Source organism: Dreissena polymorpha, chromosome 9 (genome assembly GCF_020536995.1).
Source record: "Dreissena polymorpha isolate Duluth1 chromosome 9, UMN_Dpol_1.0, whole genome shotgun sequence".
In the NCBI taxonomy this organism is placed as follows: domain Eukaryota; kingdom Metazoa; phylum Mollusca; class Bivalvia; order Myida; family Dreissenidae; genus Dreissena; species Dreissena polymorpha.
This window is the reverse complement of record NC_068363.1, coordinates 30,644,869-30,716,957: the sequence shown is the minus strand read 5'-3', so window position 1 is coordinate 30,716,957 and position 72,089 is coordinate 30,644,869. Positions and strand designations below refer to the sequence as shown.

Here is a 72,089-nt window from a genome sequence, read left to right as displayed (position 1 = left end):
AATTTTGTTTTTTATTAATTATTATATTATTAGTTATTAATTATGATCTTGTTTTACTTACCGGATTGCTACATTAAAGGTTGCTTGTTAAGCAAAAAAGTATATCATTATCAATATTATTTAAGTTCTGCTTTACATGTTGCATGTACAAAATATATAACGGCACAAATCTTCTTAGTATTTTTAAAAAAGGTTTCTGTTATTATCTTGTAATGCTTAAAATAAACATCATACAGGAAAATATGATTATTAACTTTTCGAGCATCTTTATCGATCTTTGTTTTTAGTATGTAACCCCCAATGCTGTGGGTTGACCTGTTTTCTTAGGCGGTAACCTCTTTTTTTCATTCGTCATCTTTTATTGCGAATTGTCTATTATTACATGGACAATTGATAGCCTATCTCAAATAACTTACTAGCACTAACTACTTTATCTCTTGATAATGTTACTAACATTTTATTATGTTTAATTTATTTCCTACTATGAAGTATACTGATGTTTAGTTATCTACTAGTTGAATTGCAAAACACTTAATATTTACTAATGCTGATGAACATAAACCCCGATGAATCAACAACACTGCACAGAATATTGGTCAAAAAACATTTTAAGTTATGGTTTTATTTGTATGCATCAGCAATTTTCAAACAAGCATTCTAAGTGATCACGGGGCAATATGCAAACAAGTAACGTGATTAGATCATTGTTTGAATCCGATTATATTACGACACTAGTATTGTGATGTCAAATCGGTTTTAACTTAAGTATACTATAGTAGAACTATGCAGTACCCTTCAGTATTGAACTCAATTTGTCCGATATATTACTAGCAGTTTATTATTTTTACAGATATGTTTAATGGCGTGTGCACCATCTTATCGTTTCATATGTTTTGTCGCATGTTACTTATAAAAGCATTTAAATCACAAGCAAAAATTTCGCGGATGTGATTGCGGGACAATTACCTTTCATTTTGGTTTAAGATTATAACACTCTAAGTCTCTAGTTAAATTGGACGTTATGTCATTACACAATAGCATACAATTCACGCAGCATATAGTGGAATGGTTATCCGATTTAAAGCGGATACTGTGGACAAACTAAAATTGAATGCACACGTAGCACTCGATGCATCTTTTAGCGATCTCAATAGGCGTTATAATCACATTTTAAAGAGGTAGATGCAGATACGAATATGATCTAATTTTTGATCATTGATCGTCATGGAATATATTTTAACGACGCATGATGTAAGCTAACAACATTAGTTGCATTCGAAGATTGCTAGTTTTATTTGATATTCCCGTTTAACACAATAATTAAGACCCGAATATACTTATTTAGATCCGTTTGAAGTTGGTACACATATATGTTATGCAAATTGTATGACAAGTATAATAATTATTGTATTGCAAACTTTATGCAAAGTGTTGGATCAGTATGAGTTGTATAGAAATTATTCTGATAACAACATAGTACATTTACAAACTGGAAACAAAATGATATGCTAGCAATGACCTCGTGCGTATCATTGTTCAAAGTTAAGTTAAAAACGTCTTTCTTTTCATATATCAATTATAGGATTGAATGTGAAAGATTCGAAGTTCGAAAACGTTTACGCACAATATATAGTATTGTTTCATCACTACGAAATTTTATTCAACGCTGAACGCTCGAAATAAGTATGCATCGAATTCTTCAAATAACTGATTGAACTAACATATTCTTGTTTTTTTTTTCAAGTCTTAAACATTCGTTATTTATGATGCGATATTTCAGAGAGAGAAAAAATCGCCGAATTTGAAGATATATATGGACGTTGATGAGCGTAACAGGAAGAGCTGAAACGAACTATATATCCGCGATGATTGACGTAATTATCTCGCTTATGGTTGCATTAGAGGATCGCTGTGCTCCAAAAATAAAAGAACATACGAGCGTGAAACAGGAAACACTGATTGATTCGAACTATTAGCATTGTAAGTGATGTGTTGATGCGCGGAGATCTGAGCATTGTAAATATACGCACCATTTCAAAAGGCTATATTATATGTATGTCATTGATTGAGGACAATTCGGAAGCTTTCAACTTGTTTTGCAATGTAATGATAATATCATTGTATCAACCCAAACTATCAATTTTTCTTTCAATACTTAACTCATGCAAGTGTAACATATTGCTTCATGTGCAGTTATAAATACGAACACACTCTGCGTTAAGAATAATGTCACCATAAGATAATTTGCAAACTTCAGACGCCTTGACAGACAGAAGCTTAATTACTATATAATAGTTTATCGTTGTTTATGTATTTGACTTTTGACGCACATCTGATCACATTTTTCAAGTCGCAATATTTGTTTAAATATTTCCATACACTAAAATGATGTGTGTTTCTTTCAACGTGTGTGATAAACGTTATAATCAGCAAGTTCAATTTTAAGCAAACTATGTGATAAATAAATCTTTGCATATGTAAATCGTGCATAGGCAGTACATAATTTAACGATGCACTGCTAAAACCTTGTGAACATTCCTTCTTACAAATGATGGATTCAGCTAAGATCAGTATGTATTGCATACTGATATTATCAGGCGGATGTCTAAGAGTATATCGATAAATATCAATTATAGCTGTTTGCATTTCCACTCATGCACTCATTTTTTTTATGGAATCTGGTTTTGAGAAACCGTATACCATATGGCGTTTTATATACATCACATGATCCCATTTTATTATTATTGTATTATACTCTGTACATCAATAGATCATGTAAAAGTTCGAGATTATCGAAAACCAAATAATCAAATTAGATCAATATTTATGTTCGATATGATAGATAAGTAAATATGTGTTTACATGATTATTTTAGCATGATACATAAATTTGATAAGATATGCATTTATTTAAAACACAGATGCTGTATTTATTTATGTAATACATTACAATTGATAGGACAAAACAGTCTTAAACGAAAACCAAACGTAATAAGCATTTCGAATGGAATAATTTCAGCAATCTGGGGAAAGGATATAAGACAAACAAATATATTCAAATTTAAGCATTCTGTCTGAGAATGAATAGGTCGAATACCATCACTGCAACGGTTAGCGTTGACGGCAAATGTACATCACTAATGGAAACAAATACTCTGTAATGAAGGATGGAATGGCATGCGTGAAATTCCTAAAATGTTTGGTAATTATGTAGACCGCTTTCCCGACCTGTTCACCTTAGCTGACCTTATAATTGATCGCAAGACTAATAGGGTTCCTATCAAAATAAATGGTAAAATGTTTTAGACGGATGCGTCACTACCTGTCCCATTCTTTGATCTCTGATAATGTTGTCTTTACGGATTATGTTTAGATGCTCTAACAAAATTAACTGCTCGAATCATGGATTGTTTTGCTTGAGTGATTGATGATCGATTTCATTATGTGATATATTTGGTGTCCTCAGTTTATTGTCATTGACTAATTAGAATTAAAAAAACACAATGAATATTTGTATGTCAATGACTTACTGTACTTATAGTTCAATCGATCAACTATATATTGAGTATAATTATATATTTGTTTTCGTTAATTTAATAAATCATTACAACAGTTAATTTAAAAAATAAAGTAAACGAACGCTTTCGAATAAAATGTCGACAAAGTCAACATTTTCTGACAGTGTTTGTTTTAATATCAAAATTCATTTTAACCTTTTAACTAACACAATGTATGATTAAATTGTATGCACGTGTCGATACTCTCTATCATATATTGAATGGGGTAAATTTCAGATTCAGAGCAGTATGATTATATATGTCATGGAAAAGACATGCTCAACCATCACTTTATGCTTGTATACTCGCTTTACCTGTTCGTATATAATAATAAAACTGCATTAAACGATAGCATATGCGTGCTCTTGATGTATTGGCGTAAGCATCACAATAACTGTCACACAGCTAATGCGTCTGAAAAATATTGACGCTTTCACTAAACGTCTGTAAGTAGCACGTTTGTCAATGGTGATCATTAGTAATACATTAGAAGAGCAAAAACGGCTTGATAATCTTTACAAATGAGTTGTGTTCTGAGAAAACTGTGCAGACTTCATGTGTGTTAAGTGTCGTCCCAGATTAGCCTGTGCAATCCGCAAAGGCTAATCAGGGGCGACACTTTCCGCTTTATGACATATTTCGTTTAAACGAAGTCTCTTCATAGCAAAAATCAAATTTAGGCGGAAAGTGTCGTCCCTGATTAGCTTGTGCGCAATGTCATTTGACTGTTAAATATTCATTGTGAATTAGTTAAAACCTTTTCATTTTAGAACGATTGCATCGAAAGCCGAATTTTTACTTGAAACGCTCTCAAATTCGTTTGCTGGGCAAGAACCAGTACTTGGTTCTTTGAGGAAGATTTAAAGAACGCTCTCACAGTGGTGATCAAACCCCTGAAATCCCTGTTGCTACGCGGACATAATTTCCACTACGTCATGGCGACCTAACAAGTACATAAGTTACAATATAACTCTAGACATATAATTGCAGTCAGTGTTAAATTTGAGGTACACGAACTTATAGTTTTCTTCATAATAAGTTATTGGTATCGGAGGAAAGGGAATCAATTAGTCCAATTGTTTGGTTGGAATCAAATTTGTTTTGATAAAATGTAGCTCTTTGGAAATATTGCACTCAGTATGTTTATTAACTGGACTTTGTGCATGTGTCACACATCTTTAGACGAAATTACTAGTACAATATTACGATGCGCGTTGTTTTAAACATTCATATATTCAGTCGCAACAAGTGCTTGGCACTATTTCAAGTATTATGCATGATACATATATGTTTCGCGTGTGTGCGTCTATAACTAATTACTCGTACAGCGTTTAGAACGACATCCCAAATGCACTTGACGAGTTTCTTTCACTTGCGATTTTGACAGTCTCGTTTACTTTGTAGAAGAAACAATGTAGTGCATTAAGATGTTGCACACGTACGAGTTATTTGACCAATGTTACTCCAGCTACAAAATAAGGGCTGACCAGACATGTAACATTATAAACACCCAGATATTCGTTTTAAAAAGAACACAGTTTAGAAATGTTTAGCCATATAAATATTTAGCATATACAATTCTATAAAACAAACATATTGAGTGTTCTTAGCGATTTGTATTTTATTTTATGAAAAAAATGAATTACTTAATGTATGTATAACTATGTATTAAAGATCTGTTTCTTTTTTACTCTTAACCAATATGCCGTTTTCCATCCCGCTTTATTGTGTGGGTTCATCCTTCTTAAAAGATCTTATTTTAGCAGCATTCTGAGAATAAGTGCTTAATTGCACTTGCAAAAAGTGTCGTCCCAGATAAGAATATGCAGTCTACACAAGATATTCAGGGACGACACTTTCCGCCTAAATTTGATTTTTGTTAATAAGAGACTTCCATGAAACACAAACTCCATAAAAACAGAAAGTATAGTCCCTAAATAGTCTGTGATTAATGCACAGGCTAATCTATGAAGTCATTTACACAACTGAATTACGCTTCCTTTTCTAAGAGCGCGGTTGATATATTTATTTAAAGTTAGCATTAATATTCTATATAAATACTACACACCGACACTTTTTCAAAAGACACTTGAAGAATCGTAGCCTAACGAAAAAAGCAGACTAGACAATTAAGATTTTGGTCTCTTAACATCGCAAATGTTCCCTTACGTGAAAATTAGTTAAATGTATTGTCTTCATTATTTTATCAGTATACATTATATGGTATTTATCTATGTAAATAATCAGACTATTTCTAAGCGACTGCAACTCTTTAAGTTGTTGAGTAGACAGTTAATTTCTTGTCTCATAAGTAAAGCCATGTGTTGAATCAACTGTGCAATCTAAGTTACCTAGTCATATCATTTTACCTGCCGCTATACCATTAACAAAGCACTATAAATTACCGTTGTAAGTCACTTTAAATCCGGTATTGCATTTTATTTAAACACGCATCAGAGTGTTTGGTAGGTGTAGTGTACGTGAAATGTATGAATTGTAAGCTGTTTTAAACGTCAAATCAAAAGCTGTTTCGTATCATTAAAATATGAAAGAATGTTACGCTCATACACAATCGTATTTAATTGATACTGCTCTAGAATCTGCAGGCTGACGAGGTGTGGATGAAACATGCGTACACAAAAGGTTCAGATTGGCAATCTAAAGTTTGTATCGCTATATGTTCATCTTCAAGACACACATTTAGCTAAGTAAAAGTTTACGTACATTGTTCTATATCAACTGCCAAAACATTAAACAGAATCAAATACTGTGTGGAGTTATGAATGTGAACATGTTTGGGAAGCGCCATGAACGAAGCCGAGGTATTCTCGTGTTGAATCAAATTCGAATGTAAAAATGAGATATGAATTTCAACAATTGAGGCACGTCAAAAATGTGTTAGGATATGGTAGTTCAAACAGTATATACGCACACAAAACAGATATGATACATTATGAGTGTCTGTGTAACCTTTGACATTACGATAAAACTGATCGAATATGGTTTGATAATGCGTAAAATACGGATAACAATGTGATAAAATGAATGCACCAACCCAAACAGGAATTGCGCGCTGCAATATAGCATTGAACCGCGATTGATGTTATGTACACGTATTATTCCGTTAATAGTTGACTGACTTTAAATGGCTTCGATAGTTGTTTCCTGTCAATGTGATGCGTTTTTCAACCCCGATTACATTTCACCAAGCATAATCGTTCACTTGAAATGATGTAAACAGAACACATGAATTGTTCTTTAACAAAGTGTTGTTGTTTAACTGTTATTTTGAGAGTGGAAAGAGCTTAACCGTACAGAAGAATGTTATTTTACTAGTTCTATTTCAAGATCCCGAACTCAAAAAAGGTTACCATATTGGCAACCTCTTAAACTGTAGATACGTGCAACTTAGCACGAACAGCAATGTAAAAGGCATCAATAATCTGATAACAAAACCAAACATAGTTGGTGGTATAAACGACCAGTTTTTGTGTATGCGATGATTTTAATGTAAACGTGTTTTTTCAATCGTGTGTTTAAAAACGCGATTGCTACGAAAACAGGAAATGTTGAAATAATGCGTTTTACTTAAATAACATCAATATATTGATATTTCATTAAATGTTTAGATCTTAACATACTATTTGAACAACATCTTAATGTATGCGAAGCATTTGTTTTCTAACGGGGTTCTGAGCACATTATTCATATTGTTCCTTAAAAATATTTTACGAGACACATACATATTCAATTGACAAAGGTTAGGGAGGTTAGGGGGGACTTGCAACCGCTCAGAAGAACGTCAATGAACATTTCGACACTGTAAGTAAATCATGGTAACATCTTCATCGCACAATGTAACATCAACTGTAACAGATTCATCAATCCGGCAGTGTAATCGTCTTGGGTCGAATGTTTCAACAAAAATGCAGTGTCGATCTGTAACAAAAAGGTCTGACAGATTACTCGATTATTAATCGATTCGAGTATTTTAACACATGTTTTCGCATTCGTGAAATTGATCATTGCTTCAATCTGTCTTCTTTCCATGAATCACACTTTTCATATAACGCTGTTATGCAATGATGTGCTATTATCTTTTCTGGTATCATTTTGCTCGTTAAATATATAATTTTAATGTATACTATTGGTTAATATGTAATTATACGATAATGGCCGCCATACAACTATGCAAATAAATAAACGAGCAATAGTTGGAATAAACCGTGTACTGTTAAGTTTATATAAGTTTGTATCTTTTGTAAACATTTCCTAAACAATTTTCAGGTAACCAGAGATATGCAGGTTATTAATGAAAACAGTTGCTCACTTCCTCGAAGTTTCCGCGTAATATATTTTAGTTCGTAGAATATAAAATGTTGTTTGTTTTATGTACGGTTATAAAAACGGAAGTTGTAATAGCTTATGGCATCAAGTTTCTTTTATCAAGGTTAAGTAGTCTAAGAGTTCGACAAGAAAGCATCCACTGACAGTTTTAGACGTGATTGTATATGTGAACATTCTTCATGTTTAAATATAAACCAAATTTATAGTGCACAATTTGATTGGATACATATCACTGGCCATGTTTAATCACACGACAATATGGTTTAAATGCGGTCAACAAAATTTTAGCTTACACAATTATTTTCTTTGCAACTAGTATTGTTATAAGATTTCGCGACAAGTTCATTGTATAAGCATCATATTACATTAATACATGCGTTACAATGTCAAATACGAGCAACACTATTCAAATAACGTCATTTGTAACTAACATTTTAGCTCCTCATAACCAACTTATTGTTTAGTTTCTACCTCTTTATTTTAGCTTGATTGCATAATAACCTAAGGCTTATTTGAAACGCTCTCGAGTCCGTCTCCTGGACCTAGAACCAGTACTTGGTTTCTATGTCAAAGATCGAAAGAACGCTCCCAAATTGGTGAACGAACCCGTGACCTACCGATCGCAAGGCGGACACCATACCCTTTACGACACAGGTTATCCAAAGTAGCCCTAATTTTCTCAACATTTTACGCTCATTGTTTCAGATATATTAGCCCCGCTATGGGCTTAATGCATTTGCGTCGTGTGTCCTGTAAGATTAGACTGTGATATCCGCACAAATCAATCAGGGAGAACATATCCCGTGTTTACGGATTTTTTAATTTAAGGAGGTCTTTTCTAAACGAAAATATAGTGTTGCTTGAGATAGGCCAATGCGGAATGCACTTGCTAATCAGGAACGATACTTAACGGAGTTCCATATGGCCAGTTTTCCTAGAACGTTGTTTATATAAGGACCCGGCGCTGCCAATGTTACATCATTTACAGAAACATTGACATGCATGTCTGTGATTTCTAATATGTATGGAAATGGCGAATGTACACAAGCATCGTAATACCACCAATGAAAATGAATGTCGTTATTTCCAAAGCAACGTTTTTGTTTCATTTTTATATTTTGCTAGTATAAGTTAAATGCGTGTAGCCCAGCGTCCTCCTTGTTAACATCACGAGGTTCGAAATCTATATGATATGTAACGTTTTGAACACCACGTCCCGCACGATAAATTATCGTGATCTTTTTCCGGTTGAGAATAATTTGTTTTCACCGACATAAATAATCACTTTATCACGAATCTTGAAAATACGATTCCAAAACTAATACTTGTAATCCCGGAAAAAATCCTGAATAATTTTAACATAGAAGTCATTTCTTTGAAACTAGTATTAGATATTAAGATGTTTAGGTCCAAATTATTAATTGCGGTAAACTAAGTGCCGAGATGCGTAAGAACTTGTTTATATTTATTGTATTACAAGTTAATTGATGTATTTGTTTAAATGATTTCAGAAAAAAAATCTGTGAGCCGAATAATTTTAAGAAATTTTACAAACCTGCAGCCTATAAAACCTTTACATGATGATATCATAAAGTTATAGCGTTTACTTTGGATGGCATAATTCAATATAGGAATGTATAACAAGCGTCAAGTAATCTTTTTACGATGTGTAATCGTTGCATATGTACACGCGCATTATTACAGAGGAGGTAAACACGTAATAGTCAAGATGGCAGTTTTCATTCTGAGGCAGGGTTTTTTCGCCGTGTTAAACCCTTAAGTATTTTATATGATTTTTAAATTACTCTCTATTTCCAGCCATATCAATAAGAACGTGATTGGAGTGTATAATGTATTAAAATTCGCTTTAAATCTGGACTTAGCTCGTTTTTTTATAGTGTAATTAGGTCAACCCGATGAGAAATTTCGCGAAGTCGAGATATAGAGCGAATATTAATAAGAAATAAAAGCTAGTAAATTTCTTGCTGATATAGCTGGAAAGTGAGCAGCATTAAAACAAAACACAATAAATAAAGGGTTTACCACGACGAAAAAACTTGTCTCGGCATGGACGTCGTCATCTTGACTATCACGGGATAAGCCCCACTCAAATAAAAATGGTTAAAAACCAACTTTACATCGGCACTATACAAAACTATTCCGGACTTGATGTTGATTGCTAAATGCTCCAAAACAGATGGTGTGCAAATTATAAAACAATTAAGCTACGAGTTGCTAGACACAATCGAAGCAGAGCAGTGCTAATGCCATTTAATGACTAATAAAGAAAACACTTTAATAGCACGCAATGACACCTAACTGAATCCTGTTTTATCTACAAACCTGCGGTTTTGATCCGAACAAAATATAGCTGAATGAAATATTTCAATAAAATAATGTACATAATTAATCGATGCTGACATATTAATGTGAATTACAGCAAACACAAGCTATCCGCAAGAGTCGTGTATATTGTGTCCGCTTAGCGACCACGAAGTCGAAGGTTCTATCCCCGAATGTTTTCCTACAAATACAATGATAACTTGTTATTCCCAGGAAACACATTCAATAAGTTAAAGGCTTAATAGGTTTAAACTTCTTTCAATAGTATTCGTATATGATGTTCTCTTGACGGTTTTGACACTTAATGTTGAATTTTATTATCACCGTCTTACACGAGACGCGAAAAGGTATGTTATGTTGCGTAATTGACAACTATTTACCGTATTCACTGCATAACTAGTGCATTCTAAAAGTCTACCAATATATGTTGGAATGAACACGAACCTACTGCAAATCCGAATGCGGATGCGGTAACATCTGTTACTGTCACTGGGTTTACATTTTGGCATCAGGGTTCCACTTTTTGTTAAATGTGTGGATATGAAATACTGTACAGTTTCACTTACTGTGATGATAATTCTGAAGGTCGTTGCGCACAATACAACAAGCCGCATTCTACTCATGATTTAAGCTAACTCGTGCGAATTCTTAGCATCGAATAATTACTGCACATCGTAATGTAATGCAAACACTGAAGACAACATTAACATAACACAAATATATTCACCATCTGTAGTTTTCGTGTATATACTCGTTGGTACGTAGCGAATAACTGTGGCCAACTCTTTTTGAAGACACTCTTCTTAACGTAAGCTTGTGTTGCGATATGTTGTTTTGTTAGCATAAACAATACAGTAAAATAAGTATTGCAACATTATACGTATACCATTATACCATATAACTAACTTTGCAATTGTAAAGTAAAGCTGTTCTTTTCTTTTAGAATGAAACACGGACACAATAACAGTTATACAATAAAACTTTACATGCTATGGTGTAAGCTTTATATTACGGTAAATTAAATTTGCAGGACACACACCTGGTCACATTTCGTTAAAGTCGTACAATTATTTAAATGGAGCACTTCAGTCATTGAGTTGTGTATCATTTAACATGTATAATATAAGTAATATTCAGCAAGTCTTAAATCAAGTAAAATATGTCGTGTACTTTCGTGTATGATTACGGCCGTCTACAAAGCGTGCAAAGGCAGTATATAGTTTAGACATGAACTTCTGCAATGTTTAACATAATGTTTGCTTGATGGCTACCGCAAGAGTAATGCTGTATTGCATATTATGAAAAGACGTTTGTCTAAAAGTGAATATCGATAATAACTGTTTGAATTTCCCCCACGCAAACTATTATGTTTATATGGAATCTCTATAATTATCTTAAATATATCATATGATCATAAAAATCCCGTTTTGTATATATATATATATTTGAATATGTTTAAGATTAATAACCTAATAGGCAACTACAAAGCTCGAGACATGCGAAAGCCGAATTAATAATTTAGACCAATATTAACATACTTTATGACCGAATTATTAATTTAGACCAATATTTACATACTTTATGACCGATTAGTAGACCTGTAATGAGAATTCAAAACGTCACGTGAAGTCTTACAAGCTTGGCAGTCGCAAAGCGTCAAATTAGCAACATAGCCTATGACTTTAGTGTAAATCGTATATATTTTATTTAATATACTGCATCTTTATAGTGATCCGCATTTAATTTATAAATAAAAAGTCACAATAACTGAATATTGATTATCAACATCATTTGATAGGTTGCTGTCAAACGTTGCGATGCTTTTATGTACACCCGTTTTTAATCTTAAATAAACATAATATGAGAAGTACAGTAGTTGAACACTTATCTATTATTTTAACGAAAACAACAAATATAGTTCGATGATTTATTTTAACAAATATCAACAAGGGTAATATTTATGTAACAATCTTATACGTTAAATCAGCACTATTTTTAGATGATGGTTACTTGCATATTCTTACTTATTTCACCAACGATGACCATACCATATCTATCAAAACATAGTATGATTACAGTTCCAGTATATACATCTGTAAAAAGCACGCGTGCTTTTGTGATCGACGGTTATAACTGTTATACAAACCAATGTTGGCATAATGCTCTCGTCACACGAAAACACGTATTGCAATATTTATCATAACGTGCGTAGTGCGTCGTCAATAACAGCATAATACAATAGTAAGAAATGCGATTGTAACACAGTTGAATATGTATCATAGTGTTACTACTATACGTTCACTCGGTTGCTACACAAAAAGAATACAAAACTATGAAAGTGAATTCGTTATTGTGTCAGCTTATTAACCATCTAGGTTAACATGTTGATACATGTTTGGCGCGCAACACAATATACATAGAGTAACATTTTACAAATTGCAGTATCAAACATGGTTATTTGTTTAGCCTTTACTTTTCATACTCTGCTAAGTCAACAAAGAATACAATGGCTTCTATGCTAACTTTTGAAACAAGTATTGACACAATTTGGTTATACATAAATGGTAATCCATATTCTTAATTATCTCGATACTCATACTATCAAATGCAAGCCAATATTTACTCAACATAGATTATGAGAAGCTTATTATATGCAAATAATGTGTACACATTCCACATCTTTTTTTGCTACTGGAAGCACTGAGTTAATGTAAAGCGACGTGTTCACAACTCGACATTATTAATCACTACGCACGGCTGTGATTCGACATCTATGATCAGTAGGTATTTTTGTTCACCACATTCAGTAGTGTCTTGAAGTGTCATGTTACACTTTCCGTATTTGTATGGTAGCACTATAACTCCCATGTTATATTAAGTTTCGAAAAATGTTAATTGCACTTTTGGTTTGTCGCATAATTGGTGTATTTCATGTATATTCCTTGTTCGGTGTAACTGAAACATAATATCTGTCTTCATGAAGAAATGCATAAATGGGCATCATATGTCATCGTCAAATTAGACGAGAAAAAATGCACCAAGTTATGGCCCATGGCTGGGTTCACTAATTTGTTATGTCTATTGTAAGCACATGCAGCACTGTTAATTTGTGTATATTTTCATGTTAAATGACAGGTGACAGTTAAACAAACGTGGTCTCGCTTAATTATTGGCATATATATGCACAAGATATGTAAGTCACACATAAAGCCATCCCGTATCAGGTAATTCAACTCATGTTAAAGTCAATCATCCAGACAGCCGTCACCCAATTTATTTGTCCATTATTGTATAAATTGGCATCTGCGTTGTATGAAAGAGAGTCTTACTTAAACGGCCGAACATACAAGTCGCATTATTGCTGGCTTTCGTGGGATGGGCCCATTGCGGGCTTCGCATGTATCTTGTATTTGACAAACATTTTGGAAACGTTGTGTTGTGTTAATAAGCAGAAATAAAACGCAAAGAAATCAGAAATGAACTTTGTTGGTTACTGTGTCTTTTCCACGAACGATACATAATTACGTGACACAGTACATTTTATGGAGCCGTGTACCATGGATACGACCGAAGTACGATCACAAGTGCGATCACGTGCCGAAAAAATGAAAACATCACAACCACAACGCGACAAAAATTCAGGTCAGTTGTTTAAAAAAATTATGGCAAATTTGGAGAGGGAATTTCAAAATTTATAAAGTAGAAAATTAAAGTAAAAGGCGTCATGACAACGAAATTTTTAAGAATTGTTTTAAAGAATTTAATGTAGTTAGATGTTAAAAATAAAAGTGTTGATAATAAATTATGTACGAACAAATTTTACAAATATCAAAATCATGCCAATTTTGCATTTATCGGTACATTTTTATAAATAACGGTGAATTGAGAATAAAAAGAGATATTTGAGTTTTACATTATTTTTATGAGTTATAGAAATAATGAAATTAGAGGCGAACAAATCATTGAGAATATTTAAAGAATTTTATATAAATTGTGTATGATTATAATAAAGATTGTATACGAACGTGCGTTTTTTGCGCACAAATCCATTTTAAATTGTTCGTATTTTTTTAAAGTTCCGTTTAATTAAAACGTACAAGGAAATAATAATATCTTATATAGTTTTGTTTATTATTTTAATAAAGAAACTTTGGCGGTGGTTTTATTTATTAATATAGTAGAAAAAACTCGGAGATGATACAAATATTCAAAGAATTTACCTAGTATTTTACATTGGCAGAATTAAGAATTTAGGAATTAAGATTATTTAAGACAGTTTTGTTTATTATTTTAATAAAGAAAATAAGGCGGGTTTTGCTTATAAGAATGATAAAGAAAATTAAAGAGGACGAATAGATAGAATTATTGGAAAATTTAAAAATAGTTTTTCGAATTGTAAAAGAAAGAAAATAGGAAATAAGAAAAATAATGTTGATTGCGAATATGAATAGGGCAGACACACAAAAAAAATATTATGTAAATATGTATATACGTCATTGTGTTGATGCAAATATATGTAGGATATCGATAATATTGAAGGTCTTGAGTAATTTTAAGTAAGAATTTAATGCGATCTGACGCGTATAGCGCAGTGAAAATATAACGATATGTACGCATTAAATTTCTAATATAATTGTTTAAGGGTTACAATTATATTTTATGAGCACGGCTGACTGATCAGCGTTCGGACATACCGAGCCCGAGGTTCTGATAACCTTAGCGTCCTCATGAGTAAGAGATTTTATCCCTGTGCCATCGAAGCAAATTACGCTATGGACAGAAGATGCGATGTCGCATAAGAATTATTTGAGTAGTTCGATTAGGAGCAAAGACCTGAATTTTGAAGTATACCGATACGTGTTCTTATATTATGAATGCATATGTATAAAAGTCTGCCTTGTCATATTTGCGCATTTTTACAAGTGCACAGGTCAAACATGTCAATAAATCTATGCCCAACGGCAAAACTATAGTGATAAAGACGAGGTTTATGAAACCATGATATGAACAGGTACGTCTATCATTACCCATGACTCTAGGTCAATAAAGTGGCGCACGCCTGTAAAAAATTTACTGGCTGCACGAGCGTAAAATGATTATGCCTAAGGCGGTACACAAGTCATATTAAGTAAATGGCTTGTCAGATGTCCAACTGTCATGTACTTATCGGAAGTATGTTTTGAGGAATTGACTAATATTTTTTCGTTGTAAAGAATTTATTTTTTTGAATAAGATATCACAGTAAGTTGTCATGACGATATTTAACAATAACTAAGGGGATATTTATAAATGTTTGCCATGATTTTGAACAACTGATACTTGTATCACCACGACGCAGATAAAAATATCGAGATTTGAAGACAACGCCGAAGAAGAGCGACTTCGCGAGACAACGCCTTCCACAACGAATAGAAGAAACAAACAACATAATTAGAATGGAACATCACGGCGTTTACTCTCAAAGTGAATACCTGGTTCTATCGCTAAAAGAAGACCAACGCCAGAAGATTTCGAAGGACAACAAGTGACGCAACACTGGACACAATACTTGTGACGTTAAACACTATAGAGTAGATGCAGCCGTTCAACTGTTTGACGTGCGTAGATAACGCATTTGGAATGATACTTCCGAGGCCTAAGACATCAAGGAGAACACTGCTATAGTTAATACCTCGTGAGCATTATGGCCAATAGAAGATCTTAATGTCCCGAGAGAAATGAAGACGCTGGAACCAAGAACAAAAGTACAATCAACAACAACAGAAACAACAATGCGATCACAAAGGTTTTAACATACGTCACAATTGATAAGCAACGCGGTACGCATCAACACCATATCCAGAGACAATATCACGATGGATTCAACAACAGAAACAACGACGTGATGACGGCTGGTTCAGCGACAAAAACAACAGAAACCACGATGACATATCCAGCCTCGATGTGAACCTCGATACGCAGATGAGTGCAACCGACCACGTGCGATTTGCCTACACAGCTTGGCGATAGATAGAGCTTCTTCACGACAGCAATGGTAGATAACATCACCCATGAATCAACATAGACAGAAAACAACAAACCAAGACATCTACATGACCGCAACAGGTACATATTCAACCCGGGCAATACTTACTTCGAATGGACAGCACAGGAGGTCACTAGTCAAACAACGCCTGTAGTGTTACGTAGACAATCGATCAACGTCATTTAACATTGATACATGATATTGTAAGACACTTGTCACTCAGGATTTAGTCTTTCTAAAGATTTTAAATCATAAAATATAAAATCTTTCTTTAATGAAAATGAGGTGTGTCGCATAATTGGTGTATTTCATGTATATTCCTTGTTCGGTGTAACTGAAACATAATATCTGTCTTCATGAAGAAATGCATAAATGGGCATCATATGTCATCGTCAAATTAGACGAGAAAAAATGCACCAAGTTATGGCCCATGGCTGGGTTCACTAATTTGTTATGTCTATTGTAAGCACATGCAGCACTGTTAATTTGTGTATATTTTCATGTTAAATGACAGGTGACAGTTAAACAAACGTGGTCTCGCTTAATTATTGGCATATATATGCACAAGATATGTAAGTCACACATAAAGCCATCCCGTATCAGGTAATTCAACTCATGTTAAAGTCAATCATCCAGACAGCCGTCACCCAATTTATTTGTCCATTATTGTATAAATTGGCATCTGCGTTGTATGAAAGAGAGTCTTACTTAAACGGCCGAACATACAAGTCGCATTATTGCTGGCTTTCGTGGGATGGGCCCATTGCGGGCTTCGCATGTATCTTGTATTTGACAAACATTTTGGAAACGTTGTGTTGTGTTAGAATATATTCAACAGAAATAAATCACGATAAAAACAGAAAGGAACATTAGTTGTTACTGTGTGTTCTCCACGAACAATACGTAATTGTTATTACGTGACAGGTTCACATAATACTGTAACGACGCCTGGCTTTGCCGGGTGGAGGACCACCAATTGGTCCATTGAGTCCTGGTAAATTAGGATTAAACTTGTGAGTAATCGATCCACCAGTTGGCCCATTAAGTCCCGGTAAATTGGGATTAAACTTGTGCGTAATCGATTTACTGTTTGTGTCTCTGATGTGCAGTCCAGAAATACCGTTGGCCAAGGCTGCCAATGTTGCTCCTCCAAACATACCATTCGTCACAGGGAGTGACGATTCCGTCTCGATCGAATTGCGCCTGCGCAAATTCATCAGGGGTCGAAGACTTACGAACGGTTCCGTCGAGTTTCTTCGAGATATTGTGACCGGCTTGGACCGGAAATAAGTTGTGCTCTCGCGGTTCTTTGCGAAGGTCAGAAATGCCTCTTCCATGATCTCCTCCGAAACACCTCGGTCCGCCCAAACTGTTGTTATTCCTGTTCAATGACAATATAATTGTAATAATAGCATTCCAGGACAAAATGTAGGGCATACATTGTTGATATACCCGTCTGCTACTTGCTGTCAGCTGGTATCAATTTAGTGTGATAGTACATTATTGAACACAATACTTACAAATGTATTTTAACATGAGAATGCAAGAAACATTGCCTTTGAACGGTCAATACGCATTAAACTGATTTACAGGCATAACTAACCTTACGCGTAGCTCATATTCACAAAACTTGCAAATATTATCGTGGATTCTATAAGACTGGCTCAAACCAGTTTAAACCCAAAAGATTTGTCTTAACTGTTCCAAGAGTGTGATCCAAGTTTTGATTATTTTATGTATATAGTTTGTGTTGTGTTATAACATTAGTAGATAATAAGAAGAACCTCTCTCATTAAAAGAACTCTAGAGTTTGATTGTTTGCAATATTAAACTTCCGTAAAGCATATATATGTTGAATATGTCAAACTGTATAAATCATACATTTACATCTGGTATTTAAATGAATGCAAATGCAATTAATTATCGTGTTCGCTATACCCAACATGTCAAAGCATTAAATATAATATGGTTCAATATTACAATTAAAGCAGTATACGTTCCGTGAACATTCGATAGGGATATTCACCTTAAGTTTAATGAACAAACATATTGCTTTTATACACGATCGATAACAATGATTTTTGCGTTGCAAAACGTTTTATCGTTCAAGTGCAAATTATTATTCAATAAAATGACATACCAGAACGGCTGTTGTATTCGATAAAATAATAGTGGTGGTTCGTCTTTGCGATGGCTATTTTAATGACACTGTTTAATGGCAGATATGCAATGTTAAGTTAGCAATATGTTTGACTGGACAACTTATATGCAATACAATTGCATTTGCATATGCATATTATGCATTTGAATCGTGTTTTTATTTTCAAACTTATATACTTAGGTCGTACAAGCTTTGCATAGGCTGTTCCAAGCCGTGATATCAATTATTCTCTGTGCATATGCATTTTATGTTCATCACGAACACTTGCCAAACTTAGGACATTACATTAAATCTCTTTGTTGCTAATACAGATTACATGTAAACTTGGTTTATATTGGGTGATGTACCTTATTTCAACTCGTGAATCTAAACCTGATTTGTATCGATGCTTACAATTTATATGTTCAAAGCCATGAAAGGCGCGATCTTTCTCTGCGTACACTTGTATGGCTTACCTGTGCAAGTCCCAGCTACCTCAGCCAAATGCTCTTTCTCGTCATCGAAGTACAACATGTCACAGAAATCGACACCGCTTGCTCTTTTAATCCTAAAATATAGCACGATATACGGTCATTTATAGAGTGCCACGCATATTAGGGCCTCTTGGTTTGTTAATCCTAAATGCCAAATTTATCCATACAGATATAACATGATACAGAAGTAAACACCGATTGCTTTTATATATACCATTTTACTTAACATGTCAATACATGAAAACAAACATTCATTTATTTAAAATAAAATATCAACAACAAATGCATAACTCCTAAAGTATGCATCTTGATAAAGTGTGTCATTCGAGTCCACGTCCTGTCTTATGTTATACATCATTTACTTATGCAACGTCATACATGTGAAATCCATCAGCGAAATAAAAATATACTTCTTGATAAAGTGTGTCATTTGAGCCCACGTCCTTTCGTATTTTATACATCATATACTTATTCAACGTCATACATGTGAAATCCATCAGCAAAATTAAAATATACCTATTGTATTTTGAGCAATATTAAGCGGCAACAAAACAAGCATATGGCATGGCACGCCAAACATAATTCATGTATATGAAAGTACACGTTAGGCAGAATTACATATAGATGCATACATTTAATTGTCAACCCCGTTATCAAGACATATTTAGCAACAGGACGCGGCAAAGAACAATATACGCTGTACTTACTTTACGAAATGAAATATTTTTGATCCTGGGTAGATCTCCTGATAGTCGATATATTCTTCCCATCCAAATAACTTCACCAATTTTGCACATTCCTCTTTGTAGAATGCCCTGCACATGTGATCAGATATACGCATACGTGTTGAAATGTACCACAATATATGTGCTGGTGTAGTTAATGTAGTATATATTTAAATACGATAAGAAAGAGTAAACAGTCCATGAATATTGACATGCATAAATCTAGTAACGATACTCAAACACAATATGTGTACAGACATAACAAGTATTTTTATAGCAATTTTATCAAAGTATCTTTTCTCGATATGACGTTTTCCCCCGAAGTGTTGAATAATCAAAATAGACGATAATAAATTATCGTTCAGTAATTCTTGGAGGCCAGCTTCTACATGTGTCTATAACAGCAAAAATAGTTTTACATATTTTAAGCTATGACAACTGTCGCACAATACTGTAATTAAACATGCTATTTTATTATTATTATTATTATTAATTGTCACCAATCGCCTTAATCGCGTTTAACAAGAACTTACTCAGAAGCGATGCCGAGTTTGTATCCTTCGCTGTGCAACCTCTGTAGTAAATGTGTGATGTCGGGAAAGCTTTTGACCTCCCTGCCGGAGGCGTCACATACCTTGTGTAAACCCCTATAAACAAGATATTTCTATTATTGAGCAATTTACAAAAAATACATGAAACACAATGTGTTTGATTTTTCGGAATTGCAAACAATTAAACGAATTTTAATTTCAATGTAATTTGAGCAAGTTTAACTGTTTGATAATTACAAAGACATACGGTCTGTACTGAAATATTCATATGTGTGTTTTACCAGGTTTTAAACACAGCAAATGCGACTTTGAATAGTTTAAATGTACCAGGAATATTACGTCAATTTAAATATATATATTTATAGATGTTATTACTAGTATCCCTACTTACGTTTATATCGATACTTGATATCGATTAGTAATGTATATGATTTATAATTGTAAATTGAACTCACCTTAGATGAACCTGCATCAACGCACCTTGCGTGAACAGTGTGCTTTGTATGCTATAGGTGCATTGTACAATACACAAGCTCAATGCCTGCATGCATGCTATTAATATTTTATGCAAAAGCAAATGAAGTCTGTTAAAGACCATTTGTGCAGTTTTCTGAATGTATAATATACACATTTTTGGTGATTGTTAGTGAGAACAAATAATACGGTAAAGGTTTTTATACGCGTACAGTATGCATATTATGTAATACAAATAAAGCTTTGATTTGCTTACCTTCCGTTCTTTCCTCTAATAAGAAATACTTATAATTAATGATGTTATCAATTAATCAAGCAAAAGTAGTATGAAAAATAAGGTTCATAAGTAAAACATGTTATTTGAACAGCAAAATTCATAAAATATAACATAAATTAGTTTCACTGCAAACAATGGATGGGAAAAACAATATACAGCACACTTTTAGGTACTTGACAGTGACCCCGTAAACTTCTGAGGATTTATAAATAATTAATACAATTGTGATAATAACAAATGTTAAGTTCTCTGCTGCAAAACAGCTAACGCTAGTAAGGGTACAATTGTTCTGCGTTCGTTTAATTAACCCTTTGCATGCTGGAAAAATTTGTCGTCTGCTAAAATGTCGTCTGCTGAATTTCTAAAATTAGCATTTTCTTCGATTTTTTTCAAAGAATACTATCAGAATAGCAAACAGTTTGGATCCAGATGAGACGCCACGTTCTGTGGCGTCTCATCTGGATCCAAACTGTTTGCAAAGGCCTTCACAACTCTGTTCCCGCACTATTAGGGTTAAGAACCAAATATGTTATGAGGCAATATTATCATATTACGAGGTCAGAGTAAGTTGCAATTTTACAGAACAGCTGATACTTACACTTGTTTGAAAGGCAGCTCGATGTTCATTTGTCTGTCAACCCAAAACGGCCAAAGGGTGTAGTCTGAAAATACAAAAAACAGTTAGATAGTCAGAAATTTAAAACAAATGAAGATCGTTATTAGGCGTAATTGTGCGTAGAAAAGATGGTACACATATAAGAGTAAAAATACATTATGCAAGTTCCTAAGGAAATAGGCATGCAAAATACAACTGCAATACCGGAGACACTCACTATGGAACTGCAGGGCGTAGACATTGGCTTGATTCCACCAATATGACCTATCATAGGGGTTTGCATTCTGAACAGGATTGGTGTGTTTAATTATTTTGCTAATTACACTTAACAATATAAGGCGTGCGATCATTTTTGCTGCATTCGATTATATTCGCATTTAATCACAAGCTCATGCTCTAGCAAATGAACTCACATATAATGATACTAGAACCACACAGACGGATATATCAAACTTAGTAGGGTACTTAAATATTATGAAAATATCCATATCATTAATACGTATGTTATGCTAATAGCAAACTCTTTTTTACAAGTTATATGATGCTATCCAGGGACCCGTCATTATTAAAATCATAGAGCAAATGTTAGTCAAGATGCAATTTAGGAACATCACCGTGTTTAACTAAACTTTATATGACAAATTGATTGTCTTACTTTTATTCATGTCCTTTCAATTATTAAATATTGTTTTAACAAAAATATCCTAAAACATATAAACATAAAATTTATGGACACATCATGTCGAGTGCATTCTGCAGCCACATACGACGTAAATATTGATCGTTTGTTATATCATCAGGTATGTTTATCATTAGGGTGTAAATCAGTTGTAATAAAAAATATAATCTAAATTTAACCGATGCATACAATTAAAAACATATATCACATTTTGATTTGTCAGTTACACTTGAATGCATTGAAATCGAACAAGACAATGTACATAGCTCATCATATTTTGAACGGGAAGGATTGTGATATAAATTATCTGCGATTACGTGACAAAATAACGTCATAATGTGCGTTGAAGCATAAACATTATATTAACAATAAACCCCTCTGGAGTTTACTTTCTTGGATTTCTTACAAGAGTTTTAAAATTGGTTTATTAAGCGTATTGTATAATATTTACCTAGGAACACATTAGAGTTTTCACTATACCTTCAGGCGAAGCATGCATATTACCGAATACAAGAGCTTTACAATTACTTGTATTCTAGTATAAAAATGATTGGTACACAACTGCACTCATTGATACTTCTTGATGTTCATCTCGTGTGCGACACTTCTTTTGTGTATAACTCAATAAAACAAAATTCATAATCCATACATGGGACTATAACATGATTTCATCTTAAATACAAGAAGCCATGAAACTCCTGAAGCTTTATCAGGAGGGACAATCGTGTTTGTATCCACAAATTGCATTGAAAAAGCAAACAAACTTTAAACATCAAATGATCAGACCTGGAATCATCGACAATACCCGGTCAATGCAAAGCTGTATGGGTTTATACCAGTTTGAAGGCTAGCTGAACATCATCATTACCTTATAACCATTTACAAACCAAACTCGTGTCTAAAAGGATCTCAATTAAATGTGTCTATGTAGACATGACGGATTTCTTACGACGCAGACCTCTTGTATGTCAACTAGATCGCTGATAAAAACAACAGCAGTTTGTGTCTTTAAGTCGAACGCATTTGAAATAGGCAATAGAGACTTCAAAGACAAAATGCCCCAAAAATATATGCACAACTGTATTGGAAATAACGCTCGTCTACTTGTTAGAACTGCTTCTATCGGATTATGTTGGTAATTCAGACTATTCCAGACATATTCAGGTTATCTACTACATCTACTACTGAATTCTTTCTCTAAGGTCAGAGCGTGAGTGTACTGTTTGCGTGTTAATAATGCATGGAATGGTGGTGTGAAGAAAACATATGCAAACTTTGTTGGCGTATAACTTATTCGCAAATTAAATGTTCATGCGATCATACCTTTTGCGATGTAATTATGTTATTGTTTATTTATTTTATATAATTGGTTTTAGGAAATGCATAACAAGCATGCTTCAGTAAACTCAGTATTTGATTAAATATTTACATTAAATAAGTGTTCAACATCTTGGTAAGTACACTATTAAGTGGAAACGGAGAATGCTTTGTGTCCTTAGTTTGTATTCCCAACGGCTCAGTTATTATTAAAACATCCTTCAAGAACCATATTATCTTACACATCCATGACTTTTGATGCAAAGATTACTCATAATGGCATACATGTACCTCCATCATAAATGCATTACGAAACATGAAGTCAGTGTTATATCATCAGAATACCTCAATTACTTGATACCAGACGCTTGACGTGTGTCACACTTGACACAAATAATGCGTACACCTTTGCAATTAACTGTCGAAGTCGACACAAAATTAGCGACATAATATTTTGGCAAACAAAAAACAAGTATGTCACTTAATTAGCAAAAACTATTCAGATGAAAGTAAATCGTGTTTAGCTAGAAGCATCAAATTGTCGTTAAGAATTTGGGTTGTTTTCAACGTTATCGTGTGTGAACCTCATTGTCAACTATATTTAAATTATAACACATGATTTGTTATTGAAGCAACATGATGTGTTCAATCCATTTGAGTATTTAACTATGATTGATGGTTTCAGGCGCAAATGTTTTGTCTCGGTTAAGCAGTGTTTTGTCGTTAGATAATGTGCCTTGGCATTGTATAATTGGATGTAACTTGAATGATAAACAACTAACTGAAACAAACGTCACTGCTGCATTGAGCGCACACATTCAATCTAAACGGTTCTAACACTGCAAAAATCGACGTCGGTATGTAATAGTGACCTTAATGTGTTATTAAATAATGCATACATACAAAGAAATGTGTGTGTCATGTGCCGACTACCTTAGTTTGTTAACGCATGACGCTTTGTCAGAGTGCAAAGCAGATGTAAACATTTGATTTTGGAGCAGTCATAACAACCGACATATGTTTAAACATCAAAGTCAAACGCACCTGAATTAACAAGTTGGGTTCTAAAATCAACCTTCTTACCGGCGTAATCAAAACATCAATGTGCAATGATTGTATATAATTATATGTACCTAAACATTCCATTGTAAATAAAATAGCTCTGAACACATGATGGGAATCGTTTGATGTGTATCAAAGTTATTTCAGCTGCGCATCTGTGTTACTAAATATTCAGTTATCATCCATATTTAATATGTGTTTTTTCCATGAAGAAAGTTCTCATATATTTATCACAATCGTACTCCATATATCTGGTTAACGTTAAAATACTCTTTTTCTATTAAATTAACTTTAACAATATATTTAATTCGTTTATATTGTAGGATTCCGTATTAGTTTAAACGCTGTTTTTGAATGTGTTACGAAAAAGCCGTTATAGTATTTCATTGTTAGATATCAATGAATATCGGTGAAAATTGTAGCGATCCAATACATCCTTTGAGTGTTTAAAATGCGTAAATCTTGTACTATAGGCATTCAAAGTGGTGATCACAGATCCCCATTTTCAGTTATAGTTGTTGTCTCTGTTAGAAGTAGATAAGAAACGTAAGATATTTCTTGATACAAATTATTGTTTCAAATTGCATGTTTTAATCACTGCATAAGTGAATACATGATACACGATAATGAAAGGTTACGTAAAATCATGCATCTAGAAATACTATGTTCTTTCTCAAAACAACAATGTATATACTAATATGGCTTCTGAAGTTTAATGTTTGTTATATTTATTATTACATGCATTATTGTATATTATATTGGCAACAGAGTAAAGCAACGCTACCTAGAACAGTTAATCTGGATACAGTATGTACGCCCTATTTCTCTTTCATTTTTAAAGTGGTCATTCTGACTCAACATTGCACCAGTGAATAAAATGATTTCCAAGAGTAATGCTTTGAGCATCAATCAATACTTTAAATGTACTTTATTATGTAGTGGTTCCTATAAAAACAAATTAAATGCGTGATTTAAATTTCATCATACCGGTATTTTGAAAACGATAATTACATCGAGCTATTTAACAAATTTCTACTATATTAAAAATAAGATACATCAGTTTATATGATGACAATGTTGCAAACCAAATCCTCGGCAGAGGAAAAGGTTCAGATGATTGAGTTGATAGAAAAAATATGTTTGGCGTCATATGTGCTCGCATTAAAAGTTAACAATTATACACTGAGTTATTATTCGACCTTTTGGATGTCTGTATCATTGAAACGTTCGGAGGAAAAACGTATATTATCATTTGTATATTGCTGGTACAAATGTTGACAAACATGTTCATGTTTGTGTTGCATTTTTGTACAATGTTTAACGTTTCAGACAAGATGCGGTTCACGTCTTCTTGATATGTATTGTTACAGCTCAACTTCAAGCAATTAGTTATTTAAACCTCTGTTACATATTCGTTCATACATCGTTTAATCATAACATATACTTCCCCAGCTTCAATCTTGAGTATAAGTATGTTGTAGAATAAACGTTACACATTTACTTTTAGTAAATATTAAACATTCAGGTCCACTATATGCAATTATTTTGATGCATTCAATGCCTAACCGATTGGCCATTGTAAGTTGATCTATGAATGTCACCATTTGAATTCACAGATTTACCATACAGTAATATGCGTGTTATTTTGATATATCTAGTCAACCAGTTTATACATCGTGAATTTCATTTTCACTTGTCTTTTTTCCGATTTATCGTAAACTTCTTTTTAAAAACAAAATCTAGCAAAACGATATTGTGTCATTTGTTTTGCTCCTCCTATACGATCGTCTTATTATTAATGTCTACAGATTCGAAAAAGAATCAAACAATGCACTTGTATGTGGGATGATAATAAATAGTATATGAACATGCAAAGCACAGGGAGCACAATTGTGCTAATCTTTAGTATAAGTAGTTTACATTGAAATTAATCTAGTGGACGGTCTTATCATTGATTACATGACAGATAAACCCAAGAAGGTAGGAACAAACATTGAAAACAAAATGTCGCTGTTAGATAAATTTGTATTTACCAACATTAATTTTACATGAAAAGCACACCACATACGTGAAAATATAAACATAAGTGCATAACTCCAACATTTTTGTACTATTTGTTCATATATATCATAGTATTATTTCTACCCATATTACATTCAAAGCGTAGCATGCGAATCTCAAACCGAGAACCAACATATCAGAAGTGTAGTAAAATAACATAACCTGAAATAATATGTATCTCCAGGTATAAACTAGATCACTGGGCTTTAACAATGCTATAGGGTTTCACATATCTTTGGATTGTTTGTGTTTGTAATGGATATTGTTTAAGGTTAAAAAACATACATGTACTTAAATAATTCGAGAACGTTCAAGCGTTTTAAATTAAGGTCAAACGTGAATATGTTTGCGCTCAATAAACATGAAAGCAAAAGTTTGTTTCACCCCATTGGCTTGTACTTTTTAGTAACACTCTTCTCGCCTCTCGTGTGATAAGGCTTAGAGCACGCCACTCGACTGATTAATATTCGTGAACTATAGACTAGTGTAATATTCCGAAAGAATTGTGTACAGTGTGTGCATTAATGTCACAGAAATTGGCTGCGTTAAATAATGCCTCGTCAGGTTACACAACGCATCCAACTGCATAACTTACTAATTATTATGAATGCGGATTAGTTTATTGCTTCAAACGTATGGTGCCCTTGTCACAAGTGGAAGCGTTATGGTGTGGTTACCACGTCGTTTTAACAGTCAATTCTCAAGGACGTATGCCTCCACTTATAATACCTAGGCAAATAAACGTTGACTCAGACAGAGACCTTCAGAATTAAGCATCGGTGCTGTCATTAGCAAAACGAAAAAACAACTGGAATTTTCGAAGATTCGGTTGTTGTATAGAACTGACACTTATAAAATTATTGTAAAGAAACTTACAACAAAAAGACACGAGAACACATAGACTTTCATGTTGAATGATGCATCGTTTGTGTGTTCATGTATTGTTTAAGCATATTATTATATAGTGTGTTTACAAGAATGTCTAGCCTGACACTGTTTTCAGAGTTTTACCAGTACTATATTTTTTTAGAAATAATATTTTATAAATAAGTATTTTTTGTTTTTACAGTCAATCTTAATTGAATACCAATAGATTACCTAATGTTTAATAAACTTATTTTTAGAAATAACGTTTGAGATGATAACATGACATGCTATAAATTATCATTCGTAACAGCACGCGACTTACATCTAAGGATTGATTACACCATGTTAAATCATACTTATTGTAACTAACAAGATATTACTTTAATTTTTACCTGAGAACATATTTTGAATTTAGCGTGTACATTTTCTTACTAAGATGTTTGTAATATTCATCTCGTGGATGTGTTTTTATCTTTATAAAATAGTGACATATAATGTAACAACGATGACCCGCTTGATGTTTAAATGTTGTATTTGTCTATTTTATCCTTAATATAGTTATTTGGTTAACTGCATATAAGTCTCAATGTTAATATATAATTACCCATATACCAATGTGCATAAACGATTTCTTGTTAGGTGGGACGTTTCGTCATAACCTGAGAGCGGCATAGTTATTAACCTGGGCTGCAGTCACCTCATATAACTCGGGAACACTCGTTTAGAGAAGAGCATATCTTAGCAATGTGTATGCAGATAAGTCGCTCAATCGATCAACGCTTTAGCCTGGAACATTCATGACACGAATCGCTGTGTTAAAGGGGCCTTTTCACAGATTTTGGCATTTTTTAACTTATTCATTAAATGCTTTATATCGATAAATGTAAACATTGGATCGTAAAAGCTCCAGTAAAAAATCAAGAATAAAATTAAAAAAAGGAAAAGAACATTGCCCGGACCAGGTTTCGAACCAGTGACCCCTGGAGTCCTGCCAGAGTCCTGAAGTAAAAACGCTTTAGCCTACTGAGCTATTCCGCCAAATACACATACTTAATGTATTTTATACCTTATATAAGCAATCTTCGTAGTTTCACAAAATTTAACGACAAAAACAGAACTCTCCAAATTATTCAATCGTTTCGCGTTGCAACGCTTTATAATTTTTAGGTTTTAAAATCGTCAAAAGATGCATATAATGGCTATATTAGACCATGGTAAATGTTCAGTATTACTGTTTCCTCACAAATATCATAACTAAAACGAAAATTTGCGAATCTGAAACAATTTTTTTCAATTTTGTCAATTTACCAAAGCGTGAAAAGATCCCTTTAACCTCATCTAATATGTTACTCAGATACAATTGTTTTGATTATGCGTTTAGATAAAATTTTGACGAGTAATGTTTAACATGACTTAATTAATTATTATTAAAAAAACCGATTGCTTATCAGTCTGATATAAACTTTGGATGTAAAGTAAGGAAAGGTCAATTAATGCGGACCTGAATTCGCAAACAACTTAAGTAAGGTATTTCCTCATTCTTTTGCCAATATATAATTAGTATTTTTATGCCAATAAACACACCAAAACAGTTATTTATCGTATATTGTTAATGTAAACAAATTATATTCCGACTCTTTGATTACTTCATCAGTTAGTAAAACCATATTGATAAATTATTTTTAAAAAGAAAATAAATATGGTCGTCAGTTATTCGAGATTGTTGGACATTCCTTTTTTTAGCTGCCTTAAACTATTAACCAAATCTAAAGAAATATTTTACTTTATGACCACCTGAAAATAGGTATAAGAAGTGGCTATATTATGTAATATGTTATACCGTACAGTTCATACAATTTGCAATATCCGTTATATTCAGCAAAAGCAATTACTAGAAAACTAAGCCATTAATACAAGTGCATGAACCGGACGTCCTAAGTGCGGGAATAGGCCAACAATACTTCTCTGTTAATATGTTATTCATGATTTATTACCAATGATGGAACGTGCACGGATAATTATTAATTGCATACTACTAATGATCGGTTGTATTTCCACATATTTTCATTTCATGACGCGATTTAGTTGTGTAATGTGTTTAGCATGTAGACATAGGAAACACACAACATAACACGTCTTACACGATTTACTTGGATGCATTCTTTTTCAATAATTTGTTTAAATATGCTATTATGTCCGAGAACGAATATGTTAAATACCATTTGCAAACTGTTAGAGCCAATGGTGAATTGCACATTGCAGAAAGAAACAAATACCCTAGAAGAAGGGAGATGTTATTCGTCGTTAATCAAAACTTGATAGCGCATAGGAGAAATTCCTTGCATTCGTCCATAATTATATATACCGTATCGATGACCCATTTACCTTGGTTGACCTTATAGTTGATTGCCAGACAATGGCTCTTTTCTACATTTTTTTGAACAAGTGTTCTACGATAATGCTGTCTTTACGGATTATGTTCAATTCGCCCAGCAAATGTTCTATACATACAATATTATGCTTTTACAAAAGGGCGGTGAGTTGCCTTACTATGGAATGTGCACGGTAATGATGGAATGGCGACGGAAAATATCTGGAGAAAAATCGATCCATTGCAATGTTTACCATGTTAATAACTGGGCTATCGTAGCGCCCCTGTTTAAAACAAATACTTAAAACAATTATTAATGCTACATCTCGACCAGTTGCAAAACAGTGTTACACACAATGCAAAACACACTTGCAATAAATCACAGAAAACACAAATGCCAGCCAAACACACAAATAGTGATTGATGTTTTACAAATTGACCAGTTCCGTAACAGTCATGCACAGTGTACACCAACTTCACAAAACTGAAACATATATGACTTTAAGCAATCCAACAAAGATTGCAAATGGTAGTTACCAGCAAGGAATGACTAATGAAATAAAATAGGTGTTAATTTCGTACTTATTCAGCAACTTATATTATATTTTCCCATATTTATTCACGAAACATTGTATCATAAGCGGAAACATGTTCGACGCCTGGTACATTACCGACAAGATAGTACTATGGTATCTTAATCGCTTTTTATACAATCGACAAACTCGCTGAAATGGTTAATGATCATTTGCTAATTTAGAAATGTAGTACATCTGTAATTGCATTTGCAACATAAAGAAGTGAAACTCCAGCTGCTGGAGCAGTATTGTATTCTCATTATACACAATTAGTTGGTCCTTTATTTAGGCAAGGCAAGTGACCAATTGCCAAAACAGTACAAAACAGCACAATACAAAACAACATACATAACACATAAATGAATACAACTGGGGTCACCGCCTTGGAACGGTCAATGCAAAGCATTTGGGGTTTAAACCGGTTTTAGAGCGCTCAAAATAAATCACACTTGGCCCAGCAATATTCATGATACATTTAAGTGTAAATAAAATTTAACCTCATAGCATTGTAACTCAAATTAAGCAATAATAAAAGGGAATTAAAACGCATTCAATTTAATTACCTTTTAATTACTCAATGGTAGGAAAGAGACCAGAGCAACAGAGCTAACATTTTTTAAGGAACGATGAAATGAAACTACGAACAAGTGTAAATATATATAGAAAAAGGTTAAGTAATATAGCATCATAAAGTTAATATTTCAGATCATCATCGCGCAAATACAGGAAGAAGCAAGTTCCATATTACATTGCTTGGTTGTTTATGTGACTGCAAAAAAAATCAAACAAGAAACGTCTGTCAGAGAGAAAATAAAATGAAAATTGAACGCTATAAACCCAATGACCTATGCATGTAGATTACAACAGTAAAAGATGGTCGTATGACTTCTTCAGGGGTTTATACATATATGAGTCTGACAATAGGTTTGAGAGCACTTCAACCTTGTTAGAGATAAAGAAAGATATATAGGGATAAAAACAAAATAGAGAATCAGTTTATCAAAATATAAACATATATGTGATTGGTGAATGTTTCATTGCACGTGGTCGAAAATTCAATTTTATAACGTATTTATAGAAGTAAATAAGTTAACAAAGCATCAATTTATGTGGGCAGTATATGTTATATTTATAAATATAATTATAATGGGCACATTTTATTATTCCATATATATGTAAGATGATTAAGCTAAAATATTTCAGTATTTCTTTGAAGGGATATATAACAAGTTTATATTTCGATTTGAAGTCACGTTACAATTAAAGTATATTTATATTTACACATGAGATAAAAAACAAGTGAATAGTCATACGCAAAAAACATATATAATAATACGCAAGTGCTAACGGCGTCTTACATAATATCTTCATAATATCGCTAATTAGGGTAAAGAACTTTCGGAATCATTTTTTAAACATTAACGGATTTCATAGTATTAGTCAGTTGGAATCGACGTTTGCCATATGCACCTGCTTATAAATGTTAATGCTGTTCCTTAAGGTGCTGGATGTTACGAAATATGTGTTTGAGTAAAAGAACATGAGAATGAAGGGAACTGCCGTTTTTTTTGTAACTCTGTTTACCGTTTGCATTGTTGTGGCGTGTGCACGAAGGAAATAAGGATGGTTTTATAAATCTGTTTTGTTGCATTGTCAGATATTATACTATTTGTTTCGCTAAATAAGTTATACGCACGAAATGAAAACTGACGGTTTTACAACTCTGTGTTGTGTTCTTATGTTCATATATACCGTTGGCATACTTTTTAAATCAGCGTGTAGCTTAAATTCGTGTACACAATATTTAATAAAAAAGCTTTCACATTGAACGGATTATATGTTATGTTATCATGTTATGAGTATATTAAACCGACAAATTGATAATATAATGTGTATATTAAAATTACTAAGTAATACATATACAATTTGAATAAAACAATTCATTACCCAATAATATAGTGATTGCTAATGGCATTATATTTGGTTTGCTGTCAGGAAAATAAAGATTAAAACCACATCAACATCTCATCAAACATAACCTTAGACGTGAAACGATGCAAAACTAATAACACATTTAAGTGTAAGTGGCTATTAACAAGGTGGTGTCATAACATTACAGTGGAATGTTCTTAATTGATCCCAGACCATGGGTGTAATACCAGTTGAGAGTAATTACCCAGTGGACTCAAAGGTTATAATATTCAAGTGGTAAACAAGCATTACATGGAATTTAGAATAAGCATCACAAATCTAATGTGAAAAAACTTATGTTCCTATGGGGAAAATCTTAGCTCTGAGTTCAAAACCGGACATGTAAATGATAATGCAATGATTATTTCGTTACTTTCTCCTATTGAAATTGATTTGCATGCTCACACAATTAAATATAGTATAACGCCAAAGAAACAATTATTGTAATTTAAACTAGAGCAAACCCCAAGTTAAGCTATCACATACCATATGATGTATTTCTCAGGACCTTAATAGTGTTGCAGCCTGAATTAACATAATTAATATGCTTAATTTGATATTTTGAAATCGGAGCTATTATTCTAAAAATCTTATACAATGAATCAGTTGCTCATACATACAATACATGTATACGTATATGTATTAATTATGAATGAAACAAATCGGCTACTGTTATAATAGCCGAAACAACTGACAGCATTTCATCGAGTAACAAAAAACATCGCGGAATGATGACAAATGATGGTGGCGAGTGCGTGAGTGTGTGAAGATGGAGAAGAGGATGGTGGGTAATGATGCCCGATTCTCGTTTCGATTGTGTCCGTTTATAGTATTGCACTAACAAAGCCGTGCAAAGAGGCACGGTGCATATTTGACAACAAGACATACTCACACACGCACACATAATCCAAAAACAAAACTACATTACATACAAACGTATGTTGCCTACATATCAATCAAACATCAAGTCATATGAGCCTTTAAATCTAATAACGTGTCATGTTTTAAACACATTAGTGTTGATAAGAAGGAAATACTATATATGTGAAATACAAGTGACAAATGGGACCGCTAATAACTATTATCTGAAAACAGTTCCACATACTATTATAGGAAAATATAGTGTGTTTTAGTATTGCCCCACATTTTTCGATGGTTTGTCATATAACTGTCAACGTATGTAAAACTTAACAGTTGAATCACCTTGAATACAACATTTCTGGCAAAGCCGCGATTTGTGCTGTTTGATATGATGGATACATCATATGCGCTGCTGTCAATTCTTGTAACACTGCAACGCCCATTGACAAAAAAACAACAAATGTTGGTATATAAATATAGATATGCGGCAACACACGTTATAGAATACAGAGAAATCTACATCATTAAGTGCAGACATTCGATGTGGGTCGTTATGTTTGTAATAGATACAAATCTGCTGTATTATTTCAGTCCTTGTTAATATAACCTTTGAATTTTCATTATGCTGTTATCAATATTACACAGTAAGTTCAATGTAACTAAACTTATAAATGTGTGTTTTCGTATAAGCATACATGTAAAACAGGTCTCAGTAGCGAATCTGCTTTATTTATAAAATCCCAAAAGGTGCTGCAATTTAAGATCTGGCAAGATCTGCGGTACACATTTAGGAAAGTATATTATGATTTGTACGAAAACAAAAGATAAATAATGATTCACATTTAGGCAATTATGACACATACAATTATATGACAATACTAAATACAAGTTAAAATTACGCAAGGGTATTTTTTCAATTATTAACATGTACATATTAAATTTAAAAAACAAGACACAATTCACTGGTTTGACAAAAAGAGGAAAGTTTTCCTCTGACCTCAATACTGACTTACTTATTTTGCATGACTTTGACCTGGTTTCGTTCTAGACAATGTAGTTGACTTCAATAGATAATGTCCGATGTATGACATGTTGCGTCAAAGGCACCAATTATTCAGACAACCTTGCGGTAGACAACTGACGAGCTGACAAGAACTTATCTGCTATATGAATTTGCAAAACATTCCGCTGTTTGACTAAACGTCTGCAAAAACACTTTTGGCTGTATAGGTCATACGCAATAACGTAGACGAGAAATCTTGGTATTCATTGCGGATTATAAAGCCGCCAACTTTGCGATATATATTGTTATACGTGATTATATCATTGTTTAATAACGATTACAGCAAGGCACTAGTATTGTTATGTCATATCTGTTTTAACTTGAGTGTACTTTGCAGTACCCTTCAGTTTTGAACTCACTTTTTCCTATGTCTTTCTACAGGTTCATTATTGTTCACACATATTTTTCATGGCCTGTGCACATTCTTATCGTTTTATATGTTTTATCGCATGACATTACTTATGAATGCATTTATATTACAAGCAAATACTGCTCGGATGTGATTGCAGAACAATAACCATTCATTTTGTTTTAAGATTATAACACATTTAGTCTCTAGTTGAATTGGACGTTATGTCACAACACAAAAGCATACATCTCACGCAGCAAATAGTGTAATAGTTATCCGATTAAGAGCGGATACTGTGGAAAAACTACAATTCAATGCACACGTAGCTTTCGATGCATCTTTTAGAGATCTCAATAAGCGTTATAATCACATTTTAAAGAGGTAGAAGCAACTACGAACATGATCTAATTTCTGATCATTGATCGTCATGGAATATATTTCAACGACGCATGATTTAAGCTAGCAACATTAGTTGCATTCAATGATTGCCAATTTTACTTGATATAATTCCCAAATAACACAGTTATTAAGACCTTCATATACATAACATATATAGATAAGTTTTAAGTTGGTGCACATGAATGTTATGCAATGACAAGTATAATAATTTTATTGCAAACTTAATGCAAAGTGTTGGGTTAGTATGAATTGTTTTGAAATTATCCTGAATACAACATAGAACATTTACAAATAAATGCATTCTGATATTATCAGGCGGCTGTTTTATATTATATCGATAAATATCAATTATAACTGTTGGCATTTCCCTTCATTCAAACATTTTTAATGGAATCTGGTTTTGAGAAACAATATACCATATGGCGTTTTATATACATCACATGATCCCATCAAATCCCTTTTTGTTGTTGTTTTATTATAATTGTATCATACTTTGTATATGAATAGACCATGTACCAGTTCGAGATTGTCGAAAACTAAATAATCAAATGAGATTAATATTTATGTTCGATATGAAAGATAAGTTAACCTGTGTTAACAGGATAATTTAAGCATGATACATGAATTTAATATGTGCATTAATTAAAAAACTTGTGTTGTATTTCATTATATAATACATTGAAATGTATAGGACAGCGTAATCTTAAACGAAAACCCAGCTTAATAAACATTTTGATTCGCATAATTTCTTCTAAGAAAAGTATTTTTAACAAACGAATTTTATCTAATTCAAGCATTCTGTCTGAGAATGAATAGGTCGAATACCATCACTGCAACGGTAAGCGTTGAATGCAAATGTATATAACTAAAACTAATGAAAACAAATACTCTGTAATAAAGGATGGAATGGCATGTGTGAAATTCCTAAAATGTTTGGTAATTATGTAGACCGCTTTCTCGACCTGTTCACCTTAGCTGACCTTATAATTCATCGCAAGACTTATGACGTTCCTATCAAAATAAATGGTCGAATGTTTGAGACGGATGCGTCTCTACCTTTCCAATTCTATGTTCGCTGATAATGTTGTCTTTACGGATTATGTTATGATGCTCTCAAAGAATAACTGCTCGCATAATGGATTTTTGGCTGGAGCGATTGATGATCGTTTTCATTTTGCGATATATGGTGTCCTCAGTGTATTGTCATTGATTAATAACTATTAAAGAAAACTAAATGAATACCTGTATGCCATGAATTACTGTAATTGTAGCTAAATCGATCAACTAGATATTGTGTATGATTATATTTTTGTTTTTGCAAATTTAACGTGAGATTATACGATTTTTATATGTGTTAAATTGTAATATATTGATAAAAATATGTTACAATAACACAAAAAAGGCAAGAAAAAGTATACAATGAAGACGAATTTCATAAAAGGCAGCAAATACAAATTAGCGCCCCGAGCCGATTGTGACGAAGATATTTCGTTCATATTTTCCTACAATAACCGACGCATTCGTCTTTTTATTAAGAAATTGCAATGATCCATAAAACTAAATTTAGATTCACATCGTACATGCATGCTATACATGCTGTCGAATTTGACTGTACAGACATGTTCGATTTCAGAATTAAATATCTGGCTTATTTCGCATTTTTCGACACATGTTCTTGTCAACTTTTATTTTAATTTTGATTGAAATATATGTATTATAAGTTTGTTTACACATTTTATATAAATTCATAAATATTTTACAAAATCGTGCATACTCACTTTAATAAATTATTACAACAGTGAATTGCAAACATAAAGTAAACGCGCGCTTTGGAATAGAAAGTCGATGAAGTTTACATTTTCTGACGGTGCAGAACAGTATATATAGATATATATATATTAAATTATATATATATATATATATATATATATATATATATATATATATATATATATATAGTTATATATATATATATATATATATATATATATATATATATATATATATATATATATATATATATAGTTATATATATATATAGTTATATAGTTATATATATATATAGTTATATAGTTATATAGTTATATATATATATATATATATATATATATATAGTTATATAGTTATATATAGTTATATAAGTAAAATGTAATAATCCAGATTGTGAATATTATATAATAAAAGTAAAAACACGTGTCTGGGATTTTAAATATATATTGATTTAGCCAACGCGTTTCGCATAGCTCATCAGGGCATAATACAATATATTACAATATATATTATTATAATATATTGTATTATGCCCTGATGAGCTATGCGAAACGCGTTGGCTAAATCAATATATATTTAAAATCCCAGACACGTGTTTTTACTTTTATTATATATATATATATATATATATATATATATATATATATATATATATATATATATAAACGTACCCACAGCCATCATTTAATGCTTGTATAATCGCTTTACCTGTACGTATATGATTATAAAAACTGCATTAAATGATAGCATATGCGTGCCCTTTATGTTTTTGCGTAAGCAACACAATAACCGTCACACAGCTAATGCATCTGCAAAACATTGACGCTTTCACTAAACTTCTATAATTAAGACGTTTGTCAATGGTGATCATTAGTAATACATTAGAAGAGAAACGTTTTGTTTATCTATACGAATAATCTTGATGTTCAATTGATTTTTGTCAGAGAAGTTCGTTGATGTAATTTTGTCCAATCCGGAAACAAATACTTGTAAATATTTACTTCATAAAAAATGTAGAGTGATTATGATGTACACATAATTTGTATGTAGACATAAAGTTGGTTTTAAAGTTTCCAAGCATTCTTGATGTTCTGTACAATAAGTATATGGTGCATGTAAAATGGGTAAAACATACATCATTAGATCCACTGCAATTTAATGTATCTATATTTCAAAATAAAATGCATTTTCCGTAGTCCGATGTCATTGACGTATACTATAAAAACGTGGAAAATGCATATGTACAAACTATCGGGGCTGCATTTACACAATCATGATGGAAATCTTTTTCGGTCGCACTGTAAATTATCAAAGATATACATAAAAAGGCACTATTTAATGCACGAAGTATGCAGTTGTAAAGTTCAATAACATGTTTATGTGCCGCCATTGTATGTCTGGCAATGCACGCAATTTCCCAGTAGAGTGTTGAACAAAGGTAAACACTTGATTTAATTGCAGAAATATTTTCCTGAATAAACGCTGATGTTTTTGTATAGTTACTTATAGGATGAACAATGTGCTTTCATAACGTTAAAAATATTCCATACAATTGCTTCGCCGTTAAAATATACTGATTAATGTGTAAACGTAACGTGGCCAAAATGGTATTTGCATAAATGTTTACAGAAAATAGATCTAAACAAGATTAATAGTCGCTTTATTTCTAACCATATTTATTTCCTGTACAAAGTATAATAAGTAAAATAATCAACACCCATAGTGATCAGCTGATTACCTTACACTAAAGGTTCAATTGTGTGCCTCTTTTACTATGCAGCAGTTATAATATTTGAATCAAAGCTGACATACTAATTTTAATGATATTAAAACAGACTAATAATGCTCCTGAAAAACGCCAACTTGGGTGAAGATATGAGCCATGATCTTTGAAAAAGGGGTTTTAATTCATTTTCGTAAATGGGCGTCAAAGATTAGAATATGCAGTCCACACAGGCTATTCTCGGACGACACTGTCAGCTTTTCTGATATGTTCGTTTCAAATAAAGTATCTTCTTTGCAAACGTCAAGATTAGGCGGAAAGTGTCGTCCCTGAATAGCTTGTGCGAACTGCACAGGCTAATCTGGGACGACACTACGCCAATGCATTAAATCCCATTTCCACAGACCACGACACACATATACAAGTCAGTTGCGATCACTGTGTTTAAACCATACACGAGAAAGCAATCATATCAAAAAATCTAAGAAGAAGAGACGAAGGTCTTTTGTAAACGATGTGTTAAGATATTGTTGAAATGAGTGCACCTGTAACTACAGAATCAATCTAAATATATATTTTATTAGACATTCGCTTGTTTACTTTACACACACAATCGACACATTAAATAGCAGACAGTAAACATGTTCATTAATATTGCAAATGTGTGTTTTGTGTATCTCCGACAACACACGTTTAGAACAGTTTATGAATATTTAATATATTTGGAAAATATGTGTACTTTTCTTAATATATGCTATCAGTGGCGACGTAACCATCGTTACATCATTTAGTGCAATGTATTCGTGTTTCCCAGGAAACGTTCAATTGTTCATCAAGTTATATTTTTGCTAATTCATTTCATCGTTCATTGGCAGCCAAACAAAAACACAAACATAATAAATAATAATATATAAGGGCGACATTGCACGTACTTATAACCACGTTGTATTAATAAAACTAATTGTATAATACACTGGGGAGATATCGGATTGTCTTTGATGATGCAAATAAGCAGCCATGATATTGGCTAAAGCAGCTGCGTTGTTGCGGATTGTAAGACTGAAACAAACGTCAAAGGGACGCATATGATGTTGTTTCTCCAAATATACACAGTACATTTTTGTCATTTGACTGTCAAATATTCATGGTGAATTTGTTACAACCTTTTAATTCTAGATAGATTGCATCGAAAGCCTGATTCTTATTTTAAATGAGCTCAAATCCGTTTCCTGGACAAGAACCTGTACTTTATTATATGAGGAAGATTTAAAGAGCACTCTCGCAGTGGTCATCGAACCCGCGAAATCCCTGTTGCTAGGCGGACGTAATATCCACTACGTCACGGCGACCTAACAAGTTCATAAGGTACAATATAACTCTAGACATATGATTGCAGTCATAGTTAAATTTGAGATACACGAACTTTTAGTTTTCTTTATAATACGTAACTGTTATCGGAGAAAAAATAATCAATTAGTCCAATCGTTTGGTTTGAATCAAACTTGTTTTGATACAATGTGGCCCTGTTGAAATATTGCACTCATAATTTGTAGTATACGGACTTTTTGCACGTGTCGCACATCTGTATACAAAACTACTAGTACATATACGATGCCCGTTGTTTTAAACGGTCATATAATCAGCCACAACAAGTACATGGCACTAAATCAAGTATTATGTATTTTACATATATATGTTTGGCGTGCATGCGTTTATAACTAATTACTCGTTCAGCGTTTAGTACGAAATCTCAAAATGTACTTGACGAGCTTCTTTCGAATGCGATTTTGACTGGCTCGTTCACTTTGTAGACGAAACAATGTAGTTCATTTAGATGCAGAACACTTAAGAGCAATTTTACCCATGTTACTCCAGCCATAGAAAAAGGATTGACCATACATGAAACAAAATACACACGCCATTTTTTTTAAAGGAAAACAATTTAGATATGTTTAGCAATAAAAAACATTAAGAATGTACAATTTATAAAACAAACACATTAAGCGTTCTAAGCGAGTGTGATTTTATTTTATGCAAAAAATACTAACTTAGTGTATGTGTTACTATGTTCTCAATTTGTAAGCAATGTATTATATAGAGGATATTTGTTCATGTCAGTGTAAGATCGTTTGTTATTTCACGAGTGATCATAGAAAACATATTTTGCGCACGAGTGAAAATATTATTTTTCTATGACCACGAGTGAAATAATAAACGATCTTACACTGACATGAACCAATTTTATGTTCCTTTTATGCCCCTGTTTCAAGAAAATCATTAACAGCGTTTTCCATTTCGCTGAAAAGTTACCCTTTCTCCCGTGGCGTGTCATAATACATTTAAATACACAAAACGACGTCATTATACCAGCGAAATTCTCCGGTTAAAATCTTTTACAATGTAAATAAACGGTGAAAATAGCATGAAATAAAAAGAAAATTTGTTGGATTTGATCGACTATCGTTGTTTATTCACTCGTGATCATAATATATATAAAAATTGGTTCTGAAAATTTATAAAAAATAAATAAAATAAGTTCCGAAAATGTGTTATTTTTACCGGTGAAAAAAAAAATTGTTTATTTTCACTGCTGTTAATTCACTGCGGAAATGTCATATTTTATCATAAGGTATAAAAGAAACATATGTTGTTTTACTCTAAACAAATATGTTGTATTCCATCTCGCTTCATTGTTAGGATGCATCCTACGCCAAAGAGCTTATTAGAGCAGCATTCTGAAAAAATAATTGCTTAATTGCATGTTCGAAAAGTGTCGTCCCAGATAAGCATGTGCAGTCTGCACGGGATAATCAGGGACGACACTTTCCGCCTAAACTGGATTTTCTGTTAAGAAGAGACTTCCAATGAAACAAATATACCACAAAGCGGAAAGTATTGTCCGTAAATAGGCAGTACGGACTGCACAGGCTAATCTGGAAATACATTTTACGCAAATGTATTACGCCCACCCCCTTTCTAAGAGCGCGGTTGATTGATTTTGTTTAAGGCAAAATTAATAGTATATATGAATACTATCTTGAAGAATCGTAGCAAGCATATCAGAAAATTAAGATTTGAGTCTCTGAAAATCGCCAATGATACTGTTTCCTTTGGTGAAAGTTAATGACAGTTATTGGCTTTATTATTTTATCAGTATACAGACTATGGTATTTATCTATGTAAATAATCGCACTATTTCTAAGGGACTACACTTTCTTTAAGCTGCTATTCAGAATAATTGTGTTGAGTAGCCAGTTAAATTCTTATCTCACAACGAGAGCCATGTGTTGAATCAACTTTGCAATCTTAGTTACCACGTCATTTGCTTTGACGTGGCTCTATACCATTAACAAAGCACCGGAAATAATGATTGTAAGTCATTTTAAATCCATAATACATTGCTTGTTCATTTAAAAACACATCAGAGTGTGTGTCAGGTGTAGTGTATGTGAAATGTATGAATTTTAAGCTGTTTTAAACGTCAAATCAAAATCTGTTTTCGTATCATTTGATTATGAATGAATTTAACGCGCTCATACACAATCTTATTTAATGACACCGTTCTAGAATCTATAGGCTTACGAGGTGTAAACGAAACATGTGTAAACAATAGGTTTATTTGGGATATCTAAGATTTTATCGCTGTATGTCCATCTTCGAGGCACCAATTTAGCTAATTAAACGTTTACGTAACCTTTTTATATCACCTTCCAAAAAAATAAAAACTGAACCAAAGACTATAGGGAACATGTTCGGGTACCGCAATAAAGTACCGGAAGTATTTGCGTGTTGAATCAAAGTCGAAAAAGAAAGTGAGATTTGATTTTTTACAATTATTTCGAATGCATAGTTCCAAAAGTATATAAGCAAACAAAATAGATATGATACATACTGAGTGTTTGTTTTAACTTTGATATAACTTCGTTGCGATAAAACTGGTCGATGATGTAATGATAGTGCGGTACATACGGGTAACAATGTGACTATATTAACCAATTTATGCCCAGTGGACTCTCCCATCCTTCTAAATTGGATCAATTTATTTCCAAAATTAGGGGTGTCAAGTATATTTATTTCTTTATTTAGAATATTTCATAAAGAAATTCATTTAAGCAAACAGCGCAGACCCAGATGAGACGCCGCATTATGCGGCGTCTCATCTGGGTCTACGCTGTTTGCAATGTCCTTTTTTCAGGACGCTAGGCATGAATGGGTTAATGCGCCAACCAGAACAAAAATTACGTGCAGCGATATTACGTAAAACAAAGAATGATTTTATGTATGCGTATTATTTCGTAAATAATGGACTTCCTATGAATGGCTTCGATAGTTGATTCTTGTCAGTGTGAACCGTTTCTAACCCCATTTACATTCCACCAAGCATAATCTTTCACTTGAAGCGATGTAAACAGAAACAAACGTTTAACAATCATTACCAATGGGTTTGGTGTTCAACAGTAAGTATCAGAGTGGAAAGAGCCTAACCCAGCTTCCAGAAGAATGTTAATTTACTAATTCTAGTTCAAGAACGAGTTCCAAAAAGAGGTAACCTTATCGATAACCTGTAAAACGGTAAATGAGTACAACTTAGCACGTATGAACAGGAATGTAAAAAGGCATCAATAATCTGATAACGAAACCGAACATATATTTGGTGGTATACTCGACCAATTTTCGTGTATGCGATGTTTGAATGTATGCGATTTTTTTGTTCGATCCTGTGTTTAAAACCGCGAATGCTACGAAAACAAGATTGTTGACATAATGCGTTTAGTTCAATAACAACAATAAATTGGTATTTTATTAAATGTTTAGGTTTTACCATACCATTTGAACAACATCTTAATATGTGTATGCGAAGCATTTGTTTTTCAAAGGGTTTCTGAACACAATATTCATATTCTTCATTAATAATATATCACTGGACACAGCAAATACTTAAGTGTCATATGATGAGGGAAACTGGTAAAGCGCTCATAAGAACGTCGAACGATATGCGCGAAGGTACTGTAACAAATCATGGTAACATCTTCATTGCACGAAGTAGCATCAAATGTAATAGATTCATCACGCCGGCTGTGTAATCGCCTTGGGTTGAATGTTTCAACAGAGCTGGAGTGTCGATCTCTAACAAATAGGTCTGACAGATTTCTTGATAGTGGATTTGAGTAATTGAACACATGTTGTCGAATTTTGTAAATCTTGTTATGAAACTGTATGCATAACACACTTTTCATATACAATTGTTATGCAATATTGTGTAGTTATCTTCTCTGGTATCATTATGGTTGTGTAATATACTTTTTAATAAATTGTATAGTTTAATATTTAATTTCATAATTATGACCGTCATTCGCGTATGTAAATAAATAAACGAGCAATAGTTAGAATAAGCCTTGTACTGTTACGATTATAACGCTGTATCGTATGAAAACAGTTGTCTGCTTATATCGAGTGATGAAGTATGTAATTGATTTGACTTAAGGTAGGGCAAAATTAAAGATAAGAACGTCAACCATAAAATCATCCATTCGAATGTGACGCTTTATTTGGGACCAATGGAACATATCGGTATGCAGTGATGCAATGATGCCTCTGTATTTATTGAAACGTTTTTTGTAATTGCTATCTGCTTCGAATAAAGGAAACAAAGTGAAGAACACTTTTAATCATGAAGATGTAGCTTAATTACAATCCATATAAAATCAAATCAACTCGGTACGTTGTCATAAAACATGCCTATGGCAAAGCTATGTATTAAAACTATTAATCATTGCGGTAATACTTACTTTTGTTACATAATTTTGAGTATTGGGTTATTAAAAACATCCTTTAAACCTTTTTGGTATTTTGTCTTAAACGATGTTAACAATTACTCTAAAAACCGTTTAATATAAATGTCAGTATAAGGTGCTGTTTCGAATAAAATTTGAAAAAAAACTCAGCGTCCGCTTTCACGCTGTTAGAATAAATTTGACGTTTTATAGATTGAAGACAGATCTGCCCTTTAGTCATTGAAAATTTAAAACTAGAAACAGAAATAATTGAACATTATAAAGTTGATCTTTGAAGTTTCTGCGTTAGACTTTTATTATGTAGAATATACAAGATTGTAGGTTTGGTATGTTAGTAAGTAAGAATATAAAACCATTAGCTGTTATAGCTTTGAGCATTAAGTTTCTTATATTTAGGCAAAGTAGTTCAATAGTTCAACACGAACTCTATTTAATGCTTAACATTGTGGATGTGAACTTTCTGTTGAAAGTATAGTATTTTTTTCTATCAAAATTCGGTCTTTCACAGCTGCCAGAAATAAATCGAAATGCCTTGTTGTGCAAATGCCGGCAAGATTTTTTTTGTATTGTTATTTTGTTTGCAATGTTTTTTTGAAGTAGGAATCCGGGAAATGTTCGACGCATAAGCATGATGTTACTTTGATTTGGCGTTATAAAGTCAAGTACGAACCTAACTGTTCACGGTACGAGCTTTTTATTATATGTGTGCGTTTTGTATGAATGGCAATCTATTTGATGTTTGGGTATTTATTATCACACACAACAACATAATATCGGTATCAGATGACTTAAAGGTAGGCAAACAAATGTACATGTAATACCTGGATATGTTATCCAATGTTGTCATTCGGAACTCAACCGTTTACTGCACAGTGTTTCAAAGATATTATCCGCGCTCTCGAAAAACTCTGCTCATGCATACACGAATAGTGTCGATAAGCTTGTGAAGCCCGTTGTATTGATGTTTTCGTTGAACGACGGGCCCTTCTAAACAAAAATCCGGTGTTGCCCCAGACTAGACTGAGCGGATTGCACATGCTCATGTGGATCTACACTTTACACACATGCATTAAGCCCAATTTCCCAGAAGGCAGTACATATTCGAGGCCGAAAATTCAGAAGCCAGAATAGGAATATTCCGTAACATGTAACAATTTGTACTTTGTATCATTCCACGGCGAAAGAAGTGGATCATGAAACCATCGATGATACCATCAAAGAATATGCATACCGTTGTTTCCGTTACATCGTAATTGTTTTATTTGTATTTTGTGTTGTGGTAAAGCTGCGTGAAGCTTAACGTCTACATATCAAACAACATTTGTTACATAATCGATATGATATTTAGCGGGCAAAACGCCATGACAGGCATGATAACATATGTTAATCTTTATGGCGAAAATAACTTTTATCTATTGAGATATGTAATCACTTGATCACGAATCTGGGAAATAGCGTGCCATAACTAATCCTAGTAATCTCGGAAATTATCTGTAAAAGGTGAATGATAATAGTTCCACTGATAAATTTCTTTGAACCTAGTATCAGATATTCGGTGATGTACATCTTAATGATTTCATTAAGGTAGTGCACCTCTAATGATTTCCCGCGATTTCTTCGAAGGTTGAAGAGCCTACTATTAGGTGCGTAGCCTAGTGGTTAAGGCGATAGACTAGAAATCTTTTGGGATATTCCCGCGTAGGTTCGAATCCTGCCGAGACGCGTAGGTTCGAATCCTGCCGACGACGTATACTTTTTTTGCGACGCGTTTTATTTATTTTCTAACGTAATTTGATTTAATATGGTATATAAGCTATATTTATTGTTAAATATGTTGCAATTTTTATGCACATTTTTCAATTATTAAAATTAAAACAACGTTATGGCGAAATTGGGTGATTTACTGTTGAAAATACGAACCATGCATGTTGCATTTTTATTTTTATTTCAAAAAGTAAACGGTAAATCTGTCTAGTTCTTGGTTTTTTTGCTGTATATAGTGTTTCTATAAAAACTAAGTTTAAAATATGACTTAAATGATACTATTTTGAATTTTATGACACTTTGTTTTTAACCGACCCAATTTTTACTTGGCTGAAATCACTTACATTTCATGGTGCTCTTCCATAGATAAAAATTTGTAAAAAATAAATGTCTGTAAAAGAATACTTATTTCATCTTGTTTAAACTTTAAACACCTTTACAGCATCTGTACACACCAACTGCATGCCCATATTTGGAAATTTGAATGAATTATGGAACTTTTATATACCCCAGGGGTGAAAATAAACTGGACAAAAGCCGAGCGTGGGGGTGGTTTTGAAAAAATCGGTATATTTTTTTAAAAAGCATGGAAAGCCTACCTACACATTTGCATGTAGTTCAGTGAAATGATGCTGATTAAGAAAATAATTAATTAGATTATATTTGGATATGTGCCCATTAGAGGTGCACTACCTTAAGTAAATTGAAGTAAGATTGACTTACAAACGCGTTAATACTTATTGTATTCAGTGAAATTAGATTTGTGTTGAAATAATTTTAATGGCCATTACCTGAGCGGAAAAAGCGTTGATTTAACATTAAAGATGGATTTCGATTACCTATTTAAAGAACCTGAATACAAATAAGGCTTTATAAAATGATACCATTTAATAATAACGATCAGTTCTGGGGATATAAATATATTGGAATGTACAACAAATGTCAACGTATTACGATGTAGTTCGTGTTCTTGAACGATCTAATGCTTTGATTGAGATGTTATATGTGTCGCTGTACTCGTATTGACAGTGCAAGGTGCGCGTTTTCGATGTTGAGTACACACTGATCACAATCACAGCTAAAGTGCAAAATAAAATAACAAACATACGTATTCTAGAAGCACGTATAAACTGCTCAATAAGTATCGAACATGTTTTTGTAACATATCAACCAAATTACACTTTTTACCAATAAACAACTTGATCACTGTACATGGTAAACATGCAACAGTTACTGCAGATTTGGTTTATTGGCGACAACTCCCAAACTGATCGAAAACCAGCGATCCGAAGTAACCTTAGTTGTTACAAACATTCTAAACAGACTTGTACGAATGCCTCTTTAGAACTTATCAAGAGGAACTTTCAGAGCAAGCATTCACGCATATCAGTATTGAGTTCAATGTTAAACATGGTGTGTTGATTGGAACAACCAATGGCTGTATACTAGATTTCTTGAATATGAACATTTATCTTTATCAATGCGGATAAACTCTAGCAAACTAATAAATACAAGCTCGCCATATCGTATGGTGTCCGCTCAGCGACGGGGAGGTCACGAGTTCCTCGTGTTATTTCCCCCAATTACATAATTACTGGTTCTTCACAGAAGACAGACTCTAGAGCGCCTCGATTAAGCTTAGACATTCGATTCAATTGAGCTTAAATACGAACGTTGAAACAAATTACATATTTGCACTGAATGCTTTATGATCAATGTATAAATACCACAATAACGTTCTAGTGAATGCATCTGACCAATATACTTCGTCTGTGATGTTCTCTTTACATATTTGTCACCGACGATGGAATTGTAGTATTGTCTTCTAACACCAGTCGCGACATTACTTTACATATTTGCAACGTGTTTGTAATGTTGCATAATTGACAATTAGTCATAGTGTTTTACTGTGTAACTTGTGCATCCAAAAGTCTGCCAAGATATCTTGGAATGAAGAATCAGTTGACAGTAAATCACACATCGGTGGCGGTAACATCTGTTGCTGGCACTGGTTGTGCATTTTTTCATCAGGGTTCCACTTTTTGTCAAAGGGGTGGAGATGAAATACTGCACAGTATGTCACAGATTGTGAGGAGAATACGTAAGTGCTTTAAGATACAAAACGCATTCCAATTATCGTATGAGCTAATTTTTTTCCGAACTGACGCAACTCGGTTAATCAACAATGTTGTTTGTGCAGTTGAATGTCCTTTCAAATCTAACACTTGAAGCATTTTTGTTATTAAATGCATATCCCCTTTAAGTGTGTAGATTATTAAAATAAAGTTACCCCGCTCTTACCCAATATCGCACAGCCAGCATGTGTAATAACGTACATTTGACTCAGACCTACATTTTCGGATTCATCATAACTGTATCTGCGCTATAACTTATGTAACAGAAAACAACACAGCGCGGGATTGTAAAGGCCCCAGTTATTGGTTAGAATACGTGGATATAGTTCTTGTAATAGTTGGCTTATGATAGAGATACGCAGATGTATCGAAGTATGGCTGCTAGAAAAAAAGCCTTTTAGAATTCCTGTTGTAAAAAATAACGTTCACATACTAGGACATAGTTTGGTAAAACGAAACAAATAACGATTTAAGAACTACTTTTTAAAGTATTTTCAACATGCCTATGTTTATTGAATACTTGTAGACATTCAACGCGTAGTAACGTTGTTGTTGTACACGAACGTTTGTAACACGATCACAAAAACTTAAACATTAAACCGATATTGTAATTTATCATACCACCGCATTGATATCTGCCTGATATAACGTTGATGATATATTTTGTGTATATCATGGTCAACAGGAAGTTCTTATATCAGTCAATGTTTGAAGTAACGTTGGATTTGCAATAAAGTCAACAATTTCTATCAACATGAATCAGGTTAAAAAACAAAAACAATTTGATACCAAGAACGTACAAATTGTATTCTATTTTAAAGTCAAAAATCACACAAACGTTTATTTTTTTTAAATCACCACAGTCCGACTAGTCACTACAGAAGTTAAATGATGTCATCAATGGGACAATAAATCTTAAATATCGATATAGTAATTGCACTCGCAAGTGTTGCACAGAAAGTCAAGATAAATGATTACTGTATGTTTAAACTCAACTATTTTAACAAACGATTTAACACGCGTATGACAATATTGACACCATCATTAAAATGTCAATGTCAATACACATCTCAAAAATGGCGTCTCCAAACTATTAGGTGAAGTGTGTTATTCGATTAAATTTGTCGCTGCAGTCCATTCCTGATCTCCAATTCAAGACGTTTATAATAAAAGCGGATGTACTCTTCCCATTCGTAGTGCAAACAACTATTTTTCTCTATGCGATGTTTAAAATAAGCGATTATTCGTGTCGTCTCTTCGAACGTCGTTGCTACATGTATGTCAACGTGTAAAAGAAGGATCCGCAAAATCAGCGATTATCCGTACATTTTAAATTTAACAAAATGGATAGTTTTGCAGATTTTTAGGAAAATGTGGTATGATAAACAGAAAAACAGGTTACTGCCAGATCGTTTTGTAATATATCAGGCTCGGCACGAATAAAATAACGGCTGTGCAATCCTCGCCGTTATATTATTCTAAGCATCGCCTGATATTTTACAAAACGATGGGACAGTAACTTGTTATTCTCTATATATCGTTCAGTATGTGCACTATGATCTGGCTGTCACCAACAAAAATTTATATATTTAATGGAAAGAGATATACTGAACATAGCGTCCTGCATGTAATTCAACAATTACAAAACTGTCCATATTGCATGTAATGTAGCAAGTCAATTATGATTTATTTGCAATTCTATGAAAGTATTTTGCAAATGTTTTGTTTATGAAACCAATAAGTTTGCATAAAGAAGTTTATTCTAAAGAACTCTATTATGCTGTAATTTATATGTTCAGCGTACATTAAATCCGCGAGATATCACAGGAGATTGCGGAAAACAGCGAGATTGAAAACGATTGTAATCACTTGATATACACCAGATTCGGTATCGGCAATCGTTCTGTAGTCTGTCTGGATTTCAACGATGTTTAGATTTCACCTTTTATCTAGTGCATCTGGAAATTCCGTATGAGAATCGGCTCGCTTTCTTGACGCGTTACATTAACTAACGTGGCATCATAGAGAAAACAGATAGCGCCTATTTTATTGAATATTTGTAATCGTAAGAGCAAAACGACTTTAAGTTTAAATTTAAATGCGAACTGCTACAAACAAGTAGAACAATATGTCAAGATACGTGTAAACTTAGTTTACTTATTATACGATAACAAACAACGCTTTATTACATGAGGAACAACAAATGGGAGGAACGTGAACAACAGTTTGCCATTCTGTTTTCCATAAAAGCACCCATATATTCCGTAAATACCGACAACAGTCTTTCCGCTGATGAATGGGCCATTTTCAACACTGATAATTGGTTTGGTCTAATTATTGATAAAGGTGAACTATGACAGTCTAATAAGCGTAATAGCAAGCCTATCTGCGCGCAGACGGTGCGCGGTAAGTCAACCAGTTATCTACCTGTACCGACAATTACACGATCAGTTGAACTTCGGAACGAAGGCTTTACATTTGAAGAAATTAAGCTTTCGGGTCATTCAGTAAATAGGGATTGTTTATGGATGGGTCTTAAATTGCAAGACAGAAGTTATGAATTGATTACTTTTACTGTCATTCCGACGTTCATTTGGAACTTGATTTTTATGGGCAAGTGTATCCATTTGTTGAGTTGGTGTTTGCATAGATGCGTAAAAGACAACTGAGTATCGGAAAGTATTTATTTGCATAAAGCCACACAACTTATTTGGCATAGTAAATTTAGGTATAAATAATACACATATTATATCTATGACAATTAGAATTTATCTGGTGATTACAAGGTACAAATACGTTTTTTGCGATTTTAAACTTAAAAATAATCGCGTTTGTCGAAATGGACGTATACGTCTAGAAATCATACTTTTGATTTTAAAAGCGGTACCGTTGAAAAATAATAAATTACTGGCTAACTAGGCTAAAGATATAATTTTATCTATGCCAATAAGAATATATCTGGTGGTTACATGGTCGAAATCCGTCTTTTTGCGCTTTAAAACTTTGAACTAATCGCGTTTGTCGAAATGGACGTATATGTCTAGAAATCCTACAGTCGGTTTAAAAAAAAACAACTTGCTAACTAGGCTATAGATTTAATGACAATTTTGCACATTTTCAAATTGCATCTGTATGTATTGATTAACATGTATTTCATTTCAATGTGTGTGGCTTTAAGTCACACAACATGTGAAGAATGTGCAAGTTTCAAGTAATGCGATTGTATTGCATACAACCGGATTATTGAAAATCAGTAGTCATATGATAAGACTTAAAGGCTGGAATGCATTAAGTACATGTACTAAGTTCAAACATATTATATAATTGAACATTTTATATGAACCGTGTTAAAGAATCAAATAGGCGTTACATGATTTGCTCCTTTAATGCAGCATAACAAACAACGCATTATTTCCGGAGAAAAAAAAGAAAATTTCAAAAAACAGGAACACAAGTTTGCCATAATATTTCCCCTTAAAACCCATATATTATCGTAGACACCAACAACAATATTCCCGTTCATGAATGGGCCAATTTCACCACAGCAGCGGGCAATGTTGATTTTATGAGCTCAAACATTTGCTCCCGGTGAAATATCGCCGTCTAATTAGCGCAATAACAGGCCTCACTTCCTTGCAAAAGGTGTGTGTAAGTTCAGGTAATCGCCTCGTTCCGCATATTACAAGATCGGTTTCACATTATCCGTTTGGAACGGGAGCTATTAATTATGGAAATTAAGTTGTTATGTGCTTATGTTGATGGTATGTTTATTTAATTTTCTGTAAAATCATTTGAACCGTGCTCTGTGAAAAGGGGGTTTCATGCATGTGCTAAAAGTGTCGTCACATATAAGCCAGTGCAGTTCGCACGGGCTAATTAGGGATGACATTTTCCGCTTTTTTTCGTTTCAATAAAGCGTCTTCTTAGCCAAAATTACGTTTAAACGGAAAGTGTCGACCATGATTAGCCTGTGCGGATTGCACAGGCTAATCTTGGACGACACTTTTCGCACATGCATTAAACCCGATTTTCACAGAGCGCGGCTCATTTATTTTCGTCGGCATTATATTGCGTGGATTTTCAATATATGCCCTTTTCGTGGACTCGTACGTGTGTTGATTTCTTATTTATGAAACAAGCGAAATGTTCGTCGAATACATTTGTATTGTTTTTGTTCTAAATACTTTGAACGGTTAATATAAGAAATCAACGACAATTTATTACCCGAGAATACTGATGATTTAACAGTATACAGAGCGATCAGGACTGCTCAAGGATTCAACGAAAGCAGTGAGGAACTATTGTGATGTTTGATTATGACAATGCTTTTCGAAGGCAGATTTAATTAAGTATTTAAATTACACAATTACATCGTGTACAACAAGAGAATAATACGTAGCAATAATACAGGAACTGTGTGGTTTTAAGCGAATAATGTGAACTTAAACTTAATTGATTACTTGCACAGTCGAGACGAGATAGTGTTGCTAAAGATATCAACTTAAAAAAATGCTTACACATTCAATGTATTTATAAAATAAAACAAAACTTATTTGTTAAAAAACACATTCGGCCTAACTCGGCACATTCTTATCCAACACGTGTATCATTAACTGACTATACTGACTATAGCTTTTACGCTTCTATTATTGTCCCGTCATTTTTAATACAAAAAGATACAGCTAAATCAAAATAAAAAGCATCGATTATACTACCAATCTTTTGAATCAATCGAAATTCGGTTAAATTTAAATCGACTTTGGTTTAGTTTGCATAGGTATACGTTCAAAGTGCACTCTTAGAGAAAAAATAAGAAACTAAAAAAATAATATAGATTTACAAAACAAAAATATTTTGTACATAATTATACGTATCTAGTGCGCAGATCAGTAATGCATCAACATTCTCTCATAAAAAGCCCGTCCTTAAGCGTTATATGGAACGAATTTCGAGCGCCCGAAAAAAATAATCTTATAAGGTAAGAAGGGCTATGAAAGGATTGACTTACCTAAATCAAACACAATAACTTTGGGCTTCGGTTGATCTCTCAGCACTTCCTCTAGCTCTTCGAGTTCCGATTCCGGCGACATCGATCGTGAACGCTCCTCTGACGTCACGGAGCGGTTTTCAGACGTCGACAACGTATCGCCGCAGTCCGAGCTCTCGCGTTCGTAGAGATCCGGAAGTACGTCCCTCTCCTCCTCCTCAATCATCTCGCGTTCGTCGTCCGAACCGGAAGCCATTTGTATGTCAATCCTTTAAGCTAAATGCTATAATATCCTTCTAGCTGTAAGCCAGACAATCACGGAAGTGATTTCTAATTTTTAGTTTCAATAACGTATTTTTCTTCTGATATTGTGAACTTAATATTTCAGTAATATTGTTCGAAATGTCGAATTCCTCCTTTTATAATGCCTTTCACAGCCTTCATTATGTGTTGTGGCTTCTTTACTTTTCCTCTAATTGCACTTACAGTTATGTTCTCAGGTATTTTTTCGAAACGTTCTTGATTTGTTGTACTCCGCTTTTCTCCAACGCAGTAATAGATTTGTTTTGTTACACGCTAGTCGCGAAGACAAAGAAAATCGTGAATGAACAGGCGCGAGAATCTGGGTGAAATTCTCTCCGTTTGTAGCGTCTGAATTTTAGCCTCAGGAATTCTCGAAATAATTTCCACCAATAACGTTCGCTGCGTCGTTTTACAGGTATTAAAGTTTATGAATAGGCGATCCTGAAACGATTTTACTCCTGCCGCACAGGTATTTACCGTGTACAAACCAGACATTCGGCTGTAAAACGCATCAGTAAAAAGATGCCACACTGTTGCATGTGATTTTACGGTTTACTTGCAACAAATTTCAGCATCCGTTTTTGTGTGAAATGGCTTTAGTTTCCGTTAATGTTTTCAGCTTTTGTTTTTTGGGATGCGTTTTCCAAATAAATGTTCATAACAGTTTTGATACCGACTTATATAACTGGCGCATTGTTATATTGTTCACAACCAATTCTTCTCAAGAAGCTGGCTAAAATGTAATCAAGAACACTTAATTATTGGTAGTTACATAACTCGATTAAAATAGGCCGTAAACACGTGAACATTATTGCATAGATTGGCTAGTCTGTATACGGATTTTAATTCGTTGTTTACTTGCATTAGTAGTTCTTAAATAGTTGATTACCGTACAGCAAAGCACATGGCAAACCTGTGATCAATAATTCTATATAATCTTTATATATATATATTACACCATCTTCTTGATTCAGCAAATAATATATGCCGTTAGCATTGTTCAGTAATCGTCCTGTCACTGCTGCACATAAGACATCGACATTCTTTCGCTTTAACTTGTATTATCACAACACGATACAATATCCATAATGTGCAACATTTAACTACACTAAACATAGCAATCGACTACCCGTATCTTTCCTTGTTCAAATGTATACCACTGCCGATGCTCTTGTCGATATATTTGAACCAACCGAAATTTATTTTCCTCTTCGCCTTTTACATTGACATTTATGCGAAATACTGGTTCTTCGCAAATACTGTTAAATCATTTATATTGGTGGGCATGACATTGCGTGCTATTCACAGAAAAAAATGTTAGATATATTATTATTTTTAATCAATGTTTGCAATTCAATACATAATCAATTGTAATTCGGGTGCTTTCTAAGTTAAAAATACTGTAAAATCATTAATATTCGCTGGAATAAAATTTCGTGGTTTAACAAAGACATTTTTTTGTGATAACGCGAATTTGTTGATTTCTTACTTTGAAGAAAAGAAGAATTCGCGTCAGTCGTTGTCACGATGTGTTTGTGTTAAATCGCAGATCAGTTAGCCCACGAAGTCAACGAAATCACGTGCGCAACGAATAATAATGACTTTACAGTACATGTAATAGAGTACACCGAAACCAGGTTATATTGACACTGCTGAAAAAGCTTCGATGGAGGGTTTTCCAGCCGTGTGCACGCATGGTTGACAGAAGGCATCCGTGAGTCACCGAGCTAACACCGATAGGCATCCGTGAGTCACCGAGCTAACACCGATAGGCATCCGTGAGTCACCGAGCTAACACCGATAGGCATCCGTGAGTCACCGAGCTAACACCGATAGGCATCCGTGAGTCACCGAGCTAACACCGATAGGCATCCGTGAGTCACCGAGCTAACACCGATAGGCATCCGTGAGTCACCGAGCTAACACCGATGCTACAATCTGCAGTGAGATGTAACTCCTGTGTTGATGCGATGATCATCTGTGCATACCGTTAGTTTTTTTTTATCACTGATATGAATCATGACAAAAGTGTATAAATATTAAATCTCTTGTCATTATTATAATACGCGCATTGAAGAAATAATCGTTTCTCAATCATCGACAAAAAAGGCAATAGCATCTGTTAAAATTACGTTTCGATAACAATTATCGTGAAGTGTATTTAAAAGCATATTTTGCATATGGAAAAAATACGAGTGTATATGTATGCATTCGTTTGTATAATTAATTTGTGCCAAACAAAATTAAACAAAGTTTTAAATAAACGTCAATCAATATATACGCAATAAAGTCATTATCAAAACTATTGATACTCACTCTCTCCCATGTAATGATTTATACATTTATTATCTTGTCCATAATGTATCTGACTATATTGCAGGTAGTTATTTGGAATGAGTTGTTTAACCCATTTATGCCTAGCGTCCAGAAAAAAAGCATGATGCGGCGTCTCATCTGGGTCTGCGCTGTTTGCTTAAAGGATTTTCAGTAATAAACATTCTAAATATAGAAATATGTACACTAGACATCCCTAATTTTCGAAATAAATTGATCCAATTTAGAAGGATGGGAGAGTCCACTGGGCATAAATGGGTTAATCTCGCAGCCAAGATTAACCGTATACTGTCATATACATTTGAAATAAAATGATTTGATTGTGAGTATTATAGGCATTGTTTAAAAGACAAAATAGATTTATCCGCGTTTCGTTATTCGAATTAAATCATACGAATAAGTTGATTAAAATGTACTTGCATAGTCTACGAATTTTCTTTCCTCTTATACTTATAGCTAGCAAATCACAAACGACCTCATGTTAATCATTAAAGATGTAATATATGACATGCACATATATTTCCATATATCAGTTTAATTTGTGAAATATCCCAATACCACCTTAATTTGTTTACAAGGCGCCATAAACACAAATGCATTCATGAATTCACGGTAAATTCCTAAAAAATTGCTTTGCACGACGCATGTTTCTGCAAATATGCGTTTTAATGGTTTTAATGTTTTCTCATTTTATAGAGTCAACGGGCATGACATTTGCTATCAGTGATACTATGTGTTCAATAATGCTGGAAATGTTTATGGATGGAAAACATTTTGACAGTTATTCATTAGCGCCATTAAGCTTAATAATAAAGTAATAAAGTAATAAAACCTACTTAATTACCTATATATTCTCGATAGGTATTAGTATAATAATACGCGTATTGAATAACACATGTATGTAATGCTGCAATGAAACGTATTATTCCTTTGTATAATCATAAACTGTTAATATTTATAATATGTATGCTTATTTGGCCACTTTTTCTTTGGTCTTATGGATGTATTGCTTAATAAAAAGTGTTACGTTATAAAGTGCATTGAACTGAACAAACATCAGCGCGAATTAACCGTGTCGCGTCAGTTCAGAACAAATAGCTTAAACGATAAGTGGAATGCGTTTTGTTTGTTCGTAAAAGCTTTAGGAATCTCCTAACACTATGTGACAAACTGTGCAGTATTTCATATGAACCCCTTTGACAAAAAGTTGAACACTTATGCAAAAATGCAAAACCAGTGCCAGTGACAGATGTTACCGCCACCGATTTACAGTCTAATGTATCTTCATTAAAAGATATCTTGGCAGACTTTTAGGATGCACAAGTTACACAGTGAAACACTATAAATAATTGTCAATAATGCATCAATAAAAAAATCATCGAAAAAAGTGATGCAACATCGCGACTTGAGTTATAAGATAAACAATTGCGTCGTCGGAGAAAATTACGTGAAGAGAAAAACCATACACAAAGCAGATTAGGCAGATGTATTCACTAGCATGTTAATGTGGTAATTTTACAATTATCATAAAGCATTCATTGCAAGTATGTAATTTGTGTCAACGTACTTATTTCACCTCGATTGAATCGAAAGACTAAGGTTATACGAGGCGCTCTCGAGTCTTTTTTCTGTGCAGAACAAGAAATTGTGTAATTTGGGGAAATAACACGAGGATTGCACTCGTCACCTCCGGTCGCTGAGCGGACAACAGACGATATGGCGTGCTTGTGTTTCTTATTTTGCTAGAGTATATCAGCATTGGTAAAGATTGATTTTGATATTCAAGGAATATTGTATACAGTCATTGCTTGTCCCAATCAACACATCATGGTTAAACATTGAACGTAATGCGGATATTCGTGATTGCTTGAAATGAAAGTTCTTATTGATAAATTATAAAGTGGCATTTGTACTAGTCTGCTTAGAATGTTTGTGAAAACTAAGCTTCATTCGGATCGCTGGTTTTAGATCGGTTTTGGAGTTTCGCAGATGACCTCAAACATGATATAATTGTTGTATGTTTTCGATGTAACGTTGTCAGGTTGATTTTATAACACATCTGTAATTAAGTTAAGAAATCACAAAAACATGTACGATACTTATAAAGCAGTTTATATGTTCTTCAAAAACATGTGCGATTTTGATAAGTATGTACCCAACATCAAAAACGCGCACCTTGAACTTTCACTACGAGTACAATTACAAATATAGCATCTCAATAAAAGCATAATACCACTCACGAACACGAACTGAAACGTAATACGCTGAAATTTGTTGTACATTCCAATATAATTTTATCGCCAGAAATGATGGTTATTTTTGTAATGGTATCATGAAGTAAAGCTTTAATTATATTGAGGTTCTTAAAATAGTAAATCGAAATCCATCTGTAATGTTCAATGAACGCTTTTTCCGCTCAGGTAATGGACCATTACAATAATTTTTACTAAGCTATACATTCATTGAATAGAATAGTAAAATAGCGTTATAAAGCCGATCTTACTTCAGTTTACTTATTGCAATCATTTTATTATACATTTCCAAGTATCTGATACTAGGTTCAAAGAAATTAATAGATGGAACATCTTTCGCGTTTTCAGGATTATTTCCGAGATTACTAGTTACTAGGATTGGTTATGGCAGGCTATCTCACAGTATCGTGGTAAAGTGATAACATATCTCTATGCATAAGAGTTATTCTCGCCATAAAGATTAACCTATGTTATCATGCCTGTCATGGCGTTTTGTACGATAAATATCATAACGATTATGTAACTAGTTCTGTTAGAGAGGTGAACGTTAGGCTACACGCAGCTATAGCACAGAACGTTAGGCTACACGCAGCTATAGCACAACTCAAAATACGACTGAAACAAATACGTTGTATCGGCAACAAAAAGATGCATATTGTTTGGTGGAATCAAGATTGTTTCATGATGCAACACGTTCGCCATGGCGCGATAAAAAGTAGAGATTTTAATTATGTTTCGGAATATTCCTATTCTGGCTTCTCGATTTGCGGCGTACGGTGCCAATATAAGCTGCCTTCTGGTAAAACTTGGCTTAATGCATGTGTGTAAAGTGAAATTCCAGATTAGCCGGTGCAGTGCGCACAGTCTTGGACAACACTTTCCATCTAAACTGGGTTCTCGTTTAGAAGGGCCATCTGTTCAACGAAAAATTCCATAAAACGGACTGCGCAAGGCTATCGACACTATTCGCATATGCAATTAGCCCAGTGTTCATAGAGCGAGGCGCATATGTCTGCAACACTGCTCAGTAAGGGCTTTAAGAAATACATTTGATAACCTATCCAGGTATTACATTTACAGTCGTTTACCTTCTTTTAAGTCATCTTAAAACGATATGATGTTGTTGTTTATGATTATATATACTCAAACATAAATTTGAGTGGCATGCATACACAACGCACGCATATAATAAAACACACGTAACGTAAATAGGTAGGTTCGTACTTGAGTTTATAACGCCGAGATTAATAACAGCATGCTTATGCAAAAAACATTTCCCGGAATCCTATTTTGAAAAGCATTGCAAACAAAATAACAATATAAAATGTTCTTGTTTCTGGCCAGCATTTGCAAAACATGACATGTCATAAACGTTTGCCAGCCGCGAATAACCGAATTTATTCATGTAGTGTCCATGTAGAGACGTACTGCGAGGAAGTAATATAAGGTTAAAGCGATAATGTAGTGTCAATGGAGAGACGTTCTGCGAGACAGTAGTATAAGGTTAAAGCGATAATGTAGTGTCCATTGGCAGACTAAACTTGTGAGGGAGTACTATAAGATTGAAGCGATAATGTAGTGTCCATGGGGAAACGTACTGCGAGACGGTAGCATAAAGTTAAAGCGACAATGTAGTGCCCATGGGGAGACGTACGCTGCGAGCCAGTAGTAAAAGGTTAAAGCGATAATGCAGTGTCCATGGAGGGAGGTACTGCGCGACAGTAGTATACAGTTAAAGCGACAATGAAGTGTCTATGGAGGAAGGCACTGCGAGGCAGTAGTATAAAGTTAAAGCGATAATGAAGTGTCCATGGAGAGACGTACTGCGAGACAGTAGTATAAGGTTAAAGCGATAATATAGTATCCATGGAGAGACGTACTGCGCGACAGTTGTATAAGGTTAAAGCGATAATATGCATGTACGGTCGTTATATTATTTTCGCAAAATATAAATTGTTGATCACTGAGCATCAAAAATGAAAGATTTACAGAAGTGATACTATAAAATCATCGCAATTACATACAATTATTTATTCATCTAGGTGGGGAAAGGTTCAGATTCCAACATCGAATGTTCCTAAGATTTTTCAAATACAGACCTTCATATGTAGGGAAGTAAACCGCATTTTTGACCACAAAAACTCAATCCAAAATACACAACATCGGTATTTTAAACATTTCCGCTTGTTTTGAAATCAGATTATATTACTGATCGATTAATTACGGCGAATGACGGGCATACAGGCATATGTTTACCACGGTTTGGATGCTTTGAGTTTTCCGGTCGCAATGGAACCGAACCAATATGAATTGTGTGCTGTGAAATTTCATGTATTATGTGATAAATAGAGAAAACTTTGTTAGCGTGAATTTATTCTTGAATTGTATCCGACGAGTTGAAGAAAGGTTTACATGGCGAGGCTTGCCGAGCCGTGTAAGCCTTTCTGAGACGAGTGGGATAAATTCAAGTTCACAATCACACTCACATTGTATTCTTTTTATCTTACAAAAACATTAAAACAATGTTACGAATCAAAATAAACAGGAAATGTAAAAAAACGGGTGTTGTACCGTTAAGTTTTAAAAATATTTTTTAACTCGCGTATGAATATTAAAACACGTCGATCTTCTTGCGCATTAAGCGTAGGTTTGCTGAAAAATGAACAGGTTAAACATTTTATAACTCAATTCAAATTTATTCAATAAATTTGAATACATATTTGTATTATAAAATATTAAGTATTTAATGATAATATGGAAATAATTTCCATCAAAAATGAGAAGGTCGCCATTTGTAATCATGAATGAAACATGTGAAAGTGTTAATACACAGCGAATAGAACTGGAACAACAATTTAAAAAAATCACGCGAATTACACAGATCGTTTGATTTACTTGGTGAAAAAGTTGAAATTTTGTACATTGAAGACTGCCCCTAAAATTGAGAGTGTGTTTGAAGGAGATTCATCGAATTTTTTGAGGAACACGTCCCTGACCTTTTGGACGATTCGCTTGCGAACATAGTGGTTTTTCAGGCGATGACTGTCCAGCCCGCACTGCTCAGCCATTCTTAGAACCATGTGTCCCAGTTTTTTCTATTTCAGCCCTCTGCATCATTAACCACTCACCATTCGGTCCTGTCAAATCATTGGTTCTTGGCGCAATGTTAAAAGGACTTCCTGTCTGTTAGTGCCTTGGGTCGTTTAGAGGCAAACAACGTGTAGGCTGTTCGGAAAAGTTTGCTCACTCGATAAGTGGAATGCGTGTTTTTAAGTGTTCTCCTCACAATATGTGAACAGCTATACAATATTTCATATCCACCCCTTGGCAATAAGTGGAACCCTAATGCAAAAATGCAAAACCAGTGCCAGTTACAGATGCTACCGCCACCGATGTGTGATTTACAGTCCAATGTGTCTATATTTCAATATATTTTGACAGAATATTGGATGCCCGAGTTACGCAGTGAACCACTATAAATTAATTGTCAATTATGCAACATTACAAACATCCTCAAAATGTGTAATGTTATCTCGCGTCTTGAATTAGAAGAGTATAATACCATTCTATCATCCGTGACAAATATGTGAAGAAAACATCACACACGAAGTAGATTTGTCAGATGCATTCACTAGAATGTTGATGAGGTATTTATACAATGATAATAAAGCATTCAGTGCAAATATATTATTTATTTAAACGTACTTATTTCAGCTCGATTTATCCGAAAGACAAAGGAGATACGAAGAGCTCACAAGGGTCTTTTTTCTGTGAAAAACCAGTAATTGTAAAAAGGAGGCGGAGGGAAATAACACGAGGATTGCATTGGTGACCTCCCGGTCGCTGAGCGGACAACAAACAAATTGGCGAGCTTGGTTGTTTTTTTTGTCAGAATATGTCAGCATTTGTAAAGATAAATTTTGATATTCAAGTAATAGTGTTTACAGTCATCGTTTGTTCCAATCACCACGCCATCGAACTCAATGCGGATATGCGTGATTGCTTGCTCTGAAAGTCCTTCTTGATTAGTTATAAAGTGGCATACGTACTAGTCTGATTTGAGTGTTTGTACCAACTGGGCTTTATTCGGATCGCTGGTTTTCGATTAGTTTTGGAGTTTTACCCAATGAACTCAAACCCACAATAACTGTTTATGTTATCGATGTAAAGTGTTTAATTTTGGTATTGGTAATATGTGTAATTGGGTAGATATGTTAGAAAAACATGTACGGTACTAATTAAGCAGTTTATATGTGCTTCCAGAATACGCATGTTTGTTGTTTTATTTCTACATGTGCATTTTAGCAGTGATTGTGAGCAGTGTATCCTCAACATCGAAACCTCGCACCTTGTACTTTCGACACGAGTATAATGACATATATAACATCTCAAAAAAAAGCATAATATCACTCACAAACACGAACTGATCGTTTTACTTTGATATTTGTTGTCCTTTTTATATCACCAGAACTGATCGTTATTATTAAATGGTATCATTATATAAAGCTTTGATTGTATTCAGGTCCTTTCAATATGAAATTGAAATCCATCTTTAATGTTCAATCAACGTTTTTTTTCGCTCAGGTAAGGGCCATTTAAATGATTTCAACACAACGATAAATTCACTGAAAATAATAAGTATAAAAGCGTTATAAAGTCTTACTTCAATTAAGTTAATGAAATCATTAAGATTTACATCTCCTAATATCTGATTCTAGGTTCAAAGAAAGTAATCAGTGAAACAATTATCTTTCACGTTTTCAAGATAATTTCCGAGATTACTAGGATAAGTTATGGCAGGCTATTTTCCAGAATCGTGAGCAAGTGATTACATATCTATAGACATAATAGTTATTCTTGCCATCAAGATTAACATATGTTATCATGCTTGTCATGGCGTTTTGTACGCTTAATATCATCTCGGTTATGTAACTAGTTTCGTTAGAACGATGGGTGGATAGGAGGCTACACGCATCTATGCCTCAATACACAATGCAAATGAAACAAATACGTTGTATCGGCAACAATCAGATGCATATTATTTGATGGTATTAACATGTTTTTAATGATGCAATTCGTTCGCCATGGAAGGATAAAAAGTAAACATTTCAAAAATGTTTCGGAATATTCCTCTGTTTGCTTCTCGATGTGCTGCATTGTGTGCAAATATTAGAAAACTGGGCTTAATGCATGTGTGTAAAGTGTAGTTCCAGATCATCCGGCGCAGTGCGCACAGTCTAATCTTGGAAACCACTTCCCACCAAAACTGGGTTCTCGTATTGAAGGGTCCCCTGTTCAACGAAAAATTCCAAAAACGGATTGCACAAGGTATTTGACACTTACCAGCATGTATTCGCGTTTGCATTTAGCCCAGTTTTCATAGAGCGAGGCGTAAATCTCTGAAACACTGCACAGTAAGAGTTCTAAGAAAAAATATTGGATAACATATCCAGGTATTACATTTACAGTTGTTGTCTGCCTTTAAGTCATCTTCAACCGATATAATATTGTAGTTAATGATTAATTATACTAAAAAATCGAATTGATTGCCATGCATGCAAAACGCACGCTCATAATTAAACACACGTAACGTGAATATGTAGGTTCGTACTTAACCTTTTAACGCCGAGATTAATGTAACACCATGCTTATGCAACGAACCTTTTATGGAACCCTATTTCGAAAAACATTGTAATCAAAATAACAATATAAAATTGCCTTGTTTTTTTTCCGGAATTTGCAAAACACGACATTGTCATAAACTTTCGACAGCCGTGAATGAACGACTTCATTCATATAATGTCCATGGAGAGATGTACTGTGAGCCAGTAGTATAAGGTTAAAGCGAGTATGTAGTGTCCATTGAGAGTCGTACTGAGAGAAAGTAGTATAAGATTAAAGCGATAATGTAGTGTTAATGTAGAGACATACTGCGAGACAGTAGTATAAGGTTAATGCGATAATGGTATGTCCGCGGACAGACGTACTGCGAGGCAGTAGTATCAGGTTAAAGCAATAATGTAGTGTCTTTTGCGAGACGTACTGCGAGGCAGTAGTATAAGGTTGAAGCAATACTGTATTGTCCATGGAGAGAAGTACTCCGATACAGTAGTATCAAATAAAATCGATAATGTAGTGTCCGCGGGCAGACGTACTGCGAGGCAGTAGTATCAGGTTAAGCAATACTGTAGTGTCCATGGAGAGACGTACTGCGCGACAGTAGTATAAAGTAAAAGCGATAATGTAGTGTCTGTGGAGAGACGTACTGCAAGAGAGTAGTATAAGGTTAAAGCCATACTGTAGTGTTCGCTGAGAGACGTACTGCGAGACAGCAGTACAACGTTTAGGCGATAATGTAGTGTCCGCGGAGAGACGTACTGCGAGACAGTAGTATCAAGTTAAATCGATGGTGTAGTGTCGATTGCCAGACGTACTGCGCGACAGTAGTATGCGGCTAAAGCGAGTGTGTTTCGTCCATGGAGAGACGTACTGCGAGACAAGAGTATAAAGTAAAAGCGATAATGTAGTGTCCATGAAATGACGTACTGCAAACCAGTATTCATAAGGTTAAAGCGACAATGTAGAGCCCATGGAGAGACGTACTGCGAGCCAGTACTATAAGGTTAAAGCGATAATGCAGTGTCCATGGAGAGACGTACTGCGAGCCAGTACTAAAAGGTTAAAGCGATAATGCAGTGTCCATGGAGAGACGTACTGCGAGCCAGTACTATAAGGTTAAAGCGACTATGTAGTGTCCATGGAACCGTACTGCTTGACAATAGTAAAAGGTTGAAGGGATAATAATGTATCCATGGAAAGACGTACTGCAAGACAGCAGTATAAGGTTAAAGCGATAATGTAGTGTCCGAGGATGGACGTAATGCGCGCCAGTAGTATACGGTTAAAATGATACTGTAGTGTCCATGGAGAGGCGTACTGTGAGACAGTAATATAAGGTCAAAGCGATAATGTTATGTCCATGGAAGACGTACTGCGTGCCAGTAGTGTAAGTGTAAAGCGATAAGGTAGTGTTCATAGAGAGACTTACTGTGAGACAGTATTATAAGGTTAAAGCGGTCATGTATTGCCCATGGAGGGACGTACTGCGAGGCAGAAGTATAGGGTTAAAGCGATAATGTTTTATCCATAGAGAGACGTGCTGCGAGGCTGTGTTATAAGCTTAAAGCAATAATAAAGTATCCATGGAGAGAAGCACGGCTAGACAGTGGTATAAGGTTATTACGATACTGCAGTGTCCATGGAGAGACGAACTGCGCGCCAGTAGTATAAGGTTAAAGTGATAATGTAGTGCCCAAGGAGGGCGTACTGTGAGACAGAAATATACGGTCAAAGTGATAATGTTCTGTACATGGAAGACGTACTCTGCGCCAGTAGTATTAGGGTAAAGCGATAATGTAGTGTTCATGGAGAGACTTACTGCGAGATCGTAGTATTAAGATAAAGCGATAATGTAGTGACCAAGGGGAGACGTACTGCGATACAGTAATATAAGGTTAAAGCGATAATTATGTTACCATGGAGAAACGTACTGCGATATCATAGTATAAGGTTAAAGCGATAATGTAGTGTCCATTGAAAGACATACTGCGAGACAGTGGTATAAGATAAAAGCGATAATGTAGTGTTCATGGAGAGACGTACTGAAAGATCGTGTTACAAGGTTAAAGCGATAATGTATTGTAAATTGAGAGACGTACTGCGAGACAGAAGTATAAGGTTAAAGTGATAATGCAGTGTCCATTGAGTGACTTACTTCAAGAGAGTTATGTAAAGGTAAAGCGATAATGAAGTCTCCGCGGAGAGACGTTCAGTAGTATAAAGTTAAAGTGATAATGTAGTGTCCATGGAGTGACGTACTTCAAGAGAGTTATATCAAGTTAAAGCGATAATGAAGTCTCCGCGGAGAGACGATCAACAGTATAAGGTTAAAGCGATAATGTAGTGTCCGCGGAGATACGTTCTGCGATCCAGTATTATAAGGTTACAACAAGAAGGTAGTGTCCATGGAGAGGCGTACTGTGAGGTAGTAGTATACGGTTAAGGTAAAAGCGATAATGTAGTTTCCATGGAGAGACGTACTTCTAGGTAGAAGCATATGGTTAAAGCGATAATGTAGTGTCCATGGAGAGACGTATTGCGTGACAGTCGTAAAATGTTAAAGAGATCATGTAGTGTCCATTGATAGACGTACTGCGAGGAAGTAGTATAAGGTTAAAGTGATAATGTTGTGTCCGCGGAGAGACGTGTTGCGAGCCAGTAGGATAAGGTTAAAGCGATAATACAGAGTCAATGGAGAGACGTACTGCGAGCTAGTAGTATAAGGTTAAAGCGATAATACAGAGTCCATGGAGAGACGTACTGCGAGCCAGTTGTTTAAGGTTAAAGCGATAATGTAGTGTCCACTGAAAGACGCACTGCGAGCCAGTTGTATAAGGTTAAAGCGATTCTATAGTGTCCACTGAAAGACGTACTGCGAGCCAGTAGTATAAGGTTAAAGAGATAATGTAGTGAACATTGAGCAAAGTACTGCGCGACAGTTGTATAATGTTACAGAGATAATGTAGTGTCCATTGAGCAAAGTACTGCGCGACAGCTGTATAATGTTAAAGCAATAATGTAGTGTCCACTGAGAGACGTACTGCTAGCCAGTAATATAAGGTTAAAGCGATAATATAGTACCCATGGAGAGACGTATTGCGCGACAGTTGTATAAGTTAAAGCGACAATATACATGTACGGTCGTAATATTATTTGCACAAAATATACATTGTTCATTAATTAGCATCTAAAATAAAAGATTTAAAGAAGTGATACAAGACAATAATCGCAATTACAGACAATTGTTTATTCAACTAGGTCGGAAATCGTTTAGATTTCCACATCGCATGTTCCTAAGATTTTTCAAATACAAACCTTTATATATGTCGGGAAGTAAACCGAATATTTGACCAAAAAAACTCAATCAAGAATACACATCATCGGTATTTTGAACATTTCCGCTTGTTTCGAAATCAGATTATATTCCTGATTGATTAATTACGGCGAATAACGGACATAAAGGCATATGTTTACCACGGTTGACGGACATAAAGGCAAATGTTTACCACGGTTAAAATGACGGACATAAAGGCATATGTTTACCACGGTTGACGGACATAAAGGCATATGTTTACTACGGTTAGAATGCTTTGAGTTTTCCGGTCGCAATGGAACCGAGCGAATATGAGTTGTGTGCTTTCAAATGTCATGTATTTTGTGATAAATACTGAAACATTACGAAACAAGTTTATAATTCAGTTCTTACGAGTTTCACTTCATGATAGAAGGTATGTCGTTTTCGTAATGAGCTAATCCGCTCATTAAAACACGTCAGAACATGTTTATTGACTAAAAATGTGAATATTATATATCATTTGTGTTGTATGCAACTTGAAACAAACCGTTTGTGAGAGTAATGGTTGATCGCTTTATATACATTATGATGGTATTTAAGCAACACACATCCTGAAGACAAATCCTGGACACCAGCATTATGTGAATAAATAAATGCTTTTTGCAATAAACAGTCTATTGTTAACCGAACTCAAATTGCCTAGAAAGATCAATTCCGAAAGTCTGACCAGCAGAACAACCTAAGTGCAAATATAAAGCCAAGTTAGAACTAGTATTTATTAAACAAAATGCAATAACTGCTGGTTTTAATTTTTTTATAACATTTGTTTAACGAGGGCAATTGCACGACAAAATGACTGTGATGATTTTTTCAAAACGCTCATAATATCCTGTTTATAAGCAACATATCGACGATGCATCGACACCATAATTTCATTGGTTTTAGACAAACACTGATTTACCACGTTCTACATATGTAATCGTTTCGGTTTATTATTAATAACAAATTGTATATACACTTAATTGAATTAAGACAATTTGGTAAGGTGACATAATAGAGATTGAAATGAAAATGACAATAATTTGGGTTATGTCGTTATCATGTGGTTGAAGTGTGATATATAAAAAACATCTTATCAATGCAGAAACTAACGCACACTTTGTTATTTTGAGTTTGCTTTTTAAATGAAATAGAAAAGGATTTTTATTTCGTAAAAAATACGTATAATGCATGCGTTTTACGGTATTTTATGCGCTCTCATCGTGATACTTTGCGTATGAGAAAAAAGCCAAGCAATAACCAACCATAAGCGAAATGTGTACTATTAATTCACGAGATAACAATATAATACACCGTTACATTTGAAATGCAATAAGATAAGTAAATGTAAAGTTAGTGAAAAATCGACAATGGGAAGAAATGTTTTTGTAGTTGAAATACTAATAGTGCACATCCAGTTCCATAACGTTATTTAGTGAGCAACGTTACCAACGGACGAATAAAAAGACACATAACACAAGCATAAATAACAAAACACATACAACATAATAACAAAATCAAATCACTCACTTTCAAACAGCAAAGTTTTACAGTATATCATTTATACAAATTTGACGTGGATCCAGTACATAATCGAGTACCAAGACCACTTTTGGAAACTTAATGTGTGCTTCCGTTTTTAATCGTCAGTATCATTACACATACGCACCTGCATGCAGCTTGTGAGATCGTACGATTTTTCCCATTATGATATGGTATACTTCAAGTTCATATAGATGAATGGTAACGACAAAATAATTAATCAAGTACAGCTTATAACAGATAATGTTTCTTCTTCACACTTAAGGTAAATGAAAAACATATGTCGTCAAATAACTATTAACTCATTTAAACTTCAGGATCATAATGATCTTGCAATTAGCAAGTGATTGTTCGTCAGTGTTCTATTAAATATCACAGCGGGGTATTAAACCTTTAGACTTGGTGTACAGCACAAAAATGTTTTACTTTTCAGTTTCAGTTAGCAAAATCGTTATCAATATATTAAAACCTAACGACATCACTCATAGCAATATTTTGCCGTTATAAGTATGTTAGATAACACACATACTCCGGAATTATGTTGATTTTGCAAATCCCGTTTAAAATGCACACCGTATAAAGGTAAATTGTAAAAAAAAAAACAACAGTACCCACTATTTTTTGTATCAATGTTTGCACTTATTATCTGTGTTTGTCCCAAATGATTGGTGATCTATATTACAGCTTTACATATTCACTCCGAAGATCAAGCCTGATTAAGTCATTTAAAAAAGAACTACATTTTGCAAGTTGTGTACCGGTTGCTTTACATTGATCTTATCCGATATAGGAACAATAACATTGCAATAACGTTATCAGCAAATAAATTATTTATTAAATCTGCTAGTCTGTTATTGAAATAAAGGACAATTTGCCTATACGATACTGGATAACACAGGCATAATAACGCTTCATTCTAAATGACTAAAGCTTGTGTTAACGCCTCGAAAGGTTAATGCAATACATCAGAGTTTTAAAGAAATGTCATAACTAATCATTCTTATAATTATGTATTATTTAATGTGTGTTATATAATATACACTATACAAAAGTAAAACGTTTGAATAAAGATGACCATTTAAAGGTTCTCGGATCAAGGGCATCTATCGATATTTTTTTTTTAATTTACTTGTAAAATGAAAAAGGATGATTATCACAAATCAACATCGCAGCACTGTTGTAAAAATAAATTATGAAAAAAACAAACTGATATAGTATTATTCTGTATTATACGATAAATATTTAACATTTACCCAATCGTTCTAAGGATTATATGAGAGAGTTTTTCTTTTCAAAATAAAGTGCCTGAGTATAAACGGAGAAACCATTTTGCCGGTTAAAGAAATAAACAAGGGACACAATCGTCACATGTTTTCAATAAAAAAATATAAATTGAGCTTTGTCACAAACGTGACGTATACCCCCACATGCTGCATTGACACATAATAGTTTGCATACTGTCTTAACCAAACAAGAGAAGTTAATATATGGCGAGTGTTAAAAATTATTATGCCATTATCATTTATGGCCATTTTGACCTTTGAACTATTGAATTCGTTCGCATGAAACGCCGTCGAATGACTTGGAAGAGTCATTTACAGAGTCATTTTAAAATCTCACAATGCGTAACATAGTTATGGCCCGGACAAGCCCTTGTTTGGCTTGACTTTTGAACTCTAAATGCGACATTGACCTTGGAGATATCGACGTAATTCTTTCGCATGACACCGTCCGATGATTGTGAACAAATGTACCGATATATATTAAAATCTCACAATAAATGGCATAGTTATGGCCCAGACAAGATCATTTATTGCCATGTTTGATCTTTGAACTAACAAGTGTGACCATGACGTTGCAGATATCAACGTAATTCTTTCGTATGACACACCGTCAAGTGATGGTTCACAAATGTGTCAAATGATTTAAAAATATCACAATGAACGACATAGTTATGGCCCGAAAAAGCTTGTTCCTCCCGCCCGCACGCCCGACCGACCGACCGTCCGCCGACATCTGCCAATCAATATCAAGTTTTTTTCCTTCGGAAAACCTGGTTAAAAAACTCCTCATACAAGCAGACACTTGTTAACATTGTAAGTAGTTGTGTATTAACACCAGCTTAAAATGGGAAGCATTCGTAATTGATGTTTCAAAACTGAACATTGAATACCGTTCTATAAAAAACGCCCGACATCAAGTTAAAACACAGTCATATATTGGTAAATTATATTGTTTTCAGAGATCAGTTTTCATTTAAACTTTTGGAAGTAATCAATGCTCATAAAAAGGCGATTGCAATCTAGACAGCAAACGGTGGTTTTAAACAATAAGAACACGCGCGTTACGGGCGCTGTGGAAAGAAAAAAATTACAATCATGATTGGTCGTATTTTCAAAGAATCATATCCATGTTTAGACAATCAACAGTTAATTTGAAACGACCGTTTTATATCCGTGGTCAACCATGAAGTGGTTAATTGCCGCTTTTGTGACCAATGTCGAGCATGGTATTTTTTAAAAAGGTTGCTCTTGTTTAGTGGTCATGCAACTAAATATGGCAAAACCTGATTCGTAGACCGCGTTGTTTACCGCATAACTACCAGCATTGTTTTAACATGAGTGTAATGACCAAGTTTATTAATGCTTCATGGTTCTGTAAATTACAGTAGACAACATGTGTCATGGACCGCTTGGTAATTTGCCCCCCCCCCCCCCCCCCCCCCCATGACCATGGTTATGATGGCCATTTATGATAAACCCTAATGATTCTGATACTGCTTATGAAGTATGCGGTTTTCGTGATACAGATGTGTATGATCAAGCTTCTGTTTAAAATTCCTTTAAGAGTGTTGTGTACTTTAGATACGCGCTGATAAGGAGTAATAAGGACAACTTTAGATGTTGTTAGGGTGATAATACACACTTCGGTTGGGTTTCATTTAGTGGCAAATCAATACACTTGCAGCAAAAGTAACACATATATTCAAATATCATCAACAGCAAAATAAATTAGCACAACCGCAACGCAGAAAAAGATGTAATTATTTCATAACCCTGAGGCATTTTGATTTAAATAATACAGTCATCTTAAAATGTCAATAACGAGTTGAGGCAAATGTTTTAAATGAAAGAACATTTCGTAGTCATAAAAAAGTTAAATATAACAGTGGTTAGTCAGTTCTAAATAGCTGAGATAAATGTAGCCGATACGTTATTCTCGATTTCGACTTGCCATAACCGCTATCAAGATATATTTGTATATCGATATCGACAGCGCAGCGAGTATATGCATCGGAAAGTGCGCAAATCAATCTATGAACATATTATACTAACAGTGTAAAGAAATTGACAATGAATTTGCTTTTCAATTAGTTATAATCATTCTAAAAAAGCCCTTATGTGCTTA

The 72,089-nt window shown here is 33.9% G+C and overlaps 1 protein-coding gene across 2 annotated transcripts; it reads right to left on the bottom strand.

The window, feature by feature from the left end:
* Window positions 1-12,159: 12,159 nt before the first annotated feature.
* Window positions 12,160-53,780, bottom strand: LOC127845847 (uncharacterized). Of its 2 annotated transcripts, XM_052377014.1 has the most exons (8): window positions 53,319-53,779; window positions 21,531-21,594; window positions 20,912-20,926; window positions 20,164-20,277; window positions 19,613-19,720; window positions 18,888-18,979; window positions 17,196-17,652; window positions 12,160-13,152 (listed from the first exon to the last, which is right to left on the bottom strand). In XM_052377014.1, the coding sequence occupies exons 1-7, from the start codon at window positions 53,551-53,553 to the stop codon at window positions 17,198-17,200; spliced, it is 1,083 nt and encodes a 360-aa protein (XP_052232974.1). In that variant the 5' UTR covers window positions 53,554-53,779; the 3' UTR covers window positions 12,160-13,152; window positions 17,196-17,197. The 2 variants fall into 2 exon arrangements, with proteins under 2 accessions (XP_052232974.1, XP_052232975.1); XM_052377015.1 differs by lacking the exon at window positions 20,912-20,926 and having other exon boundaries at window positions 53,319-53,780.
* Window positions 53,781-72,089: the final 18,309 nt, after the last annotated feature.

Coding starts and splice junctions, on each gene's coding strand:
- LOC127845847 (XM_052377014.1), bottom strand. CDS start 53,553: ATGGCTTCCGGTTCGGACGACGAACGCGAGATGATTGAGGAGGAGGAG. Junction 19,721..20,163: donor AAACTCGGCATCGCTTCTGA/GTAAGTTCTTGT, acceptor TCACATGTGCAG/GGCATTCTACAAAGAGGAAT. Junction 17,653..18,887: donor GGTAGCTGGGACTTGCACAG/GTAAGCCATACA, acceptor GTCATTGAACAG/GAATAACAACAGTTTGGGCG.